Source organism: Schistocerca piceifrons, unplaced genomic scaffold (genome assembly GCF_021461385.2).
Source record: "Schistocerca piceifrons isolate TAMUIC-IGC-003096 unplaced genomic scaffold, iqSchPice1.1 HiC_scaffold_848, whole genome shotgun sequence".
NCBI classification, from domain to species: Eukaryota; Metazoa; Arthropoda; class Insecta; order Orthoptera; family Acrididae; genus Schistocerca; species Schistocerca piceifrons.
This window is the reverse complement of record NW_025729111.1, coordinates 106,294-178,382: the sequence shown is the minus strand read 5'-3', so window position 1 is coordinate 178,382 and position 72,089 is coordinate 106,294. Positions and strand designations below refer to the sequence as shown.

The 72,089-nt window shown below is 40.9% G+C and overlaps 1 protein-coding gene across 1 annotated transcript; it reads left to right on the top strand.

Annotated features, from left to right (window-relative positions):
* Positions 1 to 36,690: 36,690 nt before the first annotated feature.
* On the top strand, positions 36,691 to 63,706 carry LOC124770956 (myogenesis-regulating glycosidase-like). The gene is made up of 5 exons (XM_047249255.1): positions 36,691 to 36,814; positions 43,629 to 44,614; positions 50,803 to 51,231; positions 57,360 to 57,516; positions 63,507 to 63,706. The coding sequence occupies exons 1-5, from the start codon at positions 36,691 to 36,693 to the stop codon at positions 63,704 to 63,706; spliced, it is 1,896 nt and encodes a 631-aa protein (XP_047105211.1).
* Positions 63,707 to 72,089: the final 8,383 nt, after the last annotated feature.

Sequence of the window (72,089 nt, the reverse complement as noted above, 5' to 3'; positions counted from 1 at the left end):
GATTGCAGAGACGGAGCTGCGTCGGATTTGCTTGCCATTAATTCTTTATTTGTGTTGTTGTCGTCCGAGCTAGCAAACACGATGCGACTGTTGTCTCTGATTACGTTATTACTTCTACTACTTGAAATCTTTTCATTATTATCTAATTCCGATAACCGTTTAGTAATTTCCTGTATTCGCATTTCTGTATTGGATACGCGGTTAGCTAATATCGATTCTTCACTGTGTTCACGATGTGAACGCTCTGTACCTTTGTCAATGTTATTATCTTTGGAGGTCTCAAGGTTACTGCATATTTCAGTAATTAAAAATTTCATGTTTTCTATTTCAGTATGATCTTTTTCTACTAGATATGTCTCTAATTCTACATTATCTATTGAAGAAATCTCTACAGGTTTGGTAGAGACCTGTTTAATAGATTCTAATAATTCTCTATGAACAGTTTCTATTTGCATAGGAAATTCATCTCGTAACTTATCGTTATTTTTCTCTATTTCATTTACAACTAAGATATTGACATTATCTAGTCTCTCAGTTAAGTCAGTAATATCATTTCGCATACGAGCTTTTTCCTCACGTGATTCCTGGATATGTTCTTCTAACCTTTTACAATTACCAGCAATCTTATTACTAAGTCTTACTAGTTTTTCCTGCATTTCAACTTTAGAAGCCTCTATTTTATCAATTCTCGACTGGTTTCATTAAGATGTTCCTGTAACCTGTCTGTCGATTTTGTTAGCTCCCCTTTAAGTTCCTCTTTTAATCTAGCCGTAGATTCGTCGTTAGACTGTTTTAATCTAGTAATAGATTCTTCGTTAGACTGTTTTAATCTAGCCATAGATTCTTCGTTAGACTGTTTATTTCCTGTTTTAATCTAGCAGTAGATTCTTCGTTAGACTGTTTTAATTCCTGTTTTAATGTAGCAGTAGATTCTTCGTTAGACTGTTTTAATTCCTCTTTTAATCTAGCAGTAGATTCTTTGTTAGATTGTTTCAATTTAGCGATCGCCCGAAAAAGGGATCTCATGCTCCTATCGGACATGGATTGCTCTTCGTCTGACATTTCACTTCCCGACATTATTGTAAGATATTAACTAGTTACACACGCAGACTTGTAATCAACAACCCTGTAAAAGCACACTCCCTATGTACAACACTCCACTTCCAACTTGAAACAGACTCACCGGAAACTAATATTGTAGTTTTTAGTCCTCGGTGATCAGTGTGCTGCTATGGGCTGCAGAAGTAACAGCCGTCGATGCAGCCGCTGAGATGCTGCGGCCCCGCTTCCGCAACCGGCAGGACGCTGAGTCGAACACCGGGACGTCACTGGCTGCAACCACGCCCGGCCGCACCGTAGACAGGCGAAGCCTCCAGCAACACCTCTAATACCAGCCGGAGGAACGCCCCCTCCCCCCCCCCCCCCAGCTGACGTACTGGGCCTGTTAGTTTAGGGAGAAAAAGGATGTCGGGGTTTGCAGCGTTCAGCTGCTGCCCAACAGATGCGCCTTCTCGTGGAATAACTGGGTGACCGTACTGCTTGGCTGCGCTCCGTCAGACGCTTGCAACCGCGAAGTCGCCACTGGCTGGTGAAGTCGCCACCAAACCCGCGGTTACTTCCGAAGGAGTCTTGATGTTTTAATTGTTTCGTACCTGTGTGCCTTAGTTACACACAAGTCCTGTTTATAAGGTCGCCACGGTGTAGTGTAACGACGTAAGTTTTGTACAAATGATTTTCTTTGGATATATGACCATGTGCAAACTTCGTCACCTACGTCAGTTACAACACACTTCAAAATTATTTAAACTCTTTTTAAATTGTCTCTGAATGGTTCTTGAACGAAATTGTAATTAAAACATCATCATTTGAGTCGTATGCGCAGAATTACGTCACTCAGTCCTATTGGTTTGCGCAAACTTTTTCTCAATTTAGATGTCGTTTTGTTTCTTCTCAGAAGTTATATTAACGCAAGTTATCTGATTTAATAAATATTAGAACCACATTGCATAAACTTTCAAGACTCAAACTCGCGATGAACTTTGTCAAAATTAATGATCTTGTCAAATAGATTATTAATTCATTCACATAATTCTTCATAAATAAATTCTCGGAACACATATAGTAGTATACACTACTTTATTAGCTTCATACATATAGACGTGAACCTGAGCCTTGACAAGACAGGACTGACCATTTACACATGATTAAACTTTCTATGACGTCATTGTTGTACAAAACACTAAAAAATCACAATTTTTCAATTTTTAGAAGCACGACGCAACAACTCGATTTCAGGATCTTCTGTTGCTCTTTGGCTGTCGCCCCGCGACGTATAGTGGCCAGCAATTTTCTCTCTGGTCCCGGCAACGAAGATGCTGTCTCCGTTCGTTGCGCGGCCCTCTCCGTACATGAAACATAAAAAATAAATATAAACTTTAGACAATTCACAACCATTACAAATATTATAAAAAATACATAAACAAAAAACTAAATTAAACCTATATTCACCTGCAAACTGGGCTGACACTGGTGGAGGGGTGACGCTTCAATTTCGCATCCCACTACAGTCATTGAAGCCACAGTCAGTTCTACAACTATTTTCGCCTCTGTTTTTCAGAGATGAATGAATCAGTCTTCTGGTGCTAGGCAAGATATGGCTTAATATCATAACTGGAAACTGCCCGCCCTGAATCGTTAGACGAGTTACTGCAAAAATTACGAGTCAGGATGTTATCATCAGTTACTGGCAGGCCCGTAATATTAGTTATTGGCAGGTCGAACTCCATTCGTCAAACGGCAAGTATGCAGCCTTTCTCTGCTTTGGCAGTGTAAGTAGGCTGTTTATGTTTTCTTATTGGCAACGTTACGTAGCGCTCTGTATGAAAATCACTGGCTGTGCTGTGTGCAGTCTGCGGCTAGTTTGCATTGTTGTCTGCCACTGTAGTGTTGGGCAGCTGGATGTAAACAGCGCGTAGCGTAGCGCAGTTGGTGGTGAGCCGCCAGCAGTGGTGGATGTGGGGAGAGAAATGGCGAAGTTTTGAAATTCGTAAGACTGGATGTCATGAACTGCTATATATATTGTGACTATTAGGGTAAATACATTGTTTGTTCTCTATTAAAATCTTTCATTTCCTAACTATGCCTATCAGTAGTTAGTGCCTTCCGTAGTTTGAATCTTTTATTTAGCTGGCAGTAGTGGCGCTCGCAGAATTGCAGTAGTTCGAGTAACGAAGATTTTTGTGAGGTAAGTGATTTGTGAAAGGTATAGGTTAATGTTAGTCAGGGCCATTCTTTTGTAGGGATTATTGAAAGTCAGATTCCGTTGCGCTAAAAATATTGTGTGTCAGTTTAAGCACAGTGTTATATAATTGTTCTAAGGGGACGTTTCATATGTCGACCCTTAGCCGAGGATACCTCACTGGAATCTTCTGATTTTTTCTAGTAGTTTGTGTAATTAGTATAGATTTTGTTTATTGTTAGCGCGTAATTGTAGAGAGAATCTCCTTTGTAGTTGCAGTCTTTCATTCTTGTACAGTAAAACAGTTGTGGCATACATGTAGATTTGCACCAAGTATTTGCAGCTGCGCTTGCAATTAACTAGATATTATTTTCAGTGCTATGTTAATGTGTTTTCTTATTTTACTCTTCCGATTGTGCTTTTCTGTGTTATTGTGACAACAATGGCGTGTGAAAAACGTAATACTAGTCTCCAAAGTAAACTGAGAAATGACAGTGAAGACCAAAGCAGTGTGTTAGCGCCACCGGGTAATGAATTAACTAATGTTCAAAGTAGTAATTTGGTAATTGTGCATAGGGAAATGGAGCGGGCGGCAAATAATGGTGTAGACAGTGAAACAATTAGTGAACAGGAAAGCATTATCGATCGTTCGCTCAGCAACAGTTCGCCTCAGAAATCCGAAATGACAGGACACAATCTTGCTAATACTGTAGATTCAGGTTTTGGGTCCTCACCGTTTGCTCAAATAAGTCAAGACACATTTTCTGCTTGTCAAAATGTGAATGTTGCCGAGGTAACTTCACTGCCGAAAAGCACTGAGGAACATGTTTCAGACACCAGTGCATTGTTATTACAGTTAATGCAACAAATGGGACAAAGGCTACGAAAGTTAGACACAATGCTTGAATAAAATCAGGAAGAAATGGGACAAAATCTTCAAAAGTTAGACACAATGGAACAAAATCTTCAAAAGTGAGACACAATGGAACAACACCAGAGACAAACACAGCAACAGTTAGACGCAATGGAACAAAATCTTCAAAAGTTAGACACCACACTTGAACAAACACGTGAAGATTTAACTACTGAGTTACATAAAATCGAATCGAAATGTCAAAAAGTCTGTAATGACGTAAAAACACAAATTTGTAAGCATTTCCAACCTATTTTTTCGCGTCATGAAAATGCATTACAGAATCACGAAACAGCCATAAAGGAACTTCAAACTATAGTTCATGAAAATCACGACACCTTGCAAGCTAAAATTGACTCAGTTGTATCTACCAATTCGGTTACGCAACTTGCAAAAACTCAGGAAAACTTAAAGGAGACAGTAGATACTCCGAAAATTGGTTCAGAAAGACACATGGAGGAAATTAGTTCATTATCAGAGAAAGTAGTTGAATTTTTTGATCAGCTAAATAATTTATCTACGAAGGTAGATGATAATCTGAATGACACAAAACCGGTAGTCTTTAATCACACAGAAGAGTGCGAACAAATTAGGAAATTCAAATAAAATCAGAATCAAATTAATACGCAACACCAAAGAGAAATCCGGGAAGTACAAGATCAGTTGACACAGGTAATACAGGAATTACATATTTTAGAGGACACTCGCGCTCCAATACGGGAAGAGGGACATAGAAATATGGAATAGCCACAAAATAATAACACAGGGAATTTCGGAAATTATGAAAGAAATTGGCAAGGTACAGTGAATTTTGAGATGGAACCGCCGAATTTAAGAATTCTGGCAACGACATTCATCCACATGCATGGCTCCATCAATTCTCTCATTGTGTTCCTCCCAACTGGTCACTAGAACACAGATTAGAATTTATGAGTGGCTACTTAGAGAATGAACCAGCTGTAAGAATGCGATCGGTGATTCACGATTGCCACAGTGAAGGAGAATTTTACCATGGCTTCCTCTCAGCATATTGGTCTCAAGCTACACAAGACCGAGTAAAACATAGCATCATAATGGTGAAACATTTCGAACAATCTGAATTTTCCAGTCTTGTGAAATATTTTGGAGACACGTTGCACAAGAATCAATACCTGACAAACCCATACAGCCCCTCAGAACTCATCCGCATTTGCTTAATCAAATTACCTGAACATTTACGACACATTATTTTGGCAGGACGTTGCAAAGACGACATTGAAGCTTTTCAGGGACTCTTACAAGAATTAGAAATTGACACTGACAATCGCGGAACGCGAAAACAAGAACAAAACAATTACAGGTCACATCCGTCGCAATTCCGCAATGAAAGAAATAATAACTGGACACGACAAGGCTATTCTCACAACACAAATCGTGACCAAAACAAACACCAGCCGTATGACAACCGTTGGCAGAATAATAGTTACAGAGAAAGATCACATTTCCGTAGTAATGAATATGACAGAGATAACCACAGAAACAGACAATATGGCAACCAGAACTATTATTAGCACGGGAGACAGAATAACTTCAGATGCAACGGGACACCGTGCAGTGATAATTCAGAGAGAAATTCTCCACCACATGACCGATAAACAAGAAACCATATAAACTACTGACAAAACGACAGACCGGAATTCCATCAGAACTGGCGGGATTCAAACAGAGCAGGGCACTCTCGACAAGGTGAATTTGTAGAAGTTAGGTCTCCTAATCCCAATAACGACACACGCCAACAAAGAGACAGACAATGACTCACACTGCAGGCAGCCACGTGCGCCAGCTGGCTCATGGAAAAATTACATAGACGCTAAGCTTGAGAAAAATTTTTGCATTCTTTACCAATGTACCACATACTACATGATAATTCCACTGAAGCTGAAACTCTGCGTACTAGGAAGAGTAAAGGTTTACACCACATTTCACATGTAAAACCGTTTATTGAAAGATAATCTGCTTTTTAACTTAGTCTTTGCCATAAAACTTTTCACTTTACATTACTAATATGCTTTGTCGGACTTAGAATCTGTTAACATGCAACAATGTTCGAAGTTAAATATCCAGTCAAGAACCAAGAGAACTTATTTAAAAAGAAATTACGAATGCATTGTTTTAGTGAACAGACGACACAGTGCTGTTATTTGTACATTCTTGCTTGTTAGTTGCACAATTACATAACAACTACAAGACTTACATACTTACAACATATACTGGTACTGCTTATGAGATTTTAATGCAACATGTTGGTTTACTTGAAAATACATTCTGGATTTAAAGTACTTTCTGTGAGATATCAGATGACACAGTGGTTAGTTTATGTGACAGCTACACGATTTTATCATGACACTACTAATGAGTGACAATTTACAATGTTGCTTTTGTGATGTTTCTGTTTTATATCTGCACAGTTTTTCTGAATTACTCTGGAAAGTAAAACATGTTTTAGTAGTAACTTTTGTGGTATAGCTACAATGAAACAGCCTTTTCCGTGGCACAACAATACGTTACATTACAATACTTACTTGATCATGGTGAGGTACATAATAATTACGATATCTATACGCAAAGAATTTCACTTTCGTTTATGATGAGGTAAGTACATTGACTTCAGAAGAACTTTGCTTACAGAGGACGATAACTACGACACTTCCACAGAGGTTATCTTACAACAAGACGCACAGTTTAGCGCTAAAGTACACGTATTTGAGTGATTAATTTTGTACTTAAAACATTTATTTTTAAAGATATTTGAAGCACAATGATACAAAGGTTTTCCATGATACATTTCATTCCATTGCTGTAATCTGTAACACCTGAGGGTATAATTACATTAATCCTCAGGGGAGTACACGCCTACTTTGTGTAAGATGTGTGTGGCAAGCACAAGGAGCCCTAGCTAATATGGTATTTGCTTATACAACTTTGCACATCGGTACCATATTACTCTAACACAGAATTACACATCTATCTGATCATTTAACTGAGAGTGACAAATATTTATTTTACTACATCAGTGACAGATGTTTACGTAATTACACAGTTGGATAACTTCACACTTACGAAATTGTATTTTTTCCGTACTTTGTGAAGTGTTCATAATTTTTCGGAACCACTGTGACACTATGAGAGCTTTGAATGATGTATTCGGCATGGGATCATGATTTTAAAGTACGTTTGACGTAGATGACACTATTGAAATGAGCAGAGAATTTTTTTTAGGTTTTGAAATTATTGGAGGAAGCTACGACGATTTTGAGAATTGACTGAGATGTTACGATATTATTATGACAATGATATGTATTATGCTGTTGAGGTATGTTTATGATCAATAAGATGATGATACCATATATGAGGAATTTGATTATGCTACGTATTTCTTATGATGAAATATTGAAGAAGTGTCGACGAATATGTATATGTATTATAAGGTAAGGAATAATGAGTAGTGGTTAGGGACTCTGATTTGTGGAAAAGGATGTTGGAAACCAAGAATTGTACTTTAGAATTATGAAATGTGTGTACATGTGTGAATGTATCACAATGCCATTGAAAATTTTTTGGACACTGTTGTATTTATAGGATTTTGTTTCTACACATTTGTAACGCAAATTCTCAACCTGTGAAATTTTTTATATGAGACTGCCACTGTAGCGGAAACTGCTGTCGTAAATATTTCGGTAGGAAAGTTAAGTGACCTTCACGTAATGCATGGTGGGCACCCAGCTGTGCAATAGTCGCCTGGGAAATAGCCATTAGTGTGTGCCTTTCAGAGGCACATGTGGAGAAAAAAAAAGGAGGCCATTATCCTTGCTATTGACATTCCTTTGTAGAAAGCATCGCAAATTCGACATGATCAAACTTGAAAACATATGATTATACTGTGGAGTTCTTAATTTATGATATTTACTTAAATGCCTAATGAAATGATGAGAAACATTTCATGGCTTTTGTCTTGCTAGTTGAGAGAAATGCCATATGGCTTGCTTTATGTATTTATTTACTCATTGTGTTTTATATCTAGTTTCTAGCTGGACTGCAGCATTGGTTAAAATAAAATTTAATAGATGTACTAATATAGTTATTTTATGCCCACAGATCCAGTCAATAAGAAATTTATGATCTACTTCCAAGAAAACGAGGGCACATAAATAGACATTTCCCTTCACAGGAATTGCATAAATATTTTTTTTATCGATTTGGTAACTTATATGCTAGTGTAAGTTCTCATGATGCATCACTCTAGTGTTAAGATGTGACATAGGTATTAAACATGGCCATTTTTACTGTGATATTTTTTCTGCTTGAGCTTTGTCATGTTTAGATATAAGTTATTGCATTTTCTGCTGCTTTCTTTGCCCATTTCCATTTTTTTTTTGTCATTGCTGTTTGTGTTAATTGTTCTGTGCTGCTGCATTGCCTCGTCCCTTAGTTTAGCATCTGAGCTCAGTAGATGTAAGTTAGCTTAAGAGGGGGTAGACTATATAAGAGAATGAGTTGCGATGAACTGGATGAAATGCATTGAGAAGTCATACGAAAAAAGTACAGAGAGCAGGTATAAATAGGACTTTTTGGAAATAATGAAGAACGAAGGGAGATCTCCGAGAAGTAAAGAAAGTTTTGTTTGAAAAATACTGCAGTAAAAGAAACCCTGTCCTTTCCTTGTGTTATCCCACTATGTGTTTGTGTTCCCTTGTGTATTTGTGTTTTTCCTGTCTTTATGTGTTTAGCTGATGTTGTTATGTTGTAGAATTTTTCTAATACTATGTTATTTACTTTGTAAAGATGTTTAAACATTATTTGTTCTGTTTTGTTTTAATGCTCATGTGTGAAGTTGATGTTTCGAAAGTTATTCTGATCATTTATGTATGTACTCATGTCATAATTCCTGTAACACTGATGTATACGTTTTTTCGATTCTTCTGTAAAGCCTGTACCACAAATGTTATCTGTATTGTTATGTTCTTTAATGATGTATTTTGTACCTTTGTAATTGTATTCTTATGTTATAAAATTGTAATTGACACCAGTTCATCATATTATTAACTTGTAAGTTCCACTTCACTGCACACGTTTCTGTTGACCACAGTATATGGACAAAATGTGAGAAGTAGGGACTGTTAGTGTTTGCACGTGTGTTAATAATTCAGCAAGGGACTGGATAACAGCATTTCTGGTTCTAAGGACAATTCCGAAAACTTTGTGAGTGCACAAGTGGTGGTTATGGACTTGCTATATTATCCGCAAGACTCTTCAATGGTGATTGTGCACCTGCACAGTCACAACAGATGGCTGCTGGCCACCTCTACAAGGACTACAGTGGGTCTGCATCTTTGGTGGCCCACCAATACCATACTCTCTACCAAGACTATAGTGGGTCTGCTCTGTGATGACCTACCTACCAATATTCTTCAAAACGTCGAATGACTCTTCTGTGGGTTTCCTCTGTTGTGGCCCATTACCTGTTTGCATGTCGAGAGTCAGCACTGTCTTTCCGTTGGAAGGACAACACTACTTCTTCAAGACTGCATGGAAATCCACTACTTCGGTGTGCAATTTCTTTTACTGCTCAGACTGTAAGAAAAACACTGCAATTTTACTGTGATGAATGATCAGGACTGTCTTTATGGACTGTGAGAAAATTTTAGCTTTTTACCAACATTGTATCAATAAGTGTGTGCATTTGATATCTTTGTTATTGCCCAAAACGAATTTGTAAAATTTTTTGTGGGGAGCATGGGGGCTATGTAAGTAGGCTGTTTATGTTTTCTTATTGGCAACGTTACGTAGCGCTTTGTATGAAAATCACTGGCTGTGCTGTGTGCAGTCTGTGGCTAGTTTGCATTGTTGTCTGCCATTGTAGTGTTGGGCAGCTGGATTGAACAACGCGTAGCATTGCGCAGTTGGAGGTGAGCTGCCAGCAGTGGTGGATGTGGGGAGAGAAATGGCGGAGTTTTGAAACTTGTAACACTGGATGTCATGAACTGCTATATATATTGTGACTATTAAGGTAAATACATTGTTTGTTCTCTATTAAAATCTTTCATTTGCTAACTATGCCTATCAGTAGTTAGTGCCTTCCGTAGTTTGAATCTTTCATTTAGCTGGCAGTAGTGGCGCTCGCAGAATTGCAGTAGTTCGAGTAACGAAGATTTTTGTGAGGTAAGTGATTTGTGAAAGGTATAGGTTAATGTTAGTCAGGGCCATTCTTTTGTAGGGATTATTGAAAGACAGATTCCGTTGCGCTAAAAATATTGTGTGTCAGTTTAAGCACGGTCTTATATAATTGTTCTAAGGGGACGTTTCAGCAGGTGTTGCCAATTCCTGCAGCTTCCCTTCAGCTTGAACGTGTCGTCCTCAGCATTCATATGGGAATGAAGCAAAGTAATCCCAGACGAATCGAAAAAAGGCGCTACCCTGCATGTAGACTATATGTTGAACCCCGTCGAACGGTCGTGGGTGATACGTAATGAGACCTTGGATACCTTGTAGCAAGCTTTCGAACACATGGGCGTCACTGTACATCTTTCCAAGTCAGAATTCTGTGAGAAGGATTTGAACCTCCTGGGACATTTGATCTCTACCGAAAAATACAGCCTGATCCAGAAAATCTGTGATCCATATTTTCCTGTATCACTGAATAAGCGAAAATTGACCGTATTTTTTGGGTTAGTAAATTTGTCACTACACCCTGTCTTTGTAGTTCAGCAGGTAAATGAGCAACCTGGGACTGCAACGAGGAAGCTCCGCCTGAGTTTGAGAGATAAAGAAGCATTGATTGTGGCGCAGATAGTGGTACATCCAGACTTGAGAATTATATTTCTTATTGGACGACTGAATGGCTGGGATTGACGTGAATTTGTTGCAAGAGTGGAACGAAGAGGGAGTAGCGGTTCCTCTTTCCACAGCGTTTGCGAGCTGTGTACTGAGTAAATCCAAAAAGAATAAGCGATAATGAAGCTAGAGCCACTTTCTATAATATGGGGTTTCCTCAAGTTCAGGTACTTTGTATTGAGACTAGAAAAGAAAGGCCTGTAGCGGTCATAAAGCAAAACAGTTTTTGATGATGGCTAACATAATCCACGCACGTTAAGACTCATGGGTCCTACCTTCAGCAATTTACATTTAGAATCATCTATCTACCAGGTTCGCAAAATGTGGCAGCGGAAGCAATGTCTTGGTATCGCATTGGTTTAGTCCAATGGATCCGAAAGAAAACATTTTCCGTTTAATGTAGCTACAATATGTCTCTTTTGAAAGCTGTGTAAGCACCACATTTGTAATTATTGCCCAAGAACAGGACAAAAATCTTGTGTGGTAACCCGTGAAGACCAAGTGGAGGAACCACGGAGAAGTCGTGATACACCAATTTCATTTAGGAACCTTGGAGATCCGCACTGCGTTCTCTGTGCTCCAGAGGAACGCATAAACAAACTGATTTAGTACATGTTGCTTAGTAATGCTTGTTGCCACGCAAATAAATGTTTACTAAACTTAGGGAAACCCTATATTTAAGCAGCATGGAAAGGCATATAGGTAAAGTCCAGGCAGCCTGCAGGACCTGCCACTTCCGGTAATCTATCTGCTTTGCTTCCCATAATTCCATACCGAAATTAAAGTTCGCCACCGTAATATGTACCGTCTGTTCCCTGACTGAAAGGCTTCTCATATGCATCCATAGCCATTAAGGTAGCATCGAAGTTTTTACAGGCATTTCGTTGTGAAACGCTACCGCCCTCACAAGTAGTGAGCGCCTTCCACAGTCACTTCCTGCGTGAGAAAGGGCATGCAGAAAATGTTGACCGAGATCCGCAACTCCGCACCAGACGGTGGCAAGTGGCACTTACAACGAGGGAAATTTAATCTGCTTTATGTCTCACATTACCAACCGGCTTCCAACTATTCTGATAGAGTCATAATAGAGTTACGTAAATTATAAAAGAGTCGTGTAGAGGTTAGGTAAATTATGACGGACTTATTTCATTAAACAGCGCACGACCTGGGATGCTTTCCTAAATCACTTTCAGAATATTATGAATTAGCTACCTCATGAATCTGCGGGATTAATTCCCTTTTAGTTCTGAAAAATCAGTCACCTCGTGATAGAAGATGGGAAGTGGTCGACTTTCCACCCAGTAGAGCTGGACTAAACAAGGACAACCGCCAATATGCGATTAAAAATATCCACAGAGACGCAGAAAAAAAGAAGACTAGGACAAAATGAACTACGAATTGGACAACAGGTTTTATTACAAGTACACTGACTGTTAGAGAAACAGCACTTCATGAAGCACTTCCAGAATATTATGAACGAGTTACCTCATGAATCTACAGAATTAATTCCCTTTTCGTTTTGAAAAATAAGTCACCCCCTGATATAAGCCGGGAAGTGGTCAAACTGCTACCAAGGAAAACTGGAAAAAACGAGGACAACAACCAATTTGAAATTAAAAATATCCACAGAGTGACAGAAAAAATAATAAAAGGAGAAAACGATCTACGAATTGGACAACAATTTTTATTAAAAATACACTGTTAAAGAAACAGCATTATTCATCATCTGCAATTTCACTGTCTCAGCGTTCCGCAGGTTCTTGGTAGAATATTTTATGCATTATGAATGAAAGTATACACAAAACTAGCGTATAAATCACCAGCATTTATTATTTATTTCAGAAACTTGTTTTCGACCCTTACGCTACCAGCTCGTACAAAGATAAGTACGTCCTCCATTGAAATTTTGTTGGATAAAAGATTTTAAACTAGTGCATCTGCAGAGTTTCTCCATTTCCAGATATGAAAAATGTTAATCTTAGATTTAGGAATGCGAAGTACGATCATTAACTAAGATAAAATATGTGATACCTTAACTAGTCGACTACATACAGATCATAACACTTCTTCACAGAAGAAAATAATCTGAAGAATATCCTCAGCTGACATTTTCCAAAGGTGTGTCAGAACAAAATTAACTTGTCCTCAACAGGCCGTAAATTACAAAAAGATGAGACATAGTATTGGGACTGAGCAGGTAAGTGAAGCAGCTGATATTATACAAAGCAAAAATTTTTAACACAAGAGAAATTATACTAACGGAAAATGGTATATGTAAGAGGGGTAATTTATAAAATGGCTTGGATGTGACTATGAGTAATGTCTGCAGTTACAAGTGGCGAGCAAGGGAACAATGTCGGTCATTCAGTACTAAGTTTGCGCTGAGCGACATACGTTTATTAGTTTCCATTATTTCAAGGTAGTTCATCATCCTTCCCTTATAAATGTGACGAAATACTTCATATTTCACCTTGTAACGATGGACTTCTTTAAGCAGATGGTCTGCAAAAGTAGAACCTCCTTTTCTACGTCTCCAATTTCTGTGGGGTTCCTTCAAGCAGAATTTGCCACTGTTACAAGTGTTATTAGAAGTTGCACAAAAACATGGATTAAAGAAGAAATGATATGGTGGTACACAATTCGAGGTCACTTGAGAACACACCTAAAACTAACGCACATACAAATTTCGATGTATTAGACAGTGCTGTGTAGTAAGAAGTTAATGACGTCTGGCATGCCCTTCGAAAAATAAAAGCTCAAATTTAGTAAACTAGTCGGTGGATGATGACTTTCAAAAGCAATTCAAAAATTAAAGTTTTCAGATAGTTTAACGAATGTTTCGGACTTGAAAATAATCACTCACTGTACTGCGAAAAGGATTCAGGTATGCTCCACGACAAATGTTTCCGAAAAACAACAGGAAATTAAAAAATAGACTTAGAATGTGCATCATTACGTGATCATATCTCGACAGAATACTTCATAGCCCACGAACTTGAGACATCTCATCTCGTTTGTAGTTCCCCATCAGCTAAAGAACAACAAATATTAAACAATTTCAGTAAGAAGATGAATGACAATAATGTTATAGCAATCCGATCAGAGAAAGGGAATGCTGTTGTCTTCACGAACATAAAGGGATTATGTTAAGAAAGCGCAAGATTTCCTAAACTCCACCTACTTCCAACAGCTACAGAAAGACCTCAGGCAATCCTATGACAATAAAACTAAAAGAGTTATTAAACTGCGTAATCGTGTAATATTAGACTCTGATGCCTACTTTCTCACCAACATGAATTCTGTAGTACCAAGACATTATGTCTGCTCGAAACTCCATAGAGATAATATCTTCTCTGTTGTGTCTTCATTCTCAGGTACATGTTTCAGATTTGCGTGAGACTTAAATCACCTGATCAAAATCAAAACCAAATTTAGAACTAGGCATGATATTTTTAATCCAGCTGACTTAGAGAACAAATTAAAAGACACGAAATCCTCCCTAGTGCAAAGGTTGTTTCTTTTGATGTTAGCAACTTGTTCACTAACATACCTGTTCGAGAGTGGCTAAACGGTCCCACAGACTTACTAGACAAATCAGGCGTTAACTCAGTCGTCACACATGACATAAGGTTAGCTACACAACCTTGCCTAACACAAAGCTATTTCCATTTCAATGGCAACATATGCAAACACTTCGATGATCCAGCCATGGGAAGGCCCCTCAGTCCAGTCCTTGAAGGAATCTTCATTGACAATTTTGAAAAACAATTTTTGCAAAGTAATCCACTCTCTTCCGAGGTTTCATACTGGCTCAGGCGTGTTGAGGGTGTGTTGTGCTTATGGACAGGTATTACTAGACATCTTCAGAAATTCTTCAAGAAACTAAATTCTAAACACAGCAGTATAAAATTCACAACGGAGTTTGGGGCTAACTGCATAAATTATATAGATTTAGCCATAGACATCATTGACTATATTCATACTTTCAAGATCTGTAGGAGGTCTAGCACCATAGATATTGTAATACTTGCTAATTCTCAACATCCAGTGACCCATAAACGTGCTGCATTTCATTCAATGATACATCGCCTAATGTCCGCCCCTTGAGTGAAGACAACTTTCAGATGGAATTAAATACAGTCCAACAAACAGCGTCAGACAATGGTTACCCTCCTTCCTTGGCCTATTATATAATGCACAGAAATCAGAAACAACAGGTGTACTCTCTTCTTTACACTGGTCTCGACCCACCATCTCAAGAACGCAATAAATGGTGCTCAATTCCACACTTAGGAAAAGTGTGACTAGATGTAACTAGAATACTTAATTTCAGGAATGTAAAAACATCATTTTATGTGCACAACACTGTTGGACACTTTTTGCCCAGTGGTAAAGAGAGCACATCAGCTGTGGGGTGAGCCAAGTGGGCTGTCGGGCTAGTGTCGCAGTGACATCCAAGGGCAAGGAAGCGAAGGAACACAATCACGTTAGGGGCGAACAAAAACTAAAACCAGTATCTACAGGCCAACACTGCTTCACATTGAGAAAGGTGGACTGGTCCTAACCGTGATCCCTAGCCAAGACAAAGTAGTGCTGCCGTCAAACAGTTAAGGTAAAGCAGGAAACAGCGGTAAAAATTACATAAAAGCATAATTCCGTAATTCCACTGCCAGAAAGCGAGTAAGGGCGAGTAAAGTGACGCCTAAGTGGCTCAGAGAGCGGGAAGGAAACAAGAACGCCATATTAGGACGTGGATTTCCGCCGGCAAACGTGAAGGATGGGCGTCAGCGTCAAAGCCCAAATCTCGTAAATTAACTTCGCGTTGTGCTCAAACAAGGTCAGCGTGTGCGCAGTCACTTGCATGTGGGTTGTGCAATTTTACAATAGTGAATTAAAAGTGTGGTTTGGATGTGAACATGACAAGAGGCATAGACGAACGTAGTTCACTTAGCAAAGCTTATTCTGCCTGACAACAAATGTCACAACCTGGACAGCCGTTACGGTTTCGGCTCAGATTCATGCCACACTGGAGTTTTAGGGCAGCTTCTGCCCTGGACAGGATCAGTGTTGGTAGACCCACGGACTACCCGTCAGTGCTGTTTGGTCTTACTTCAGTACCGGCTGATGGAATTTATTGTCCCTGGCTACATATCGCTGACCTTCTCGCGAGGCACTAAGCGTAAGGCGTACACTGGAACAATTTCACACAAAAAATGGTTCCGTACCACAACCACAGAATCGAGTGGAAGCGACGTAAACGCCCTCGATCCTATTGACCGAATGCTCTAAGCTATTGGGGTGGAGTATTTGTGTCGGCGTGGAGAGGCTCCCCTCTACGATATCATCTGTAATGAAAGAATTTGTTCTGGTCTTCTCGAGTTGTCAGCGGTCTTTACTTCCACTACATTTGCTTAACGAACTTTAGTTCCGATCATACTCCTGCTAGGCGATGTTGCGTCCACTTTGTGTCTCTTACATAAGATTACATGACTAACGAAGACAGTTCGGCTTGTGCTCTGCTAACCATTTTCTGCTGAGCTTCTTCTCAGTCACATACAAGAATGTCGAGGTTTCTGTCTTCCAGGGCGAGTATTCGTGCTGAAATTTTTACGCTTCCTGGCTGGCGCCTGTTGATATATCCACGTGACTGAGTTAAACACTAGCTGTTAGACAATTTTACTCTCTCGTTGTTACGTAACATTCACCTCCATCTTAAAAATATTTGTCCCGAATTTCTCTCTTACTACATATTTGGTGAACTATAGTACGTATATAATCTTAATTTGAACCTTTTGCTCGTTTAGGCGCAAAGAAAATTTTATCCTTGCTCAACATCATTTTTGTAGCTTGACTATTTTTACATTTTACTCTAAAATGTGTGACTTACGAATCTGTTACAAAGGGATCTCATGGATAGTTGTCCCCTTTGCTCGATTTATTCTCATTCTGAGATGTAACTGGTCTGTACAAAGAATAGCTAGTATCACCACAATACTAGAGGTTAATATACAGATTGTAAAGATATTTTGTTTACGCTTCTCTTGATACTTCCGTAGATGCTGTAACATTTTATCGACCAAAATTTTCCTATTTTGCGTTGACTAATTCGTCTGTTGCCCTTAGTAAAGCTATATCTGAAGTAATGTTCAGGAAAGTTAAGTTTTGCATGGGTAAAACACTAAAGGATTTCTCTGGCCAATAAAACACCGGCCGTTTTCCCGTACTTATCGTAGTACCAGGAATCGTAGCAGGAAGGTGAAATTTCATTTCGGCTGAATCACTCTCGGTTCCACTTACTAATAATCCACTTTGCTTCAACTCTAATATTGTCATCCCTGTCAATGCCTTACCGGGTGTTCATAAAGTCCGCGAACACTTTCAATTATTTATTCCACAAGAAAAAAACATTGGACAAATATCATAAATATGTCGTTTTGAAGTGAAACCCGGAAATTTTTTTTCATGTATACCGCCACAGCTTAGTTTGGTAATTTGCCAATAGTCAACGCTAGTCGCAAACATGGCGAGTTTTGTGTTGGAGTTCGACGAAAACAAGTGTGCTACAGCTGTTCAGCGGCTGTTTAGAAACTAGTAGGGTAAGAAGTCACCAAGCTCTCCATCCTTCAGCAGGGTGGGTCTCCACCCCCTTTTGACCGTGAAGTTCGTGGGTACCTGAACACGGAGCTGCCGCATAGATGGGCCGGCCGTGCTACAAAAGGGATCAGCTGTTTCATGAAATGGCCTCCCCGATCACGAGATCTCATTCCGTGTGACTTTCTCTGTGGGGACACATTGATGATCAGGTGTGTGTACCGCCTCTACCACGTGATGTAGCAGAGCTCCGGGAGAGAATACGGGAAGCGACTGCCACAGCCGTTGATGTCACGCTGGGACGGGTATGGTAAGAATTCGATTACCGTATTGTCGTCTGCCGGGTCACTCATGGTTCGCATATCGAATGTTTACAAAAAAAAAAAAAAAAAATACTTTCAGAGTTTCTCTTCAAAATGCAAAATGTATGACATCTGTACAATGTTTAGTTCTTGTGCAATAAATAATTGAACGTGTTTCCGGACTTCATGTACACCCTGTATCATTGTAGCAATTTACAGTTACACTCTCTGACGAGAATATACAATATAAACAATGACTGCCAGTTCGCTGAAAACGCGGCTGCAGCATCGGTACTACTTTTTACACTCTAGTGCTCCTATATTCTGTGGAAACAACTGAATTTCACATTATCATTTGTCACTTCGAAGCACCAACTGTATACAAATGGCGACTAACTCCGTTCCACAATCTCATATTGGCATAAAAACATGTATATCTCTTTGTTCTTACACACACGCATTATTTAATTAGTTTGTACATGTACCCACTTACCGATAATTTTCCTTTTGACAGCTACCAGATGGATCGTAAAATGATGGTAACGATAATTTCAACTTCTAACTGGAAAATGTACGTTAGTATACGCCCTGGCTCGATCTGAATAATCTTTAACTATAGAAATACGGAAGAAGAGTGCTGTATTACTTTTCATTAGTGCTACAGCGTGCCGTATCGCTTTTGATAATTCTCCTTCCGCCTACAGCGATTCAAACAGAAACTGCTGTGGCCTTAACCTTGTTGTACATCACTGTCCATGTGTCAATATTTCCATCGCTCGTTTCGTTTACTGTGCAACCCAGCTGTTTTTCGCGCACATTTCTCGTTATGTTTAACTTACCACCTTCCATTTTTGTAACTTCTGTCACAAGCCAACAAACTGTTGTTTCTGTGTATATTACCGTTACTTGTACAATCCCTATTTAAATTGTCGATGTTCTTTTTATATTCTGCTTCCAATATCGTTTTTAATTATTTCTGAACAGAAAAACGTCGGCCCCTGATACTCGTTCTGTACCTCTATTAGAATTTCCCCTTATTTCTCTTCTGTAGATACTCGTACGTTTATGAACAAATTCTGTAAACGTCGAATTTCATTTATTACCTTCCAAATGTCAATCGTGCGTTTTAAAAAGCAACTGTGGATCGTGACACTTATATTTTGGGTTCGTGAGAACGAGATTCCATTTTCCAACTGCTGGCATACGCACAACAACGTTATAGCCATGATAATATACTGCAACGTTATCTATGACAATACCCACCGGAGAGGAATTGCCCTGGATCCCCTCACTCCTTAGGAAAATGGCGTATCTCAGAGAACAACTAGTACAGCTATCTAAAAAAAGTAATATTAATCTAGGTAACCTTAGACAAAATGAAACACAATACGTCGCTATTTTACCACCCATCCCTACAAAGAGGTTAATAAGATACGCTGTGTGCTACTCTTATTCCACATGGTAAATTCTATTTCTGCAGTGACGGCGCAGGTATCTGCAGTAACGCATGAACTGTATTCTAAAAGTTTTAACTCAACTAACAGGGACAATCAATGTAAATGCAACTTGGCACTGAATCGTGATGTCATCTCCACTGCCTAGCATTTTCCTTGAAACTTTCTCAAGAATTTATTGATTTTGTCCTTGGGGGTATACGGATTTGTTATGAAGACCCTACTGCTATACTTGCTACTGAGGTAAATTATCTGTACCCAGCCTCTGGATGCTCTAATGTCTTTGTATTTGCATGTTTCATTCGTTACCAAACTTCTTTTAATGTTTTCAGGAATTGCTTCATTTGTTTGTGCCGTGCTGCTTTCTATGACTGCACGTAAGGGAAGTTGGAACACCCTATCCCGACAGTGTCAAGTTTAGTGACTGGGCTACCCCGTATTTCAGGAACCACTGTAGCCACTGGCATGAACTTTTACAGGACATTAAACTGTATGTTCTAAGTCTACTGAACTACAATAATTGCATTTCAGCCACTGCTATAGCAAATACAATTTTTTAATTACACAGTTAAAATTTTCTGTACTTTCCTATATGTTATCCTAAATTATTTTAATTATACATAACATTACGTTCTTCTTTTAGCTCGGTACACTCAGGATATGTATGTGATTACTCCTTGAAAATTTGAATACTCTACTTGAAGTGGTTTCTGAGATTTAGGGAAAAATGCCACAGAAAATGTAAATTTTCAGGAACGGCTTCCAAAGTTTCAAAGGACTGTAACTCACTTAATATATGCTTATTTTTTTTTATTTTTAGCCACTCAGAAGCACCCTGCACCATACTGTATATCATTCTCTTGATCTTTTTCCAAGCTTTTTCTTCTTTTCTTCTTTCTGGACTTCTTAGCGGCCAACTGCGCTGCATACTCCGTTTTACCAATGCGAACCTTGTCCCTCCGTTCAAGCTCTCTGATGCAGTTTGTTCAAGTATTAATTCCCATATGTTGTAGCACTTTCACCCTATCAATGGTGCCATCATTAAAAGCAACAATACCACCACTGACCTCTCAGTTTAGTGTCTTCATGTGAAACGTCCCCTTAGAAAGATTATACATGACTGTGTTTAATCTGACACACAATACTTTTAGTGCAACGCAATCTGACTTCCAAAAATCCCTAGAAAGAATGGCCCTGACTAACAGGTATTGGTACACAATAGAGAAAACCCACAGCAGAGTCAGTCGAAATTTTGAAGAGTATTGGTAGGTAGGTCATTACAGAGCAGACCCACTGTAGTCCTGGTAGATATTACGGTATTGGTGGGCCACCAGCGGTGCAGATCCACTGCAGTCCTTGTAGAAATAATGGTACTGGTGAGTCAGCAAAGGTGTAGACCCACTGTAGTCCTTGTAGAAATAATGGTGTTGGTAGGTCATCAAAGATGCAGACCCACTGTAGTCCTTGTAGAGATGGCCAGCAGCCATCTGTTGCGACTGTGCAGGTGCACAATCACCATTAAAAAAGTCTTGCGGATAATATAGCAAGTCCATAACCACCACTTGTGCACTCACAAAGTTTTTGGAATTGTCCTTAGAACCAGCAATGCTGTTATCCAGTCCCTTGCTGAATTATTTACACATGTGCAAACACTAACAGTCCCTACTTCTCACATATTGTCCATATACTATGACCAACAGAAACGTGTGCAGTGAAATGTAACTTAATTTGAAGAACTGGAGTCTATACAATAGAAGAATACAATTACAAAGGTACAAAATACATCATTAAAGAACATAACAGTACAGATAACATTTGTAGTAACACAGACTTTACAAAAAAAATAGAAAGAAACATATACATCAGTGTTACAGGAATTATGAAATAAGTAAATAAATAAAATAAAGAGAGTAGTTTTCGAAACATTAATTTCACACATGATAAATGAAACAGAACAGAATTAATCATGTCTAAACATCTTTACAAAGAAAATAACATATTATAAATGCAAATTATATTTGAGGATAACCGTATTCCTCATCAGAGTGAATGTAGCTGAGTATTAGAGAAATTCTACAACATAAATCTTATTAGCTAAACACTTTAAGACAGGAAGAACACAAATACGCAAGGGTACACAAAAACATAGCGAAATAATACAAAAGGAAAGACAGGGTTCGTTTTCAGTGTGACATTTGGTACTGCAGTCCAACCCTAAACCTCGTTCTGTAGATCTTTCCTCTTATTTCAACATTTGTTTCCACCTCAAAAATCCTATCCAAGCATGCTTTCTATATTCTGTTCACATCCTCTTTCAAAATTCTTTTTTGGCCAAACCATTTTCTTATAGCTTCTCAATGCATTTATTCCAATTCATCACAACTCGTTCTCACATATAGCCTACCCCATCTTAAGCTAACTTAAATCTACTGAGCTCAGATGCTAAACTAAGGGACGAGGCAATGTAGCAGCACAAAACAATTAACACAAATAGCAATGACAAAAAAATGCAGAGTGCAAATCAAGCAGCAGTGAATCTAAATTAACAGATAAAATGCAAAATTACAACTAATATGAGCCAATGTGCAGCAACAAGAAAAATAAATCAGTAGTAAAACTGGCTTAACAGAGTAATGTAAAGTGAAATTTAGTAGCACTATGCCTGGCAAACAGCAGCAGCAAATTCAATAACTTATGTCTAAACATGACATAGCTCAAGCAAAAAAAAAAAAGTAGTACACTAAAGACAACAATGCAGATAAGGGAAATGTATATTCACATCTTAATGTCTATATAATTAAAGTGGTGCACCACAAGAAGTTATTCTACCAAAAAAATTACCAAGTAGTTGAAAATAAAATTCCGTATGCAATTCCTGTGATGGGAAATGTCTTTTTATGCTCTTTCGTTTTTTTGAATAGATAATAAAATTATTTACTGGATCTGTAGGCATAAAATATTTATATTAGTACATCTATTAAATTTTATTTTAACCAATGCTGCAGTGCAGCTAGAAACTAGACATTAAACAAAATGAGCAATCTCTAAACTGCAAAGACAACAGATGTAAAATGTTTCTCATAATTTCATTAGCCATTTTAGTAAATATCATAAATTAAGAGCACCACAGTGTAATCATATGTTTTCAAGTTTGGGCATGTCGTATTTGGGATGTTTTCTACAAAGGAATGTCAATAGCGAGGACAATGGCCTCTTTTTTTTTCACCTGTGCCTCTGAAAGGCACACACAATGGCTTTTTTCCAGGCGACTGTTGCACAGCTGCCTACGACACATTACGTGCAGGTGGTACTTAACTTTCTTACGGAAATATTTACGACAGCAGTTTCCGCTACAGTGACAGTCTCATATAGCGTTACAAATCTGTAGAAACAAAATCCTATTGACATAACAGTGTCCAAAAAATTTTCGTCGGTATTGTAATACATTCACGCATTTACATACATTTCATAACTCTTAAAGTACGATTCTTGATTTCCAACAACCTTTTTCACAAACCAGAGTCCCTAACCACTACTCGTTATTCCTTACCTTATCCATCGACACTTCTTCAATATTTCATCATAACAGATACATAGCATAATCAAATAACTCACATAGCATCATCTTATTGCTCATAAACATACCAGAACAGCATAATACACATAGTCATCGTAATAATAACATCATAACACCTCAGTCAACTCTCAAAATCCTCGTAGCTTCGTCCAATAATTTCAAAACCTAAAAAAAAATTCTCTGCTCATGTCAAAAGTGTCATCTGCCTCAAACGTACTTTAAAAATCGTGATCTGATTCCAAATATATCATTCAAAGCTCTCATAATATCACAAGGGATCCAAAAAAATATGAACATTTCAAAAAGTACAGACAAAATACAATTTCATAAGTGTGAAATTATCCAACTGTGTAATTGTGTAAACATGTGTCACTGGTGTAGTAAAAAAATGTTAATTTCTCTGTTAAATAATCAGGTAGCTGTGTAGTTCTGTGTTGGAGAAATATGGTACCGATGTGTAAAGTTGTATAAGCAAATACCATATTAGCTAGGGCTCCTTGTGCTTGCGAAACACATGGTACACAAAGTAGGCGTGTACTCCCCTGAGGATTAATGTAATTATACCCTCAGGTGTTACAGATTACAGCAATGGAATGAAATGTATCATGGAAAACTTTCTTTGTAATTCAAAAATCTTTAAAAATAAATGTTTTAAGTATAAAATTAATCACTCAAATACGTGTACTGCAGCGCTAAACTATGCGTCTTGTTGCAACATAATCTCTGTGGAAGTGTCGTAGTTATCGTCCTCCGAAAGCTAAGCTCTGCAGAAGTCAATGTACTTACCTCATGATAAACAAAAGTGAAATGCTTTGCGTATAGATATCGTAGTTATTATGCTTATTGGCGTGATGAAGAAAGTACTGTACAGTAACGTATTGTTGTGCCACGAAAAAGGCTGTCTCATTGTAGCTATACCGCAAAAGTTACTACTAAAACATGTTTTACTTTCCAGAATAATACATAAAACTATGCAGACATAAAACAGAAACACCACAAAAGCAACATTGTAAATTGTCACTCATTAGTAGCGTCGTGATAAAATCGTATAGCTGTCACATAAACTAACCACTGTGTCATCTGGTAACTCACAGAAAGTACTTTAAATCCAGAATGTATTATCAAGTAAACCAAAATGTTGCATTAAAATCTCATTGGCAGTACTAGTATATGTTCTAAGTATGTAAGCCTTATAGTCGTTACGTAATCGTGCAACTAACAAGCAAGAATGTACACACACAATAACACTGTGATGCCTGTTCACTATAACAATGCATTCGTAATTTCTGTTTAAATAAGTTCTTTTGGTTCTTGACTGGATATTTAACTTCAAACATTGTTACATGTTAACAGATTCTAAGTCTGACAAAGCATATTAGTAATGTAAAGTGAAAAGTTTTATGGCAAAGAGTAAGTTAAAAAACAGATTATGTTTCAATAAACGGTTTTACATGTGAAATGTGGTGCAATCCTTTACTCTTCACAGTACTCAGAGTTTCAACTTGAACGTAATTATCGTGCGGTATACGTCGGTAAAGAATACCGGAATTTTTCTCAAGGTTAGCTATGTTATTTTTCTCCCAGCCAGCCGGTGAACGTGGCTGCCTGCGGTTCTAGTCATTGTCTGTCCCTTTGTTGGCGCGCGTCGTTATTGGGGTTAGGAGGCCTAACTTCTACAAATTCACCTTGTCGAGAGTGCCCTACTCTGTTTGAATCTCGCCAGTTCTGCAATTCAGGTCTGTTGTTACGATTATATCGTCTGTCGTCATGTCAGTAGATTCCATAGTTCCTTTCTTGTCGGTCATGTGGTGGAGAATATCTCCCCGAATCGTAACTGCGTGGTGGACCGTTGCGCCTGAAGTTATTTTGTCTCCCTTGATAATAATTATTTTGGTTCCCATATTGTCTGTTTCTATGGTTGTCACTGTCACATTCTTTACTACGAAAATGCGATCTTTTTCTGTAACTATTACTCTGCCAGTGGTCGTCATATGGGTGGTGTCTGTTTTGGTCACGATTTACGTTATAAGAATAGCCTTGTCGTGTCCAGTTATTATTTCTGTCATCGCGGAATTGTGACGGATGTGACCTGTAATTGTTGTGTTCCTGTTTTCGCGTTCCGCGATTGTCAGTGTAAATTTCTAATTCTTGTAAGAGTCCCTGAAAAGCTTCAATGTCGTCTTTGCAACGTCCTGCCAAAATAATATGTCATAAATGTTCAGGTAATTTGATTAAGCAAATGCGGATGAGTTCTGAGGGGCTGTATGGGTTTGACAGGTACTGATTCTTGTACAACATGTCTTCAAAATATTTCACAAGATTGGAGAATTCAGATTGTTCGAAATGTTTCATCATTATGATGCTATGTTTTACTCGGTCTTGTGTAGCTTGAGACCAATATGCTGAGAGGAAGGCATAATAAAATTCTCCTTCACTGTGGCAATCGTGAATGACCGATCGCATTCTTACAGCTGGTTCATTCTCTAAACAGCCACACATAAATTCTAACCTGTGCTCTAATGACCAGTTGGGAGGAAAACAATGAGAGAATTGATGAAGCCACGCTTGTGGATGAATGTCGTTGCCAGAATTCATAAATGTTTTTAATTTACGTGTAGTAATGAACAGCTTGTAGTCAAAATCATCATGTCGGCGAGTAGCATATCGGTCATTGTTACGTCGTGTCGGCGCTTCCATCTGAAAATTCGGTGTGCCTTGCCAATTTCTTTCATAATTTCCGAAGTGTCCTGTGTTATTATTTTGTGGTTGTTCCGTATATCTAAGTCCCTCTTCCCGTGTTGGAGCGCGAGTGTCCTCTGAAATATGTAATTCTTGTATTACTTGTGCCAACTGATCTTGTACTTCCCGGATTTCTCTTTTGTACTGTGTATTGATTTGATTTTGATTTTGTTTGAAATTTCTAATTTGTTCATACTCTTCAGTGTCTATGAAGGCTACAGGTCTCGTGTCATTCAGATCATCATCTACCTTTGTAGATAAGTTAGTGAACTGATCTGAAAGTTCGGCTACTTTATCCGATAGTGAAATTATTTCCTCTGTGTGTTTTTCTGAACCAAGTTTCAGAGTGTCCATTTGTGTTGAAATCGTATCTACTGTGTCCTTTAAGTTTTCCTGAGTTTTTGCAAGTTGCGTAACCGAATCAGTAGATGCAACTGAGTCAATTTTACCTTGCAAGGTGTCGTGATTTTCATGAATAATAGTTTCCAGTTCTTTTATGGCTGCTTTGTGATTCTGTAACGCTTTTTCACGACGCGAAAAGATACGTTGGAAATGCTCACAAATTTGTGTCTTTACGTCATTACAGACTTTTTGACATTTCGATTCGATGTTATGTACCTCAGTAGTTAAATCTTCACGTGTTTGTTCAAGCGTGGTGTCTAACTTTTGAAGATTTTGTTCCATTGTGTCCAACTTTTTAAGATTTTGTTCCACTGTGTCTAACTTTTTAAGATTTTGTTCCATTGTGTCTAACTTTTTAAGATTTTGTTCCACTGTGTCTAACTTTTGAAGATGTTGTTCCATTGTGTCTAACTATTGCTGTGTTTGTCTCTGATTTTGTTTCATTTGTTGCATTAATTGCAATAATAATGTATTTGTGTCTGGAATCTGTTCCTCTATGCTTTTCGGCACTGAATTTGCACCGACAACATTCACATTTTCACAAGCGGAAAATGTGTCTTGACTCATTTGAGAAAACGGTGAGAACCCAAAACCTGAGTCTACAGTATTTGCAATATTGTGTTCTGTCATTCCCGATTCCTGAGGCGAGCTGTTGCCGACCGATCGATCGATAATGCTTCCCTGTTCACTACCTGTTTCACTGTCTACACCATTATTTGACGCCCGCTCCATTTCCCTATGCACAGTTACCAAATTCCTACTTTGAATGTCTGTTAATTCATTACACAGTGGTACTGGTAAGCTACGCTTGTCATCACTATTATTTCTCAGTTTACTTTGGAGCCTAGTGTTACGTTTTTCACACGCCATTATTGTCACAATATTTCACACGATAACACAGAAAAGCACAATTTGAAGAGCAAAAATAAGAAAACACATTAACATAGCACTGAAAATAATATCTAGTTAATTGCAAGCGCAGCTGCGAAATACTTGGTGCAAATTTACATGCGTGCAACACCTGTTTTACTGTACAACAATGAAAGACTGCAACTACAAAGGAGATTCTCCCTACAATTACGCGCTAGCAAAAAACAAAATCTACACTAATCACACAAACTACAAGAAAAAATCTGAAGATTCCAGTGAGGTATCCTCAGCTAAGGGTCGACATATGAAACATCCACTTAGAAAAATTATACATGACTGTGTTTAAACTGACACACAATATTTTTAGCACAACGCAATCTGATTTTCAAAAATCCCTAGAAAAGAATGGCCCTGACTAACATTAACCTATACCTTTCACAAATCACTTACCTCACAAAAATCTTCGTGACTCGAACTACTGCAATACAGCGAGCGCCACTACTGCCAGCTAAATAAAAGATTCAGACTACGGAAGGCACTAACTACTGATAGGCATAGTTAGCAAATGAAAGATTTTAATAGAGAACAAACAATGTATTTACCTTAATAGTCACAATATATATAGCAGTTTATGGCATCCAGTCTTACAAATTTCAAAACTCCGCCATCTCTCTCCACATCCACCACTGCTGGCGGCTCACCTCCAACTGCCGAACGCTATGCGCTGTTAACATCCAGCTGCCCAACACTACAATGGCAGACAACAATGCAAAACTAGCCACAGACTGCACACAGCACAGCCAGTGATTTTCATACAGAGCGCTACGTGGCGTTACCAATAAGAAAACCTAAACAGTCCACTTACACATGCCAACAAAAACATCTTTTGGTAAGCGAGTCCATATAAGATTATTGAACGACTCATTGGGATTTTGAGTCTGACCATGTAGTCATTTCTTCAGTAATTAAGGATTTGTCAGGTCTCTGTAAACAAGTTTTATGATATCCGTGACTGCTGCTGGGATGGAATGCTTACGGCTGTATGAACTATTTGAGTACTGGGCAATGCGGTAATTGCACCATGAATCAGGTCCGGGAGGGAAAAGGTGGGATACTGGATACTGCTGTAGTTCATCAGTCATTTTGCATGTCAGCCTGCCTCTTATGGTTTTACCATCAGAATGCTTCTTGTCTCTCAAACTTTGTTTCAACTCCCTCAACCTGGTGCCCATCCTCTTCTGGACATGACTTGTGTAACACAACAATCCATAGCCATCTATATACGAGAGTACCGATTTTATTATATCTTGAAATAATCCACATAAAAATTTTAACATTTTCAACCAGTGTAGATTATATTTAAAAATAAACTGAAATACTTGCCATGTAAGTTTATGTGTATATATATCACTTTATTCGGAAAATTGCAAATTTTATAATGAGATAAAAATCCGAAAATGTGAAAAACCAATTTTTTTTTCCATTCTAACTCCCCTTAATCAAAAGGTGCTGGCATCTTTCGCCCATAAACTACTTTTTATGGTGGAATACATGTCCCTGTGTGCATTTCTGAACTGTACGCATTCACCCAAAGCCTAAATACATGTACCAGTCTAAATGTTCACTGTTCAGATAGTGACTTAACATCTTCATTATGGTATGGTGGATTCGTTCAGTGCGATCATTAGCTCATCTGTGAAATGGACTAGTACACAGATTCTTGACTCTCAGTAGATGACAGTGCTGTTTCATCACATCACACACAAAGTTACTTCCTTGATCTGTGACTATAGTTTATGGTACAGGACAATTAAGTAACCAATTGTTCACCATGACTTGAGTTACAGTGTTCACTTCTGATCTGTTATTGCTGTGAAATGGTCGATCATCGTTAGTACCTACTTATTAATTGGTAAATTTTTATCAAACAGTCCCAGTCTGTCAATTCCCGTTATTTGAAAAGGTTCTGTCCATTCTCGGTACTTCTGAAGTTGTGTCTTTTGGTAATTCAAATCTGTTTGTTGAGCGCATGGAATGAATTTTCTTGCATGTTTCTTCGCATCGTCATGTCGTGTCCTCAACCAAAATAGTTCTTCAACTTATCTGTCAATAGATCTCCTACATCCATTTCCTGATAGTACATGGCCATGAGCCTGTCGTAACATTATCATTTATAGTTCAGCACAAACAACGATGCGTGGTACGCATTTAGTTGAATTATACAGTTCAACTTCTTATATAAGAAAGTGTGGGTGTTTCCTGTGCGCATACCATTCTACATCCTCTGCTTGTGCGTTTTTCAAATCTACTAAATTCAGTCCCTGAAATGGCGACACGATACTTACAACACGAAATTCCAGATATCAAAGCGAACATCTTTCCTGCAGTAGAGTAATTGCGCCCAACTATATTCAGCTTGTGAGACACATAAGCTACCCGATCTTCATATACATCTATATTTTGACTTAAAATGACATGGTACTGTATATACTGTGGTAAAACCAGGAAAAAAAAGATCTGAGATTAATATGTCATTCATATTTTGAAATGCAGTTTCTCATTATGTCTACTGATACGTGACCCCCATTTTTCAATAATCAAATCACTAAGTTGAGGATTGCCGAACTTCATTAGACGCAGCAAGTGTGCGACCATCACTAAACTAATCTGCCATACAAGATGTTTCCATACCAAAACCAGATAATCCGGTGTGAGCGACATGGACATCGTGAATCCTACCGATTAAGTGTTCTGAGCTACTGGAGGTGGACTACTTGTGTAGTCGAGGTGAGGGTCAACTCTACGATGCCATTCTTAATGACCGGAGCGTTTCTGCTCTTCTCGAGTTGTTAGCGGTCTTCAGTTCCGCTACATTTGCTTAACGAATATGCTACAGCGTCTTTGCAGCTTAGTTATATTCATGCTAGGTGATGTTGCGCCCAACCTAGTGTCTCTTACACAACGTTACGAGAGTAACGAAGGCAGTCCAGGCTGTGCTCTTCTAACCGTTTTCAGATGAGGTCGCTGGTAATCGCACTCAGCAGTGTATTCTTATGGCTCTTTCCTGGAGTTTGAAAATTGTGTTCATATTTTGTGCATTTGTTACCCAAGAAAAAATTTCATATGTACTTATTGCTCACACATCGCCTCAAATGTACTTAGACGTCCATAGCTTTCCATGTAAATAAATTTACCAATCGAAATTCAACATTTTATTTAGAGTTTCAGTGACCCGTCGAACTCTATGACGAATGATCGTGGGCAGTTCAGAGCCACAACAGCTTAGATATTGGATTACTTGATTCAATTGCATACTGTTGAAAACTTAGGAAAATAGCTAATGAAAATCCTTCAGCAGCAGATACTGTTTGAAGAACTTTGTAAGGATAGAGTAGCGTTATGGAAGTTGTGCTCCGTTATATCACAATTTGTTTAGAAGGAATAAAGTCAGAAATTCGCTGAGGAGACTAAATTTATTTTTTGACGTGTGTCGTGGATTTTGAATTCTATGTCTGTAGCAAGAAAAAGGCAGACAAACGGCGTTGTGCTAGATCTAATGAGACTCAGAAAATCCGTCGGGTTTGTCACTAATTATGAGCTCTAATTGCTTTGCCGCGAAGAAAATTCTTTTCTGACGTTTATCGTGGACCATGAAATCTTTTCTTGTCGCAAGAGATAAAGCAATTGATCTACATCACATATCATCTTGATAGCTATAATTACGTTGATGTGAACCACTCATCATAATTCTAACAGATAATAATCTAATCGTTGACGAGCGAAACGTATTTTACAGTAGTAATTAAAGAACTTTAGTCATTAGTTACAGTTATATATATATATACAAGACAAATAAGGCACCAAGACAGGCAGAGGAACACCTGCAGCTGCTCCGTGTTTCACAACGACTGCGAGAGTGCTTGGAGGTGAGCTGTTGCCTTTTGTTGGTGACACATACGCAAATTAGTGTAGTTCCTAACTGTGTACATTAGTTTGTTGTGGGATACTGGGTTTCTGTTGTGTCCAGTAACTGTGAAGGCGATGAGACTGCTCTGGTACTTTTTTATAGTTTCTTAAGAACAGCCATAAAGGAAGGGAGTGGGATTATAATAATAAACACAGGCTATCACTTCCTCAACTAGCCACAACGAAGCATTAATCCCAGAAATGGTAGGCGGTGTTATAGCTAGACGAAACTCCTGTTTCTCCCTCGTACTTTAAATTACTATAGAACCAGAATTGAGAACGACGTTATGGAAATGAGGAATGCACACTGAACGTCTCCCTTGTGTGACGTCAGCAGCCGGTGGACGTTGAACAATTTTACGCAAATGCAATCGAGGTGGTCTAGTGAGAATTAAAGATGCCGAGGTACAGAGAGGCAGAGAAAGTCAACGGATTAACGAAGTCTTAAAAGTTGTGGCAGACAGAAAGGTCGTTGTTCGTTCGGCGAGAAAACTTTGGAGACTGCCAGCGGTGTTCCTTCACTATTTTATCACCGAACGGAAACAAAACACCCAGACATCTCTTGCCGAGATAAGTATTCACGAAGCAAGATCAAACGTTCTTACATTGCATTACAGAAAACAGTGAAATGGCCTGTGACAGATATTTGTCTGGAATGAAAGTTATAATGCAAGGAGTGCATGGTGCGGCTTCCCCACGATTCAAAATACTCTTCTGGCCATTACAATTGCTACACCACGAAGATGACGTGCTACAGATACGAAATTTAACCGACAGGAAGAAGATGCTGTGATATGGAAATGATTAGCTTTTCGGAGCGTTCACACAAGGTTGGCGCCGGTGGTGACACATACAACGTGCTGACATGAGGAAAGTTTCCGACCGATTTCTCATACACAAACAGCAGTTGACCAGCGTTGACTGGTGAAACGTTGTTGTGATGCCTCGTGTAAGGAGGAGAAATGCGTACCATCACGTTTCCGACTTTGAGAAAGGTCGGATTGTAGCCTATCGCGATTGCTGTTTATCATATCGCGACATTGCTCCTCGCGTTGGTCGAGATCCAATGACTGTTAGCAGAATATGGAATCAGTGGGTTCAGGAGGGTAATACGGAACGCCATGCTGGATCCCAACAGCCTCGTATCACTAGCAGTCGAGATGACAGGCCGTCTGTAACGGATCGTGCAGCCACGTCTCGATCACTGAGTCAACAGATGGGGACGTGTGCAAGACCACAACCATCTGCACGAACAGTTCGACGACGTTTGCAGCAGCATGGACTATCAGCTCGGAGACCATGGCTACGGTTACCCTTGACGTTGCATCACATCATGATGGCCGCATACGTGTTTGGCGACATCGTGGTCAACGCACATTGGAAGCGTGTATTCGTCATCGCCATACAGGCGCATCACCCGGCGTGACGGTATGGAGTGCCATTGGTTACACGTCTCGGTCACCTCTTGTTCGCATTGACGGCACTTCGAACAGTGGACGTTACATTTCACATGTGTTACGACCCATGGCTGTACATTCGGTCCCTGTGAAGCCCTACATTTCAGCAGGATAATGCACGACCACATGTTGTAGGTTCTGTACGGGCCTTTCTGGATACAGAAAATGTTCGACTGCTGCCCTGGCCAGCACATTCTCCAGATCTCTCACCAATTGAAAACGTCTGGTCAATGGTGGCCGAGCAATTGGCTCGTCGGAATGCGCCAGTCACTACTCTTGATGAACTGTGGTATAGTGTTGAAGCTGCATGGGCATCTGTACCTGTACATGCCATCCAAGCTCTGTGTGACTCAATGCCCAGGCGTATCGAGGCCGTTATTACGGCCAGAGATGGTTGTTCTGGGTACTGATTTCTCAGGATCTATACATCCAAATTGCGTGAAAATGTAATCACATGTCAGTTCTAGTATAATGTATCTGTCGAATGAATACCCGTTTATCATCTGCATTTCTTCTTGGTGTAGCAATTTTAATGGCCAGTAGCGTATTTAGTGTATCTGCGGAAATTATAAGTGAGAATGTTATGATACGATCTGCTAGTAGACACCGTTGTAGACAGATATCCAGGTGGAAAATGTGTCAGAGCAGTTTATGGACGTAGAAAACTGCGCAAAATACCATCTGGACTGTTCTAGAATTGTTCACTATTTCTCAAATGACGCGTATCTGTGCAGTGGAATCCTCGTCTCCGAAAAGCTCACTATACAACGGTGACGACACAAGTCTTGTAGCCGTCGATGAATTCCCAGATTTAAAAAATATCCTACGCGCCAGAACCGTTTTTCCCGTCAGTGAAACCATTCTGCTTCCATTGCCCAAGCAGTGAGATGGAAGAATACATCTGTGTATCACTTGAATAGTAGAAGTTCAAAGACGTACGACGTCGCTCGATGAGAAGCAGGCAGGCTCTACTGAAACGAAGATGACGTACTCTGAAATAGCTTTGTGTGTACACAAAAGGTGTACATTACTCATGATATCTCCATCTTCATGAGGAGATGCTGCATTAAAAATGTGTAGAGAAAGTGAACATGGCCTACATTACTCATTTTATATCTAAACACTAATTTCCTGTAGAAGACTCATCTAGGAAAATATTTCTTCCACGTAGTTATTAATGGCCAAATACATTAAGACGGTATAAGATGTTACTTTGGTTACTTTCATTATTGCATAATCGTTTCTTACGAATTTTTCAGAGAGTAGTCAACGAAATTTAGTTACTGTATGGTAGAATGTTGCTCCACTCTTGCGTAAGAGGTTATTAACCTGATGCAAATTTTTCGGGTAGTAACCAAGCCAATCACAGAATACGAATCTCAAAAGATTAGTCGCAGTCTAATATAGAATCGTACACGTCACGATCCTGCCTATAGTCGATAGCCACAAAAAGCTATAGGCTCCAGTGTACGTAGTCTGCAAGCAGTAAGTTCGATCCCTCATCCCACGCTGAGACCAGCGTTCAGTGGTGGTACGGACAATAGGTGCATCACGCAGTGCGCGACTGAAAAGGCGCGGCGGACAGAAACGTACTCCGAAATTGAAACACGTGAGACAGTACGATTCTCGGTGGCCAAAATTCTAATCCGCATGCAGGTTCACCATGAAATTTTGGCGGTAGCTAAACAAAATGCATTGTCGTGTTCAGCCGCGGTGAAATGATGCTAAAATTTCGATCGAGGCTGCACAAACTTGGATACACGGTTCGGCAGGTCCACATCTTTCACCAGGCACAACTTTCATCTTCATGGTACGCTCAAAGAACCTCTCGAGGGAACGAGATCTTTCATGGATAAGAACCGTTACATGACGGTCCTCGAATGTCCAGGGAGCGAATTTCTATCGTCTAGGAACTGATCGACCGGTAGAATGTTTACAGGCATTTAATGAAGGATTTAATGAACAAGACGTTTTTTCGATTACTTGCTGTTTTGGATAATTCTGATAGAACCATGAGTGCATTATGACCTCAGTAAATTTCATTTGCTACAGAATACGCTTTGTAATGTTATAATTTACATAGAGCTATGCGTGAATATAATATACAGAAACGAATGCAGATGTAAGGAGAGCACCGTTAAGAACGTTAATTTTACGGACAGCTGGCTCTTGTACAATGCGATATAACCGTATCTCGCCGCTTCCGTATCGGAGATAACATTCGGTGAAGGATTGTGTACAGACGATACGCCACCAGTGGAAGTCCCATTCATGATAACGTCCGTTGTTGGTAGACTGCCCAGATACCGATTTTCTCGGAATATAAAGATATAGGTGACATTCGTAACGCTATTCAAGATAGACTGCCTGCTGACAGTTATAAAGGTACGAGAAGGAATTTAGGGCGTCTACATGAATGAATATGCGTGAATATGAAGAGCTCAGATGGAAACCCAGTTCTAAGCAAAGAAAGAAAGGCAGAAAGGTGGAAGGAGTATATAGAGGGTCTATACAGGGGCGATGTTCTTGACGACAATATCATAGAAATGGAAGAGAATGTAGATGAAAATGAAATGGGAGATATGATACTGCGTGAAGAGTTGGACAGAGCACTAAAAGACCTAAGTCGTAACAAAGACCCGGGAGTAGACAACATTCCATTAGAGCTACTGCCAGTCTTGAGAAAGCCAGGCCTAACAACACTCTACCGTCTAGTGGGCAAGGTGTATGAGACAGGCAAAATACCCTCAGACTTCAAGAAGAATATAATAATTCCAATCCCTAAGAAAGGAGATGTAGACAGACGTGAAAATTACCGAACTATCAGTTTAATGAGCCATGCCTGCAAAATACTAACGCGAATCCTTTACAGACGTATGGAAAACCTGGTAGAAGCCGACCTCGGGGAACATCAGTTTGGATTCCGTAGAAGTATTGGAACACGTGAGGCAATTCTGACCCTAAGACTTATCTTAGAGAACAGGTTAAGGGAAGGCAAACCTACGTTTCTAGCATTTGTAGACTTAGAGAAAGCTTTTGGCAGTGTCGAATGGAATACTCTCTTTCAAATTCTGAAGGAGGCACCGGTAAAATACAGGGAGCGAAAGGCTATTTACAACTTGTACAGAAACCAGATGGCAGTTGGAAGAGTCGAGGGGTATGGAAGGGAAGCAGTGGTTGAGAAGGGAGTGAGACAGGGTTGTAGCCTTTCCCCGATGTTATTCAATCCGTATATTGAGCAAGCAGTGAAGGAAACAAAAGAAAAATTGGGATTAGGAATTAAAATGCATGGAGAAGAAATAAAAACTTTGAGGTTCGCTGATGACATTGTAATTCTGTCAGAGACAGCAAAGGACCTGGAAGAGCAGCTGAACGGAATGGACAGTGTCTTGAAAGGAGGATATAACATGAACATCAACTAAAGCAAAACGAGGATAATGGAATAAGTCGAATTAAATCGGGTGATGCTGCGGGAATTAGATTAGGAAATGAAACGCTTAAAGTAATAAAGGAGTTTTGCTATTTGGGGAGCAAAATAATTGACGATGGTCGAAGTAGAGAGGATATAAAATGTAGACTGGCAATGGCAAGGAAAGCGTTTCTGAAGAAGAGAAATTTGTTAACATCGAGTATAGATTTAAGTGTCAGGAAGCCGTTTCTGAAAGTATTTGAATGGAGTGTAGCCATGAATGGAAGTGAAACGTGGACGATAAATAGTTCAGACAAGAGGAGAATAGAATCTTTCGAATTGTGGTGCTACAGAAAAATGCTGAAGATTAGATGGGTAGATCACACAACTAATGAGGAGGTATTGAATAAAATTGGGGAGAAGAGGAATTTGTGGCACAACTTGACTAGAAGATGGGATCGCTTGGTAGGGCATATTCTGAGGCATCAAGGGATCACCAATTTAGTATTGGAGGGCAGCGTGGAGGGTAAAAATTGTAAAGGGAGACCAAGAGATGAATACACTAAACAGATTCAAAAGGATGTAGGTTGCAGTAGGTGCTGGGAGATGAAGAACCTTGCACAGGATAGAGTAGCATGGAGAGCTGCATCAAACCAGTCTCTGGACTGATGACCACAACAACAACAACCTAACATTAGAGAAGAATTTATTTTGCGAGTAAACGAAACGCCTTATTCATGTCTCTCAGCACATTTATCGTGGAAGTAGTGCCGTGTATCCTCACGTGCTCCATCACTGAATGACAAGTGTGTGGGGCATATTTAGTGCAAGCTGTTATGTGCCCGTTACTACACGTAGCCTTCAGCTGTAAGCTAATTATTCCGCGCTTGTCTGCTGCAGCAATGTGGGCGACCCCGACGCTGCTACTGCTGGGTGTTTTGCTGGTGGCGCCAGACGCAGCTGCGACCGGCCTCAACACCCGCTACGACGAGACCACCGGACGCATCCTGATACTGACCCACAAGGGTGAGTGTTCGCCTTCAGAAAAGCTCCTGTGATGGCTCCTCTCTGCTGTCAACCTCGCTATCTCCTTAGCAGCGCTTTCCCAGGACAAAATAAAATCCGTCATCGGTGCTGGCCTCTGAAACTATAATCAGCAAGAGTCCACACAAATAGTGTTTATTACATTTCGTATAGTTAATAGTAACCCCTTAGAAAAATAACTGAAAACTGATAAAATAAGACGATGAATGTATTCTCAAATGCGAATGTTATAAGACTAGCTGCAGAATATACTGGTGCCACCTACAATTTAAGCCGATCCGGTATTGGAACCGGATATCCGCTTTGCGCGAGCGGTCGCCTTAATCGCCTGAGTCATGTGAGCAAACTTCCATATGTCACTATGTGTCTATGTCGTGCACTCGTACAAATGCTGTGATTCTCGTGCAGGGAGAGACTTACGATTATTGTCTTCGTATTAAATACTATATTACATACTACATCACTGACTGGAAAAATATCACGACATCAGGAGCTTTTTAACCTAAATGAAAGTTGCTAGGTGTGTTCCTGCACTTGAAAGATGACGTTTGTTCAGATTTCGCGCCACTCGCATAAGAATGCCACGAGTACCACCAGTGTAAGGATACAAATCAGGTTTTCTTCAAATACTCCCTGTAACGACCGTGAGTGTTAGTTATTTTTGAGACGTGGTGAGTTGATGTTACTCAAGAATGCCTTTAAGGCGACAAATACGTCCTTATCAAAACCTCACTGAGTCTGAACACGCAATAGGACTACGAGAAGCTGGAGGTTCCTTTTGCGATACTGCTTGAAGACTTGGGAGGAATGTAGCCACTGTACATAAGTACTGGCAGCAGTGGTCACGAAAAGGTACTGTCGTGAGGAGACTGGCCTCAGGACTACTACGTGTTACTTCCAAGAGGGAAGACCGTCGTGTTCGGCGTATGGCTCTGACGCATCGTTCTGAAATGATCTGAACAGCGGTTGGCACCACAGTGACACAACAAACAGTTACATATCGGTAATTTCAAGAACAGCTCAGGTCCAGACGCCCTGTAGCGTCCATTCCACTAACCCCAATTCACACCATTAGCGAGAGCTCATTGGAGGGCAGGCTGTAAATGTGTTTTCTGATGAAAGCTGGTTCTGACTGTGTACCAGTGTTTGGCGCGTGTTGGTCAGAAAGAGGACAGTTTAGGGCATGCAGCCAATCAGTCTGCTTTCTAGGCACACTGGACCCACATATGGAGTCAGTGTTGGGGTGTGATTTCTTATTAGAGCTGGAGCACTCTCGTGATTATCCCACGCAACCTGACTGTCTAATATCCAGTTTTTCCATTCTTCTGTAAGGAATTCGTGTTGATATTTTGCAATCATGAGTTACTGGTGCACGTGTGCTGCCTAATATGTTCCAAAACGTCACTTATAAGAACAGCATACTTCCCGGTCTCATACCTCGGGTTATTTTGGTGGTTGAAAGGTGGGGGTCAAGTGTTTGGGATAGGCTTTGAGCTAATGGCCAATTTGTATACCACACGGATGGACCGTCTTACAGGATCAACGTTTCCATATTACACACTTCCTCCGGCTTAGGCAAATCGAGCAAATCATGAAACTTGTAAAACATGGTTTCTTGGTGCAAAACCGAACAGCGGAATTCAGAACAGCTATAAATAGGAAATGGCTGTAATTTGTAAGATATATTCCTAAGATTCCGATCTCGAACAACTTTGATAGTTTTCCCGATACATTTATCACTTTCCCAGATACACAGGGTAAAGTTACTTTACTTGTAATGTAACTTTCGGTTTGAGGCGAAAGCTAAAAAATAAATCACAGCTGCAAATTCCTAAAACTTTAACGATATTTTCTATAGGTATTTATCTTGCCACCTTCCCGATTTCAGTAACATTTTCTCATTATCGAAAAACACCAAAGAAACATTATTTTTGAGTACTATAACCGAGACGTAGATTCCAAGACAGTTATACAAAGTAAATAGTTTTTTATTTTTATATTATACTCTTAAGATTCCGATATAGAACAGTCCTGCAAGTGTTCGTGATAGCTTTATCCGTTTCAAGGATATATGCCCGCATCTCGTGGTCGTGCGGTAGCGTTCTCGCTTCCCACGCCCGGGTTCCCGGGTTCGATTCCCGGCGGGGTCAGGGATTTTCACTGCCTCGTAATGGCTGGGTGTTGTGTGCTGTCCTTAGGTTAGTTAGGTTTAAGTAGTTCTAGGGGACTGATGACCATAGATGTTAAGTCCCATAGTGCTCAGAGCCATTTGAACCATTTTTTCAAAGATATAGAGCTTTAAAGTTGCACTCCTTTGGTGGGGTCTTGGAAGCACGGATGGTAAGTGGGACGGTGGCTCTGTGCAGGACATGGAGCATCTGCTCGCCTGCCCAAACTGCCCTTATAGGTGCAACCCCGACGATTTATGGCTGGACAAGAAAGATGTCTTGGACGTGGCCCCATACTGGGTAGAAAGATTGTGACATGGTTTCCTGATATGAAAAGTAGAGCAAGTACACAACTTCTACACGTAAAATACCCAAGTAAAAGACAGTGTGAGGCGAAGACGTGATTTAGAAACTGACATAGGAAGGAAACATATGCTGTCAAGTGTCTCCCTTATCACCAGAAAGGTTCTCGGACTCCCATGTTGTTGCAGTAGTGAAGCATATGCAAAATACCTGTGCACATAATATCCAGCCTGATATTTCAGTTTCATGTAAGTAAAGTATCAAAATATTACTGAGTGGCATGCCACGTTGTAGCAAAGAAAAGAAATCAATCAGTAGAAAAAATGCATCTATAGGAGCACGAAAGTGGCGACTATGCTCTTGTTCATTAAAGGGCTTTGACTGAAAACTGAGGTACCAGCTACTTCATTCTACCTTCCTAAGCACCTTCAAAAATTTTCCCGGAAACTTGGACATATATCCGAGCTCTTCCACAATGAGAGAAACGTACTGGCTGAGGGAAAGAGGCGGAATAGTAATGAATACTGAAAGACTGCTGACAGTGGTTTTTGTATAGAAAGGGCGAAAGATACAATGACAGTGTGAGCGAATGATAGGGACACAGTGGCACTGAAACATAGCTGACAGTGAGAGAACACTGGTAAGAAAAGAGTGAAGGAGACAGTGCCAATGAGAGAGGAATAGAGAGAATCAGGAAGTGGAAGTGGGTGACAGCCAGTGATAAAGAGAGACAGACTCAGTGACAAGGCGGAAGGCAAACATAGTGACTGCAGGAAGATACAGCTAAGGTTTGAAGAAATGAATGAGGTAGTAAGAGAGAGCTATAGGGAGACTAAGAAGTGTGATGAGAGAGAGTATTAGTAGATGAAGAAATGAATGAGGTAGTAAGAGAGAGCTATAGGGAGACTAAGAAGTGTGATGAGAGAGAGTATTAGTAGAACAGAACGAAGTAAACTCTGGCTGTGAGACAGGGGAAGAGATGGGACAGTGACAAAAAGACACAAAGAGATAATGACAATGAGTCTGTCTGAATGATTGGGTGAGAACTAGCTAGTGAGAGTGGATGGGAGTGAGTGACGTATGACGAAGAACCAGTGGATTTGAGAGAGTTTCAGGTTGGGGAGCTAGTGGGTGTGAGAGTTGAGTTGCATAACAGAAAGAGTGCGAATATGTCGCCATGTCAAAACATTTGGCAGCACTTATGAAGGTTCTGAGATAGGTACAATGAGGCAGCTGGTACCCCGATTTTCAGTGAGTGTCATTTAATAAACAGGAACGTATTCGCCTTTTTTGTGCTTCTTATAGGACTATTTTTCCGCTGGTTGCCTAACTGTCCCGCTTTGGGCTTCGAGCCCCTCTGCCTAGGCTCCTGTCGTTACATTATGGAAGATTTCGAAGAAGGGCACTCGATTCGGTGGAACAAAACCCAAAAGAATGTTCGCCATATGAGCATGAACTTCTTGATGCAATAATTTACCCACAGCCGTATGATTGTAGAAATTTATTTTATTTTATGAACTTCTATGTGCTACCAGTTTCGGCATTACATTTCTGCCATCTTCAGGCCCCACTCGTCATAGTCGTAAAATCGCTATACATGGAACGAGCCATATAATTGGATCCGTGAATCAAATCGTCCTGCAACAGCTCTTGGTCGCCAGGCGACACTTCGTGTATAGCGATTTTACGACTGTGACGAGTGGGGCCTGAAGTTGGCAGCAATGTAATGCCGAAACTGGTAACACATAGAAGTTCATAAAACAAATAAATTTCTACAATACATACGGCTCTGGGTAAATTATTGCATCAAGAAGTTCATGCCAGCCGTCGTCCCACGATCCATAATGGATCAACGAAGAAGATATGAGGATGAAGTTGGTCCCACGGCGAGGAAGGACAGGCACGATTATTACAAAATATAATTTCAATCCGCAAAAATCTCCTGTTACAATGCAGGTAGAAAGAGGTGGCTGTCTAAAATTTCAGTGACCTAGTCAGTCGGAAAGTTGATGGTTATTTTGGCATTCGATTTACTTGAGCCCATGCACGCAGACCGGTATTAACGAGCTGCCATTACTCTTCTCAGTGTATGAACGTCCTCCGAACTTAGTACATCGGGAAGAATTTGCGTCAGACAGAGACCACCTTACAAAGGAGCTGGAATATCTAAAATATATTTTTATTGATAATGGATACTCTACATATCAAATTAGTACAGATATAAAAAGGAAGAAACATGACCACTCACATGATCAAGTGGAGGAAATAAGCTGTCCTAATCCAGGGTGTTCCTTCCATTTTTAGGCACTATTTCATAGAAATTAGGAAGATACTTAAAAAGACATTATGTTGAAATAATCTTCCGACCACCTACAAAGATCTGTGCTGTTTTAGGGTAGATAAATAAAGATCTGGGTTTGTGGATGCGTGGAGTCTGTAGAGTATCACGTCGGCGTCATAAAACCTAAATTGGTGACACCACACGAACAATATGAGGAAGAGGCATGTAAGGTCAGGGCTATTCGGCTGTCAAAGTCCGATCGGTTGCGAAATGGATACCACACTGAAACTAAAGAACATTTTATTTGCAACAGTCAGGTGCATCTTCTAACTACTTCTCTACATATTCGCTGCTCCGACTCAGACGTCCTGTCGTAGCCTTGTACCAACCTCCCAGTATCCTCGTCACACGAGGCAGACGCCTGTTCTTTCAACAAATTCTGTACGATGGTCTGCAGTTTGTTGTCCATGTTCGTAGCAAGCGGTTCATCTGAGCAGAGATGAAACTCAGAGCATGTCAAGTCCAGGCTGTATGGTGGGTGATCAAAGACACCCCATCGAAAACGCAGCAAGACTACCTTCATTCCTCCTGCATCGTGCGGTGGAGAGTCGTCATGAAGAAGGAAATGTATGAGAGTTGCGTTGTGTGGGCTGCACGGAATCAGGCAAAATCTCTTTGTACACATCTAGGCTTCTTTAGGTGCTCACTGTGGCTCAGATTTGAAAAGAGCGTCGTGACGCGATTGACGGGAATACTAGACACTGTCCAACACATCTGTGCAAGGTCATCAGGAATCCACTGTAGTTTCCATTCGGCGGCCCAGTGTTCATAATAAACGTATAACCTTCGTATGAGTAAATAATACTAAATTTAAAAAGAAGTAGAAAGGAAATTGTGTTGATTAGAAACTAAATTAGCATTGTGTGTTGTGTGCTTATATATTTCTGCAGCTCACAGTGGTATCATCTCCGCATCTTTGTTACCTGAAAGAACGATGTCACATTGTTAAAAATGTATGGATGATCCGCGCGGAGTGGCCGCGCAGTTAGAGGCACCATGCCAAGGATTGCACGGTCCCTCCTACCGGAGGTTCGAGTCCTCCCTCGAGTATGGGTCTGTGTGTTGTTCTCAGTATAAGTTAGTTTAAGTAGTGTGTAAGTCTAGGGACCGATGACCTCAGCAGTTGGTTCCTTAGGAACCCAAACACACTCATTTTATATGGATGATTTTCCATTTAAATATTCTAGGAAAATTTAGTCTCTAAATTGCATGAGATTTCAATCAATTAACTTGCCACGGCTCTGACTGTATAAATACTTTGACAGTCGCGCCAATTTACGCTGAGTTACGTTGCATAGTATTTTATTTCTCTTTTTTAATAATGAAATGCAGATCTGAAACCGTGGGTTTTTGATTCTTCCGGTAACATCGTTTAAATGTGGGTAACGTACAAATTTTGTCAGTTGTGAGTAGTTTATGATGGTCCGCATACGGAAAGGGAATAATTTCTCGTCTCTTATTTTTCTGGAGAACATTATCAATAAAATAAGAATTATAACCTTATGAAGCAGATACGATTAAGAAATGGTCGGGAATTATGTTTAAAAGACTTATCCGCATAATGCGTGTAGTTCTACACACTGCAGTAAAATGTTGCACGCTTGTTAGTTCGTGGGGAACTGAGATCGCATAGGGATTACAATACTGGTGGCTTATGTTTACCGAAAAACGCTAAACAAGTGCCCTTTCGATTTTTCCTAGGTAACATAATTTCACTACAATGCTGTACATGAGGACAGCCGCGCGGAATTAGCCGAGCTGTCTTAGGCGCTGCAGTCATGGACTGTGCGGCTGGTCCCGGCGGAGTCCTCCCTCGGGCATGGGTGTGTGTGTTTGTCCTTAGAATAATTTAGGTTAAGTAGTGTGTAAGCTTAGGGACTGATGACCTTAGCAGTTAAGTCCCATAAGATTTCACACACATTTGAACATTTTTACAAGAGGACATAGTTATCTGCAAGCTGAACCGGTTTCCTTTATGTTACAGGCGGCCGTGAAGTCGAATTGGGTTATATCGCAGCTGAGGGCGGCGAGCGGTTGCGTGCTCCAGTGCACGAGCGCCTTGTCAATGGGGAACACTACGACTTCGGCCACTCCAAAGTGGTGATCCAGCCCAAAGATACAGCGGCCCGATGTTTCACAGTTCGGCAGTGGGTGAACGCCTCTACTTCGGTACTGAGGAGTTGTCAGCACCACCTGTCCAGCCACATCTACGGTGGGATCGAGACAGCCAGACAGGTGTGGCCTATTGAGAACACCGTATACGACCAGTACCCCTACGTTACTGACCAGGACCTTCATGCCGGTATTGCTGCGCGATACTGGCTTTTCTCAGACGGGAGATTCGTCTACGTTCAAACTGATGTCCCCCTTTTCATCGACCAGAATACCGAAGAGTCACTGAACAGACTGTGCTTCGTTGCTCAGAATGCGGATCCCTTTCCAGAACATCGACAAGACATCCTTATGGACTACGACTTGTGCTTGCTGGACGGTCCGAGGCAGGCCCATGAGTACGCCGTACAGGCCTACCTGGGGAAGCCGACAGCCACCCCAGATGAACGCATGGCCACGCAACCAATCTGGTCAACAATAAATCGTTACCACGCTGATGTTAGCGATCAGAATCTGAGGGCCCTTGCTAACGAGATTATCGCCAATGGATTCAACTACAGCCAGATCGAAATAGACGAGTACTGGGAGGTATGTTACGGCAGTCTGACATTTGATCCGAACAAGTTTCCAGACATGAAAGCCCTTACTGACGATCTCCATGCACTGGGATTCCGTGTAACACTCTGGGTGCATCCGTTTATACTCGAAGGGTGTGAGCCGTATTACTCTGAGGCGCTGGCTGCCGGATACTTTGTGTCAAATACCGAGGGAAGCACTCACACGTGGTGGAAGAATAACGCTGGCATTGTCGACTTCACCAACCCTGAAGCAGCCGCCTGGTGGACGGATCGACTGTGGGTGAGTATAGTCGTAAAAAAAAATCTGCTTTTTGTTTCTATTCGATCCACTTTAAAAGCTCTTATCCTTCTGACACCATTTGAAAGCTTTCCTGTCTTCGGTTCTCTTGGAAGCCAATTTGCGTGGCCACGATGAAGAATTTCGTTCTCATATGCTGCTAATTGTGTCACTGTTCAATCGAAAATGGGTATTATCTTAAATCCGAGATAGGAGATATTTCTGCAAGAAATGCTTCACAGAGAAAATCCATCGAACCGTACTCCTAAGTGTACTTTCAGAATACATATGGTATAGTTTGAAATGTAGATAAGCTCTGTAGGATTAATATTACAATTGTGCGCATTTCGCACAATATTTTGAGGATGCATAACAGCGTATACAAAAAATATTCAAGATATGGTATTATTATGGGTTGTTTTTCTATAATTTTTATTGTGTCTCCTGGGTGTGCTATTGTACACGAATTAATGGCATATAATATCAGTCAACTTATATTGAATAATATCATCTTGTATCTGCGTTAAGTGTATAGAATTTCATGATTTGTGCAAATTTCTTGTGTGAAGTGAAAGGTGTTAAGGTGTTAATCAGTTATACTTATGTATCCTTCCGATTTATCAATGTTAGTACTAACTCAATTATTTATATCGCAGCAGATAATCTTGTAACAGTCCCTCGATTATATAGTTCAAATCATGCTATCTAGAATTCCGGCAAGGCTAATTACGATATACAGTCGTGGGATTTCAATTCTTCCTGAAACATCTTTGGAGTTTTGCCAACGTAGTGTGAGTGGTAAAAACATCACATTGCAATGCAGGCGGAGTGATAATCACATCCAGTGAAGCCCGGTTACCATTTTCTGGTGTAGTACTCCTCCCGTTTAAGTGGAGTTGGCTAAATGGTTCAAATGGCTCTGAGCACTATGGGACTCAACTGCTGAGGTCATTAGTCCCCTAGAACTTAGAACTAGTTAAACCTCACTAACCTAAGGACATCACAAACGTCCATGCCCGAGGCAGGATTCGAACCTGCGACCGTAGCGGTCTTGCGGTTCCAGACTGCAGCGCCTTTAACCGCACGGCCACTTCGGCCGGCTTTAAGTGGAGTGCCAGGCTGTAATTTAGATCTTACTCTTAATCACTCAGGCTTTGGAATTAGTCTCTACTTACAGGCGGTTGCAAACTGAATATTTGTGAGGCTGGGGGACTGGACAGAGGTTAAAACACATAATGAAAAAATTATACTTTAAAAGTTCATGTATTAACAATTAGGACACTGAGAAACTACAAACACTGGCGGCGGGCATGCATTGCTTGAAATCAACGGGGAAAGTAGAAAATTTCTGCGGGACCGGAATTCGAACCTGGGCCTCCTGCTTCCTAGACAGATGCTCTGACCGCTTTTTTTTATTTTATTTTTTTATTATGAGAACTTTATTGGATCAAATAGCCTCTGAGCCATTCGGTCATGGCAACTGCGCTGGTACTATAGAAGTAGCGCGTGGATGAAGTTCAGAATTTCGATCCGACAGGACGCATTCTAGGGAAGTCCATGCAGTTACAACGACCATTGCGTCCGGATGGCAGAGTGGTCAGAGCATGTGCTTAGTAGGCAGGAGACCTAGGTTCGAATTCCCGTCCGACAATAATATTCAACTTTCTCCATTGATTTCGAGCAATGTCCGCACGCAGCCGGTGTCTGTAACTCTTTTGTGTCTTAATCATTGGATGAAAATGATTTATGTTCTCTCGCACATACCCATGAAAATCAGGACTTAACACATCTCCGAGAAAAACCTTGGCAACTTACTGATATAGCACAGAAGTCATTTCAGAAATTGACTTGCAATACCCTGATAAAAGTAAACAGGAATTTGAAAAGCTACTAAACATGAGCTAATGAGACTGGCGGGCAACGTGCAGTGTCATTAGGGGCTAAATTCTACACTACTGGCCATTAAAATTGCTACACCAAGAAGAAATGCTGATGATAAACGGGTATTCATTGGACAAATATATTATACTAGAACTGACATGTGATTACATTTTCACGCATTTTGGGTGCATAGATCCTAAGAGATCAGTACCTAGAACAACTACCTCTGGCCATAATAACGGCCTTGATACGTCTGCGCATTGAGTCAAACAGAGCTTGGATGGCGTGTACAGGTACAGCTGCCCATGCAGCTTCAACAAGATACCACAGTTCATCAAGAGTAGTGACTGGCGTATTGTGACGAGCCAGTGGCTCGGCCACCATTGATCAGAAGTTTTCAGTTGGTGAGAGATCTGGAGAATGTGCTGGGCAGGGCAGCAGTCGAACATTTTCTGTATCCAGAGAGGCCCGTACAGGACCTGCAACATGCGGTCGTGCATTATCCTGCTGAAATGTAGGTTTTCGCACGAATCGACTGAAGGGTAGAGCCACGGGTAGTAACACATCTGAAATGTAACGTCCACTGTTCAAAGTGCCGTCAATGCGAACAAGAGGTGACCGAGATGTGTAACCAATGGCACCCCATAACATCACGCCGGGTGATACGCCAGTATGGCGATGACGAAAACACGCTTCCAATGTGCGTTCACAGCGATGTCGCCAAACACGGATGCGACCATCACGATGCTGTTAACAGAACCTGGATTCATCCGAAAAAATTACGTTTTGCGATTCGTGCACCCAGGTTCGTCGTTGAGTACACCATCGCAGGCGCTCCTGTCTGTGATGCAGCGTCAAGGGTAACCGCAGCCATGTTCTCCGAGCAGATAGCCCATGCTGCTGCAAACGTCGTCGAACTGTTCGTGCAGATGGTTGTTGACTTGCAAACATCTCCATCTGTTGACTCAGGGATTGAGACGTGGCTGCACGATCAGTTACAGCCATGAGAATATGATGCCTGTCATCTCGACTGCTAGTGATACAAGGCCATTGGCATCTAGCACAACGTTCCGAATTACCTTCCTGAGCCACCGATTCCATATTCTGCTAACAGTCGTTGGATTTCGACCAATGCGAGCAGCAATGTTGCGATACGATAAACCGCAATCGCGATAGATTGCAATCCGACCTTCCTCAAAGTCGGAAACGTGTTGGTACGCACTTCTCCTCCTTACACGAGGCATCACAACAACGTTTCAGCAGGCAACGCCGGTCAACTGCTGTTTGTGTATGAGAAATCGGTTGGAAACTTTCCTCATGTTAGCACGTTGTAGGTGTCGCCACCGGCGCCAAGCTTGTGTGAATGCTCTGAAAAGCTAATCATTTGCATATCATGTCATCTTCTCCCTCTCGGTTAAATTTAGCGTCTTTAGCACGTCATCTTCGTGGTGTAGCAATATTAATGGCCAGTAGTGTACTTCCTCACCCGCGACACTGTAGGGGAATGACTGCGACCCAAATAAGGGAGTTCAGAGGCAGCACTGACACCACGGGAGAACGACGAAGGGGATTAGGGCGTGGCTGCGACATGTTCTCACCACATGGAGACTCCGATGACGGTTTGCAGCCCCAGCACTATTAGCTCTCGCAGCTTAAGCTTGTTGGACTCCATCATGATCGTTATCACTCACCCCTGTCCAAATAACTGATCAACAGAACTGCAACGAGACTCAAGGAGGCAAGTAGCAGAAGTCGAATGTCTCGTGCCCACCATGGATATACTGCTGCTGTACGAAGGATGAAGTCGGCCTGATGCAACGGCGGGCATTTTGCGTGTCGTTGAAGAAGAAAGAGCCATTCAGATTTTTAACATATTCTGATTAAAATAGTAACTTCTCTCTCAATGACAGTATCAGAGACTAGATTGCAGGATACCGCTCTTAGTACGCAAGGAATCTGGGTATCATTAATTCCATTCTCCCCGATTTTTCTTTGTATAAATTTATGTCGGTATTAAAATAATTTTAACATCAAAATTGAAAGAAAGCCAACATGTTATCTACAAAGAAGGGATCCATATTCCGTAGGAGTATGAACATTATTTTAACCAGCATGGCCCTATGCCTTTTTAGTTTGTTGCGCGCGGGTGCTCGTGTAATCGACCTGGCGAGCCTGCGGCAGCATCATAACGTGAGGCAATATACATTTTAAGACGAATTATATTCACAGGGATGAACGTGTAATTCTGTCATTTGTGGACTCTACATACGGCATAGTTCACCCAGGTGGCGTGTGTCTCTCAATTGATGCATTCATCTGCTCAGCAAATATAAAGTTTCATCTTTGGGACATTCTGAGTCAAAGCTGCCCTTTTGACCCCCACACCATCTGTCAAGTAACTATTGTTATCGAGGATTAGGTTAACTTCTTTCCAATGTAAAACATGACCTGTTATTTCGATTTCAGCATTTTATTGTCTCTGACAACTCTATTGTATACTAGAGAATTGTGATTATTTTTCATATTATAGAAGCAGCCGCTTCTTTGGCTTCTGATGGTTTATGTCATCCCTATTAATACTGTGAGACATGAGTGTTAAGATCTCGCTACGCAAGAGCTTTTGGTTCCTAAATACTGGCAAATTGCCAACTACACCATGGCTGCAAGTCGGCTCAATAAACAGGAACACTGCCCGCTGGTAGAATTCAGGAGGGTTATTGTTTTATGTTTATGTGCCCTTTTCACTTTCCGAAGGAACTTGTGACGACCGAAAAACTTCCATGGCCTCAAGGACATTCTATTTGATGAGAGCTATTGCTCACAGTGCTATACAGGAGGACAATGGAAATATTTCTTTCCGTTATGTTTGTGAATTTCATAGTTTTTCCTAAGTATATTGCAGCCTAGAAATCACTTGACGTAATTCCCTTATCCACAACAGTTCGGAAGAATCAATGGAGCAGACCTCTCTATTGGATGACATTATAGTCCGGACTGGATGGCTGCGTATCTTCATGACTTCGTTCGCAAGGTCTCCACAAATTTCGTTGTCGTAATGATGATTCACGGTACACTGTCGACCTGTAATTAACGAAACCAACTGACGGTGAAAGGTTCACGAATCACTACGAGAAACTGGTGTCAAGTGAACGAGCGGCTTGTCTTCCTGTCCGAACTGGATTCGATTTGTTACCAATGACCTGCATGATGCACAGGTATTAGATACAGATGAATCGGGTACAAATAATTTCTCGACTGCTGGTTCAAAAAGAAAACAGAGTTTCTGCGAGAAAACATTCGTCTTTTCTCCAATCGGAACAAGCGCCCAGTCACTGGGGTCATCATTGTCTATATTAATTAAATCCTCACCTTGTTTCGTACCCCTGCGTTTGCTTTGGTCTATTTGTATGTGCCTTCGTGCCTGAACGTCAATTTTTGTGCGACACGCTGACGTAAAGTGAGCATCAGTTCCAGCTAGACAAGTTCTCCAGCTATACACGGAATCTCACATCAAGGCGGTGTAAGATTGGAAATATGGAAATGAGACAAACCAGTTACAGTACAGCGAAGGACAGCTGATGTATATATTATAAAATTTAGTTCTCATTTTAAACATAAACTGAATTCAGTAGTAGCAAAAGTAAACATCTATTTGTCTAGTTATACGTATATGAGCTTGAACTGGGCTTGTATTAATTTTAAGAAGACGGCTAACCTCTTCTTGAAAATTCCTTCAACAATTGTAGGTTGATGGAAGCTGACATAGAAAATAACACAGATGATGCAGTCCGAAACGTTAAATTCTAAGTACCCAGTCCACACATCATAATTTCAGTTTCAACAGTTTTACAGCGATAAACTGAACACAGCAATGCATAATCAATCAGCTGCTACGATTCTTTATTGCAAATCGCTCCTGGTCATCTGTTTTTGAATGCTTGAATGCTTGTTTTGCAACAACTATGTCACTGAGGTTTACGGCACTTTCTTTAATAGTGCTGCATACCTCTGCAGGAATTTAAATACATAGTATATTATTCAGCATTTGTTGCACAACGGTATATTACGTATTACATAATTTTAGTTGGAATTACATAGTAACTCAAAACGAATTGATCAATAATTTAATGTAGGCTCTAATGTAAGGATGTCGAACATTTCCTTTAATGACACATGCCTGTCACACTTGACCACTCTTATCTGATCTTATGTATTACTTCATTCATTGTGATGGTGAACTTGTTCTACAGCTGTTTCGTTTCACCATTTCTTTCATTTACACTAACTGTTTAATTCCGAATTGTTTTCAGGCGCTCCGCAATGAGACAGGAATCGATTCGTTCGAATTCGACGCTGGTCAGACGAATTACTTGCCTCAGCTGCCCAACATACAACCCGTGGAACGGAACCCGGTGCGCTACAGCGACGAGTTCGCGAGAGCCGCCTCCCAGTTCGGTCCCCTGGTCGAGATACAGACTGGAGTGGAGAGCCAGCGCCTGCCCAACTTCTTCCTGATGGACGTCGTGGACAGCAAGTGGGGCACGGCCGGCGGTGTGGGGACGCTGCTTCCGAAGCTGCTGGAGCTCAGCATCGTGGGCCACCCCTTCGTGATGCCGGAGATGGTGGGCGGTGCGACGTACGCTCTTCCGACCAAAGAGATGTACATTCGCTGGCTGCAGGCCACGATCTTCATGCCGGCCGTCAAGTTCTCCTACACGCCGTGGGATTTCGACAATGAGGTGCGTTCATTCCTGACGCCACACTTACTGATCTGTTTCTGTAACCTATTTCACCCAGGTGTTCAGCATAGCAGGATGAAGCACACATGCAGTTAGAGCACTCCATGTGAAGCATGACTTGTCTTACTACTAAGTATCAGCCATGCGCTGCCTGACAAACTGAAGCACTCAAAACCGGGGGGAGGAAACGTATGATATGTTATTGCAAGTGATTGTCAATCGAGTCACCTTCACACAGATTTTGGCAATATGAGCCCACTTATCAGTATGAAATTGCTCTACCTCTGGCCTGGATGCATGCCCTGATTCAGACAGGAAGACTATCACAGTGCTGTAGTATCCCCTTCTCAGACAATCCGACCTACAACTGTTGTAAATGGTCCTTTTTAACCTGGGTACTGGCACTGCGACGGTATTGACGCCTGAACTGGTCTCATTCATCATGTATCGTAGAGAGATTTAGCCAACTTGTTGATCACAAGAGTAGCTCAACCACACGCACGTACACTACTGGCCATTAAAATTGCTACACCAAGAAGAAATGCAGACGTTAAACAGGTATTCATTGGACAAATATATTATACTAGAACTGACATGTGATTACATTTTCACGCAATTTGGGAGCATAGCCTGAGAAATCAGTACCCAGAACAACCACCTCTGGCTGTAATAACGGCCTTGATAGGCCTGGGCATTGAGTCAAACAGAGCTTGGATGGCGTGTACAGATACAGCTGCCCATGTAGTTTCAGCACGATACCACAGTTCATCAAGAGTAGTGACGCGTATTGTCACGAGCCATTTGCTCGGCCACCATTGACCATACGTTTTCAATTGGTGAGAGATCAGGAGAATGTGCTGGCCAGGGCAGAACATTTTCTGTGTCCAGAAAGGCCCGTACAGGACCTGCAACATGCGGTCGTGCATTATCCTGCTGAAATGGACGGTTTCACAGGGATCGAACGAAGGGTAGAGCCACAGTTCGTAACACATCTGAAATCTAACGTCCACTGTTCAATTTGCCGTCAATGCGAACAAGATGTGACCGAGCCGCGTAACCAGTGGCACCCCATACCATCACCTCGTGTGATACGCCCGTATGGCGACGACGAATACACGCTTCCAATGTGCGTTCACCGCGATGTCGGCAAACACGGATGCGACCATCATGATGCTGTAAACAGAACCTGGATTCATACGAATAAATGACGTTTTGCCATTCGTGCTCCTAGGTTCGTCGTTGAGTACACCATCGCAGGCGCTCCTGTCTGTGATGCAGCGTCAAGGGTAACCGCAGCCACGATCTCCCTGTTGATAGTCCATGCTGCTGCAAACGTCGTCGAACTGTTCGTGCAGATTGTTGTTGTCTTGCAAACGTCCCCATCTGTTAGGGATCGAGACGTGGCTGCACGATCCGTTACAGCCATACGGGTAAGATGCCTGTCATATAGACCGCTAGTGATATGGGCCGTTGGGATCCAGTACGGCGTTCCGTATTACCCTCCCCACCGATTCCATATGCTGCTAACAGTCATTGGATCTCGACGAACGCCAGCAGCAATCTCGCGATAGGATAAACAGCAATCGCGATAGGCTACAATCCGACCTTTCTCAAAGTCGGAAACGTGATGGTACGCATTTCTCCTCCTTAGACGAGGCATCACAACAACGTTTCACCAGGCAACGCCGGTCAACTGCTGTTTGTGTATGAGAAATCGGTTGGAAACTTTCCTCATGTCAGCACGTTGTAGGTGTCGCCACCGGCGCCAAGCTTGTGTGAATGCTCTGAAAAGCTAATCATTTGCATATCACAGCATCTGCCTCCTGTCAGTTACATTTCGCGTCTGTAGCACTTCATCTTCGTGGTGTAGCAATTTTAATGGCCAGTAGTGTAAATGGTCCTTTGTAACCTGTGTACTGATGCTGGGACGGAATTGACGCCTGATCTGGTCTCATTCATCATATATCGTAACTCGTTGATCACAGGAGTACCTCAACGTAATTCATATAGACACGTTCCATGTGTGGACGAGTGTTGTATAGAAAAAAATGGCCCCATGATACTGTCATATCGGAAATTTCACTGGAGTGCGAAAGGTGTCCATGACGTAGCGCTGTGCAGTTAGAGTTCCCTCACTTACTACAAACCGTGAGCCGAAGTTACATCCGATGGCCTCTACAGCATCACGCCAGGAGTAACACCGTTGTGTCTTTCCAAACACTCCAAGAATGGGACCACGCTGGCCCATACCGGCGGGCAATGGTCATCTACGGTACTGCAGAACCGTGATCCATGGCTGAACACAACGCGGCGCATCAGCATTCCAGTCTTCCCAGTCGCTACACCACTCCAAACGCAGCTGTCTGCAGTGCTGTTAGAGACAGTCCACACACATGGTGGTTGTTTCGTAGTTCAGTGTGCTGCTAGACTCCAAGTAACAGGGCGCAATGGCACAGCATATCGCAGGAAGTTAATAATTGGCCCTCCGATGGCAGGCGCAAATGTCCAGGGTTTACGTTGTGCTTAGTGAACAATAAGACGATCGTCCCTCCAGGTGGAACAGACGTGGTTGTCTGGTAGCTTCACGACGACCATGGCTGCCCTCACGTTCGCATTCTGTCCTTCTTCTAGCTACAGTCACTTTCGAATGCCCCACAAATCCCGTATCTCCTCGGCTTATATCTCCGATGTTTTTTTTTTCTTTTTAATTCTTTTATATACGCTTTTAGCGTGTGGTTAATTTGGCCTATATGAACAGCTACTCGTCTGCATTCAGCTTCTTCTTTCTTCTAGTAGACAAAGGGAACTGCTTGTCTGGATCCAAAGTCCAATAAGGAACCTTAACAAGCAGTTTTGTACTCGCAGCTATCAATGACTTATACACAGGAGCACTGCGCCTCCAACGGCGACAGTACCCACGTCGCAAAGGCATGTGTATTAACGAGCCTCTGCAATGCCTTTGCGACGTGGGTACCGTCGCCGTTGGCGGCGCAGTGCTCCTGTGTATAAGTCATTGAGAACAATAGACATTGACTTGGTTGGACAATTTAATAAGCAGCAACTAATGGGTGGTCTGAATGTTTTTCGTGGACTACGAATGCAGTTCACCTGTGATGTTTCTGCTGTGTTTGGAGGAGCCAGCCGGCCAAATGGAGACCCATAATGTCGCTCCTTCCAGAATTTATCATTCGTTGGTAACACTGTCTCATACTAGTGCGCTGCATCTCCGTATGCTTCGTAGTGATTACTAAACGTCTGACGCTATTTACGCCTCTCTGCCAAACCAAGTAACCAACGAAACACGAACAACACTAACGGACTCTGTCGGCTAAGCGCAGATACTGAAATTCTGACCATTTACATAACCGGTGGTGAGCACCTGTAGAACTGCGCTGACATCCGACCACGACTTCTAGGCGCCTCACTTTTGTTACTAGGTTGTGTAGATTAGCTAAACTAGAAGAAATACTAGGCTGAATGTTCCAGAATACCACACAGCATGGACTACTGACACTATTGCCGACACAAAAGAAAATCCAGTGCATTTACAATGAATTTGAGTGTTGAATATTGTACATTGAGAGTCAGGTGGAGGCTCTTGCCTGATCGAAAATCGGAGAAACATGGGTAGAGGTGACCTCCATACATTCGGAGTAGAACTTTGGACACAGGTATTAACTCTGTTGCGGAGGTTCTTTGATGTGATCCCCTCAGGGGCATGACGATGTTCTACAGTGACATAACTGATTCTAGAGACTCTTCTAACTATACCTCTACTACAGTCGCAGCTACTGGAAGGCACGGGTTTAAATGTTTCAAATTGCTCTGAGCACTATGGGACTTAACTTCTGAGGTCATCAGTCCCCTAGAACGTAGAACTACTTAAACCTAACTAACCTAAGGACGGCACACACATTCATGCCAGAGGCAGGTTTCGAACCTGCGACCGTAGCGGTCGCGCGGTTCCAGACTGTAACACCTAGAACAGCTCGGCCACTCCGGCCGGCGGCACGGGTTTACAATGTCGGTATAGGCCACACTGTAATGAGACAGAGACTGTAAGCAGTTAGTTCCGTTAACTGAGGAAACACGCGATGATAGAATACCAAATTATGAAACTGATATGACTATTCGTGGCTAAACATTGTTCTGAAACATGTTCAGGTAGCTGAAATTACGAGTAATGTAAGCAAACGCACATTATCAAATACATTTTATCTAAAACATAGTAAAATTAAAATGTTTCAAAGAAAAGTCAACAATTAAGAAACCAAAACCAAGTTGGCATAATTTGCTTAATTGACCATCAAATGATAACGGGAATTCTGATGATAACGGGTTATCAACTGTGAGTTTGTTATTGCAATGCATCATATATGGAGTAGTCTTGTGTTTTGAATATTGGTTACTTGAAGAAGACATTACAAAATCATATCATAACAAACGTTGGCCACGCGGGATTAGCCGAGCGGTCTCAGGCGCTGTAGTCATGGACTGTGCGGTTGATCCCGGCGGAGGTTCGAGTCCTCCCTCGGGCATGGTTGTGTGTGTTTCTCCTTAGGATAATTTAGATTAAGGATTGTGTAAGCTTAGGGACTGATGACCTTAGCAGTTAAGTCCAATAAGATTTCACACACGTTTTTTTAAAAAGTTGTATCAGTAAGTGTAATGTAAATATGTCAATCGAAGTTTAACGCATGCATACAAGAAATACCTTGTCATCATTAACAGTCACTTCCATTGAAAGCTGGACCACCAGTATAGAATGAATTGATTCACGGGTATCATAAGAAAGTACATTTTTGTCTGGCATGAAAAGGCTGCTTCAAAAAAAAGTTTGCAACAAGAAAGGAGATGCAGTTGTCCCATGTTACAGAAAATAGTGTTCTAATTTGATAAACCTTACTACAAAATGAGGAAGCCAGGATTATATCTCCAAAAGTAATTATTCCATGAATACGAGTTAAAAGAATAAGGGAAATGATGAAAAGGGACACTGAGCACACAATGAGGGACAGGTTCCAGAAGGAGTGTCGTTGTGGGTTTCCTTTTCACTGGCTAGCACTATCCATATTTGTGGGGCGTTCGAGGCCAACATAACGGTTAATGAGCATGATTATTTGAAACATGGTAACAGAAATATAATAATGATTTTGACAACATAAGAGAACAACAGATAAAGCTTAGTAATAAAGGTATGACTAACTTGTAATATATCTAGCGTTAATTTTTGTTCGTGACAAGATATTACGAAAATTGAAAATATTTCACGAAGAGAAACATAAAACTTTGCCTATTTTACTGTCATGAGAAAACATCTACCGCAACCCGAGTTGACCGATCTCTAATAGCGTGGGTGAAGTGTGAAACTGAACATCTCCTTACATTGTATGTGATATACTTCCCACGAAGAGTAGTGGTGTAAAACATGAAAATCAAGGACGTTTCATATTGGTTGCCAGAGTGATGGTTCTGAGTACGAAATCCTCAGCCAACGTATCTAACGAACACTATTTCTGGTAATCTGTCAATACACATTTGACAGTACATGCTGATGAACATTTAGCAAATGCGCAATCAAGGATTAGCAGTAATTTTCGTGAAGAAGCTCACAAAAAGCTGAACAGGTCATGGGAGATAACTCAACCTTAATTTACTGTCAGCTAGACATTATTTTCTAATACATATAAGACAATAAAATAGAAATGGGACTGTTGACATACAGTGTTCTGGATATGACTCTCAGACCGTAAGTCTCATCCGACTACGGTTAGCTCCAGTACGGCCGGTTATTCAAAGTAATCTGCTCCGTGACCACAAAGTCAACCATGCCTTGGACTCATTGCTTCAGCTCTTTCTGGGTAGTGGCCTATTTAGGGATTGTAACTGGGAAGAAAACCTTGCCTTTGGTCTTCGTCGCTGTTTCATGTGCGCTATCGCTGTGAATCGAAATTAGCTGTGACACAGTAATCAAGGAAACGTTGCCCAATTTCAGTTGTGGAAACCACAGTTTAGAGTGATAGTTCCATCGCATTCACATTGTTTTCCACGTAGAGAAGTAAGAGAGTCGATTCTGCCAATGAACAGCCTTTAGCAGGGCTGGTGACTTACGAGAGCTGTGATTGCAGACGCTGGAGATCTGCCGCGACCTGTTGTCGCTGCGTGCGCAGTACGCGCCGCGCATCGTGGAGTTGATGCAGAAGGCGGTGGAGGACGGCACGCCGGTCAACCTGCCCATCTGGTGGATCTCCCCCAACGACGACACGGCGCAGACCGTCGACTCAGGTATCGATTAATGCTTCCCTTTACGCCTTTTTACATGAACGTAGCCTCTCTTTCAATCTCGGTCCCCACGACAGTGTTCTTTCCTCTGATTTTTCCCATCTACATGCTGCCTTTGAACTCATCTGCAGTTTGTCAGTGTTTGTACGTCACGGCGTTTGTTAGACCATCGATCAAATGTCACACCAGACCTCTTTCTTAAAATTTTGTATTTGTGGGATCCACAGCCTCCAGATGTTTAATAAATGTAACCAAGGTCTGTAGTAGGCTGTAATGGGATTTTTATTTCATCGTGTAATTACCTGATTTTGACTACTTGTCATTGTCAAGCACTCCAAAATTTGTGCTGTCTTTGACAATTACATATTGTAGAAATTAGCTAATCGCACAATTATATATAAATCACATTACAGCCTACTACGGACCCCGTTTACGTTTATTAAAGGCTTCTTTCTTCTAGCACAAGATGGCTTCATGCAGTGTTGAATTATTGTGTGCAATACATTTGTGACATTCGTTTTTTCAAGAATATCACTACTGCCTAGGAAGGAATAAATGTAGTCACTTTAATAACCGGTATTTACTCTATCGTCGTCTTAATCATGGTTCTCCTCTTCTTTATTTACAACTCTAACGCTCTTATTTCAACAGCACTGCAGATATTTTCGTTCTCAACAAAGTACAATCGTCTCTATTTCACTACATAATACGGTAATCTTCTCAGAATAATTTTCTGTATAATAAACATGACTACAGAATGATTTTCCACAAAGTATACCGTTTAACTTCAGCTGTCAGTTAATGGTCTACCTTCGTCACAACAGCTATCTCTTTTACATATTTTTCTGCAGCTAACTCTCGCCAATACCCGCTCTCCTGCCACATTTTTCCATCCTTTTCTCAAAAAACTCACTATTCAGCTTTTGTTATTTCTTAGCAACTATCATCACCATCGTTTTGTCTCCTTCCATTTTATTATCATATCAGTTTGCGTGATACTAAACACAGCTTCATACAAGTTGAATTAATCATTATTATTGATATTCTTAATACTCTTAATGATAATAATGATAATAATAATAATAATAATAATAATAATAATAATGAAAATTACCATCATTATTTTCTGTTATTATTGGTGTCATTGGACATAACTATTCTCCTAATAGTTTATAAGATGTATATAACTGAATGATAGAGCAGCATTGAAATTCAGATCATTTTTATGTTCCTAGACTGATTTAATAGACATTCATAAAGCCCTAATGTAGTCAGGCTAAACAAAACATAAATAAAAATTAAAAATCTAAATGAAAAACGTCACAAATATGTTATAATTTCTTCGTCTTAAATATATATTTATGTTTCAAGCATCCCCTTATATGCCTATTACAGGAGTTCTACAATTTTTTATTACCTACATTTTAGGAAGTTCCTGTTGTGTTGCTGGATGTGGTATTAGTTTGCTGAAAATACATGTTTTCATAGTTTTGTATGGTGTCACACAATTGGTATTATAGTTTAACCATGTCTTCATCAGTGCCTCTTGTTCTTCTTCTATTTTTATATGATTTAATACTGACATTTGTAACACAGAGCTTAGAAGCATTTTCTCTAATTAAATAGCTAAATAAGTTAGAGTAACATTTTTAAAAGAAGCAAAGACTCTGTTGCAGAACACATTGTAGTATTTTACTATCACAACTGTTATATTTTGTACTACTTTCCTGTCAGCATATCGCATATACATTCTGAATCCCCTAATCCTGCTTCCATTTATCATCCCTTTGTTTTCCAAATTATTAATTCTATTATGCACTGTGATACATATAATCATTCTACTTCATAAAGTGCAACCTCCTTTAACATACTCTCAAAATCATTTCTCTGATGCATATTCTTATATTGTGGTCGTTTGTTTCTCTAAGGGTGCATGCTGACAACTTTATGTTATATACTGGGTGTCCCATTTATCTTGACCACCCCAAATAACTGTTATTCCAAACGCAAACTATAAAATGTTTCAAGCAAATGTTCTTTAGCCGTGAGGTGGTCATCAATCAGCATGATTGCCTTCGTTGTAGCTTTGTTTTTTACAAAGATATGAACAGCGGTATGACTTTCCTAAATGTCACCTTGTATTTTTTATTCGGTAATTCATTTCCTCTCCTAATGACCTATTCAAAAATGTATCACAGTGTACCATTCCCTGAAACCAAACGTTATTAATTACGTAACACAGCATTGACGTTGACACTCCCAGCGATTACTGCAGGTACTCAGAGTAATCGAACACATCCACGTGTTGACGTTGACAGAGGATAAATGTAAACATAAGTAAAATGCCCACTCATCATTGCGTCAACCATCGTTAGAAGCAGAGTTGTGTGAGTAGAATGTAATCCAACTAAGAGAAGGTAGAAATGCTACTCATCTATGGGGAATGTAAGTTAGCAGAACAGTAATTGCAATACTATTTTCTTATGTACGGTAACATTTAGTACAGTAGTTTGGTCCTTTTAAATACTATTATGTAGACTAGGCATACATAAAGGCTATCTATCCTTCCTACAAACAGCATCGACATAACGTTTCCTTTATTGTTGCTGTTTTTGTTGAAGGTAGGCGAAATGCTACGCAGGCAGCGGTACTGTTCAGAGAGATATTCTGACAAGAACCCACCTTATCGACGAATGTTTTCTCGTCTTGTTGCGACGCTTCAGGAAACGGGAAATTTCAACCCACGACAACGCAATTGTTGTAGCAAGCGTACAGACGAAGCTGCCGAAGTTACTGTTCTCTCTTTCGTTGCTATGAATCCACATGTGAGCACACGACAGCTTGAATACGGGATTGGCATTCCAAAAACCGGTGTACATCGTATTCTTAGACGTCACTGGTTCCATTCTTATTATGTACACCTACATCAAGAACTGCATGGGAATGATTTCCAGAATCGTGTACAGTTTTGTCAGTGGGCACAGCAGCAAATCCTCGCCAATCCGAACTTCTTCTAAAATGTTCTATTTACCGATGAATGTTCCTTCTCAAACAAAGGACAGGTAAATGCAAGGAACAGCATTATTGGTACAGGGACAACTCACGATGGCTTAGACAGGTGGAACATCAGCGTCAATGGAGAGTTAACGTCTGGTGTGGGATGCTTGGTACAACAATTATTGGCCCTTATTTCATCAATGGAAGTCTAAACGGCCCAGCGTATGCCAAGTTCTTCAGACGAATTCTTCCTCCTCTTCTGGGCGAAGTGCTGCTAGGAACCAGAGTGCTTATGTGTTATCAACACGATGGATGTCCAGCACATAGCGCCTTTGCGTACACGTCGTGTTCTGAAGCGAAGGTATACTGCCAGATGGATTGGTAGAGGAGGAAAGTTACAAGGCCTGCTAGGTCGTCTGATTTAAATCCTCTTTGGGGATGCATTGAGGACGTCTATCGAGGTATTCCAAGAACTGCAGATCTCATGCAGGAACGTATCGTGCTTGCTTATAATTCTCTTCAGCAGGCAACACTGGAAGCAGTAAATAATTCTTTCATTCGACGAATGCGCTAGTGTATCGGTGCCCGGGGTCACCACTTTGAGCGCATTTGAATGTTCTACTCCTGGTCAGTGGTACAGGAGACTCAAAGTCAATTTTGTGTTATGTTTTTACTTGGTTTTCATTTGTTTTCTGACAACCCCAGAAAGTGGAAGAGTTTGTGATCCCAGGCTCAAAGTTAATGTTGTGTTATGTAATTAATAACGTTGTGTTTCGGTGAATGGTACACTGTGATACGTTTTTGAATATGTCTTTAGGAGAGGAAATTAATTACCGAATAAAAAAACAGGGTGCCACTTTAAAAAGTCATACCGCTGTTCATATCTTTGTAAAAAACAAAGCTACAACGGGGACAATCATGCTGGCTGATGTCCCACTGATGGCTAAAGGACATTTGCTTGAAACATTCTGTAATTTGCATCTGGACAAACGTGAGTGTGATTAATTAACTTAAAATATAAAATTGTTGTTTACGTAAATCAAATTATATGTATCAACGTATTCGACCTTGTGCAGAGACTGTGAGACATCGGTAACTTCAAAATGCGTATCATAGAAAATGTTGGCAAGTAAGTTGAGCAATAATCTTGAAGCAGCTGTGCAGGATTAGGTCAAGGAATCTATATCCTGCTAAAGTTACTGCATGACTGCGAATAAGAAGTGGTAATAAAACTGGAGATAATTTCTAAAATAGAATCTAAAATAGTAACTTCAAACAAACGAAAAGTGCAATAAAGCAAAAACAAGTAAAAAGAGCGTTATTGAAGGCTGCAGATAATTTGACTGGTTTGATGAAGTTTCCATAAGTGTCTATAATGTTATACAAAAATCAACTTGTAGTGCACGAAAATATAGATTATGATGAAGAAAGGGCTTCACTTTTGAAGCAATAGCTTCAGAAGATAGAGTGATTGTAATCTATGTTTAAGTTCTGAAGAGAGTGGATAACTGAATACAATTGTGTCGCAACCGTAATATTAAATGTCAGTCGATGATTGTGATGATACGAAAGGCCATTAAATATAGGACTTTCAATACGGCCTTTTGAGCTCTGCATGACAACCAGATGCTGCCAATTAATTGATATTTTACTTATTCCTGTAACTGATACTGCAAAGTTTATAACAGGAGTTTAACTATTTACACTGCTGTCCCTTCCTAATTTGTTAATTGCATGTTATCTGCTGGTACCATTCACGGTGTCACCAATGTGATAAATACGTGTGTAACTACTGATTTATAGGCATTAAATACAAACCAGAAGGTGTTACATATTCTGTTAAGCATATCTGGTCTGTTATGATGTATTGCCATTATGTGTGCTAGAGTCATCAACTTTTGTCACCTTTAAATCATACAATCCCCATCATCACCATCATCATTATCATCATCCCCAGCCAGTCGACATTTACTACTGAATAAAGCAGTCTCCTAGACTCTTGCTCACATTACAGCCTTCAGATATAGCACACTTTCAAGTCGCCTCATTCCTTCTCTGTTTAATCAGGTTGTCAGTTTGTTCTTACCTCACTTCTTCCAGTCTAGCAAAGAATCGTTACTAAGTCTACCATACGCTCTCCTTGCTGCATGTCACGTAACGCTCAATTCCATTTTCAGTGTAGTCATCACTATAATTACAGCACTCTGCTCCGTGATCCTTTCGTTCCTTTCCCCGTGCCTTGCAGTAGTTTAGTATATGTATCGTCCTGTATCTCACTTCAGAACTCTCGGCTTTGAATGTTTTTGTATTAAAAGTAAATATTTTACTGATATGGGTCCAGTGCGTTAAGACCCACTTTCTGCAAATTCTTCTGTTCTCAGACATAAGGGCAGGTTAATTTTGAAAATTCTGTTTAGTTTATCAAAAGCTCTTCACACCATTTTCGGCTTTCAGTATACGTCTTTGTTCTCTGTCCAGTCACTTTCTTTGCGTGCTCCAAATATCAAAGAATGTCAACTGCATCTGTGGATGCATTCCTATTTTGTAATGTTTTCTTTTGGATATGCTAATTACATGTATTAATTTAGTGAATGTTAACCACCTGTCACGTCCTGGTAGCATATAGAAGAATAATTGAAAATGGAAGGATATTTTAATCCAGGAAAGGATAGGCATTGTAGCAGAACACCCCCACACAAAAGATTTATGGTGGTTGTAGAGTATAGACTCTATTGGAACTGAAATACTGTGTTAATCTCACTGTAATCTATTTTCAAATCTGCTATCAAACCTGCTGCAATAAGCTCTTTGCTCTGTTGTTTAAAATTTTTTGTTAGAGTCACAAAGTACAACGTTATCTGCTAAATGAAGCTGATTCACGTTTGTTCCACTGATAAGTATTAAATGTCATGACACATGTGGTGGTTTGTGCACACATTGTGCTAGATGTAGCTGTCACTCCATACCACGTAACACACTGACTGTGCTCTTCACAGAGTTCCTGCTTGGCGAGGACGTTCTGGTGGCGCCGGTGCTGGAGGAGGGCGCAGTCAGCCGCGACATCTACCTGCCCAGCGGCTACTGGAGGGACGAAGCGGACCCGGAGCACCCCACCATACGGGGGCCCCAGTGGCTGTATGACTACTCAGCTCCTCTCAACACGCTGCCGTATTTCAGCAGGAACGCCACAGCATGAATTCCATGGGTAAAACAAGAAAATGCCCCACACAGCACTAATAAAATACAAATCTTGTTCTAGTCGTGAAAAGTACTGAACTACGGTAGTTTGCTTCACGATACATATTAAAGAACGTATTTAATATCATTTCTTCCACATATTCGCTTAAATTCCCTTCCTTCCACAATTTTATATTTTTTATTGCTCGACGCTAGCATCGGTTGCATATTTTACAACTTCGTGTTTGCCATCTATTGTTGGCACTTAAATTTAAATGCAGAAAACTCGTAGTGGAATACATTTAATGTCAGTGAAGGCACAGTTGCATCATAAGTACTGGCCCACTATTAACATGCACTGGCATGGACATGCTTACCTGTGAATGCATGCAGAAAATGACTTATTTCGAGAGCATTTTTGAAACGAAGAACTGCTAGTATGTAAAACGTATTTCAATTTCAGCATTTATCAGAACAAATGAACGTTAGTAACTCAGTCCTTACCACGACGTTTGCCTCATTCATTCCATAGAATCTTAATTATAATAGACATCGCAGTATACATGAAGATACACTTGTAATGACAAGGATCAGAGAACATGGTTAGTTTACATTACAGTATACACAGTCTTACAACCAAAGTGAGAACTTCAAAGCGCAGGAAGAAGAAACATGAATGTTCATGGACTGGTAGGGTATGTAGTGTTATATCAGTAATTACAAAATTGAGTCACATTAACAAAACACTATGATAACAAGGAAATAGCAGTACAACTGATATGCTGGACTAACTCAGAATAAGCTACGTGTTACAGATGGCAGCTAACGAAGCAGCCCGATTTCATTACATTAACGCTGAGAAGAGAGAATGCTACTGAACTGCTGTTATGATATGGCAACAGAGATAAATATTTTGTTTGTTATTCCATGTAATATTATAATGGTGGCAGATGAGAGGGCTCCATCCCATGTGTTCCTTCAAATTATTACTGGATAAACATATTAAACGGTATGTCAATCATTATGCCCAAAAGGCTACATTATAAATCATTTATTAATATCTTTGTGTCTACCCATTGTTACCACACGTCAGTGTAGCAGCACAAATACTGTAGCGATATGTTGTGCTCCACCATTATTACGGAATAAAAGAAGTTTACAAAGACCATTACTCATGAAAGCCTCCGTAAGGAAATAGAAATGTGGATCACAAGACCACAGTGCTAATTGTACATGTATAGAAATAAAGTCATGTGTAGAAATTAAGTCCACATATGGACTGGACATCGCACATAACGTGAAGTACACTGATCTGATCATTAAAAACAAATTTTTACACAATAATATGAGACATATCGACATATAACAGTAGCAGTTACCACACTCACGCTAGTTGATGCGTCATTTGTAATTATTGCAGACAGGTAGTGCTGTCCTCATGGTGCCTCGAGAGTGAAAGAGGTCGCAGTGGAGGAAAGCAAGGGTGCCTCCCTTGTCGTCTGACATTGTTGGCCGAGTGTCATTCCAGTGGTGAATACCAAAAGCCATCCAGGATTCTCAGCCACGGTCTGACCAGAGACTGAGTACCATTTCCCCACTTCACTGCAAAATGCCTCACAACACAACATATACTCCTTCGTCTATACAAGAAAAAGTATTCGTATAGAATGTCTATATGACAAATACATTAACAGTAACCTATATACAAAACCCTTTTCCTTTTTTCTCTCATGGTACGACATAACCAAGGCAAACCCATATCGTCCCATTGTGAAGTTATAGTTTTATAGAAACTTCTCAGTGATGTTTTTAGTCACTAGTTGTGCGTGGAAAACATCTTACATTTGTCCTGGTGAACGCTCACTTAGGACAAGTAAAGGCCAGAGAATCTTATTACATCATCACCACGGCACAACTTTCATGCAACTCATCAAAAACGCAAGGAAAAGCCAACTGAAGAATTTTTATTGCTTCATTAGGCATGGTCCCCACCGACGCACTATCAGGTCGTCTTTTTCCCACAAGTACCACATCTAGATATTATTATACATTTCACTACCAAGTGCGCAAACTACACTCCTGGAAATGGAAAAAAGAACACATTGACACCGGTGTGTCAGACCCACCATACTCACTCCGGACACTGCGAGAGGGCTGTACAAGCAATGATCACACGCACGGCACAGCGGACACACCAGGAACCGCGGTGTTGGCCGTCGAATGGCGCTAGCTGCGCAGCATTTGTGCACCGCCGCCGTCAGTGTCAGCCAGTTTGCCGTGGCATACGGAGCTCCATCGCAGTCTTTAACACTGGTAGCATGCCGCGACAGCGTGGACGTGAACCGTATGTGCAGTTGACGGACTTTGAGTGAGGGCGTATAGTGGGCATGCGGGAGGCCGGGTGGACGTACCGCCGAATTGCTCAACACGTGGGGCGTGAGGTCTCCACAGTACATCGATGTTGTCGCCAGTGGTCGGCGGAAGGTGCACGTGCCCGTCGACCTGGGACCGGACCGCAGCGACGCACGGATGCACGCCAAGACCGTAGGATCTTACGCAGTGCCGTAGGGGACCGCACCGCCACTACCCAGCAAATTAGGGACACTGTTGCTCCTGGGGTATCGGCGAGGACCATTCGCAACCGTCTCCATGAAGCTGGGCTACGGTCCCGCACACCGTTAGGCCGTCTTCCGCTCACGCCCCAACATCGTGCAGCCCGCCTCCAGTGGTGTCGCGACAGGCGTGAATGGAGGGACGAATGGAGACGTGTCGTCTTCAGCGATGAGAGTCGCTTCTGCCTTGGTGCCAATGATGGTCGTATGCGTGTTTGGCGCCGTGCAGGTGAGCGCCACAATCAGGACTGCATACGACCGAGGCACACAGGGCCAACACCCGGCATCATGGTGTGGGGAGCGATCTCCTACACTGGCCGTACACCACTGGTGATCGTCGAGGGGACACTGAATAGTGCACGGTACATCCAAACCGTCATCGAACCCATCGTTCTACCATTCCTAGACCGGCAAGGGAACTTGCTGTTCCAACAGGACAATGCACGTCCGCATGTATCCCGTGCCACCCAACGTGCTCTAGAAGGTGTAAGTCAACTACCCTGGCCAGCAAGATCTCCGGATCTGTCCTCCATTGAGCATGTTTGGGACTGGATGAAGCGTCGTCTCACGCGGTCTGCACGTCCAGCACGAACGCTGGTCCAACTGAGGCGCCAGGTGGAAATGGCATGGCAAGCCGTTCCACAGGACTACATCCAGCATCTCTACGATCGTCTCCATGGGAGAATAGCAGCCTGCATTGCTGCGAAAGGTGGATATACACTGTACTAGTGCCGACATTGTGCATGCTCTGTTGCCTGTGTCTATGTGCCTGTGGTTCTGTCAGTGCGATCATGTGATGAATCTGACCCCAGGAATGTGTCAATAAAGTTTCCCCTTCCTGGGACAATGAATTCACGGTGTTCTTATTTCAATTTCCAGGAGTGTATTTGTTTGCTGCTAATTACCCGATATCTTTTTGACTCTACTGCGTATGCAAATACCTACATAACTGATCTACACTGCTTCACAGACGACAAAGCACAACAGAAACAAAAGAAACTGTAATACTGAATACAAACAAAAATTCACTCTACTGAAAATCACTCCACACGACCCATAGACTACTTCTTAACCATTGACCTATTGTACCTGATACTCTCGTAAATTTGAAATTGTAAACACAGTAACTATAAATTTTTGATACACAACATAAAAGTGATAATAATATAGGAATTTATTATCCATGACCATACTGATGTAACCGTATGCAGAACTTCACTCACTTTAGGATCCAGACGTGTGACTTGAGATGTTGATATGACTTACTCATCTGAAGGGTACTCTTTTATTGATGTATAAACCATGTTTTGATCTCGACATCCTCCCCTACAATGTGGGTGGGTGTAAGTCCATCAACCTCTGACCACCATTCATCGTACACAAATCTCTCATCTTCGTACATCACTTTCAGGAAATAGTCGTATGACATGCTCAGTCATGATTACTTAATTTTTGTGGGTACGTAAAAGCATAAAAACAGTCGCAAGTTCTCAAACTGCTCCTTCCCTGAGACTTATATCTACTGTGACAGCCATTCAGCTCTGCTCTTCTGCTTTAGCAGGCGCTCACCTCTGCTTTCACACGGTCAGGCACTTCTTTGTGAGTGGCACCCGAAAACAACAATAACCTTTCTTCGAGTTCGTAAGACACATTTCATTCACGGAATCCGTCTTGTGACCTGAGCGTAAGTTTCTCTTCAGAGCTCAGTCTATCTATAACACAAAATAAAAAACATAAAATACTCCACAATGTATCTCAGTCATGAAGACAACGAAAATTCATATTATTTGCTATAATTTTGTAGAACAATAGTAACTTAAGATGTACTCAGTAACAAACGATGGATAGAAAATGACTCATCAGCTGGCTGTAGATATAAGAGATACTCCACATATTTAAACGCCAGATTTTCATTCAACAGTTTACTGTCGAAACTCCTTAAGATGAGACACATGATGTACATCAAAAGATGTTTTCGGTCAAAGTGTACCCATTTCAACTACATTTGTGTGAGTAATTCTACAGACCCTAAAATGACCATCACATAAGTTAAAAATGTATTACAAAAGAATTTTTGCTTTGTTGACAAGTGCCCTCACCTAAATCTTGTCACCTTCTTTTCAGTGTAAGACACGAATCAAACCTTTGTGACTTCCTTTGCGCCTTTGTCCTGATAGTTTTGTTTGCTCAGTCATCCGTGACTGACAGAAAGAAAAAGTAACTCACAGTTTGCCTTTTCGTTTCTACTGTCTTTTCCATCATTGCACCGCAAATTCCTGTTTTTGAATTGGTTCAAATGGTTCAAATGCCTCTGAGCACTATGGGACTCAACTTCTGAGGTCATCAGTCCCCTAGAACTTAGAACTACTTAAACCTAACTAACCTACGGACATCACACACATCCATGCCCAAGGCAGGATTCGAACCTGCGACCGTAGCGGTCACGCGGTTCCAGACTGTAGCACCTAGAACCGATCGGCCAACCCGGCCGGCTTTGAATTGGTAATTCAGGCAATACCTTCTTTTGCTGCTACCCTCTCCGTTTTTCTAATTAGAAATCTGGAGGGGTATTATTTCTTGTTTATTCGACCAGTACTCGAATTTCACAATCGTGGCCATGGTAAGACATTATTCATGTTTCTGCCGGATGTAACGATTTCTCCCTTCCCCATTCGCTTAGTTCGACATAACTCTGGAACGTCATATGGTGCATGAAGGTAATGATTTCCTTTTATCATTTGTTTAAAGGACATACATGGAATCGTAAAGTTTGAGTCATTATAATCCTACATCATTAAACTTCTCAGTTTTACCCGCTCCTGTGTGCTCTTGGACCCAAACTCTGGAAATATATCCGTTTGAAGTTTGGATATTTTTTACTATTGGGCATTAGCATGCGGTTGCCTCTTCCACCAAATGTCTACAAACGAAAATCGTCTTTACTAGTGGACTTTATGACAAGGGCAGCGCCACACCAAACTGATCTACCCACATAGATGAAGGCTCAGGAAAAAGCTTGTCTTTTTGGACCAAAACAAAATATCACCTGCTCGCATCTCCATTTAGATTAATTATCCATTCAGTTTATGGTACGCAGGTATGCCATGGCAGCTACAAATTCATTAATACAATTCAGGCACTTCTTACGACTCAGTACACCTCACTGCTAATTTCGTCATTTGCGTTACTTTTCGGTACAGTTCTGTTATGATTCATGAGCCGTTGAAGCTCTGAAAACGCCTCTTTGTTACTCCAGTTTACTTTGGCCTGATTCTGCTTGAAGTGCAACAAGAACTGAACTTTTGCACTGCTGTCACTTCTGTGGAACAGTGGAATCACACTCCTGATATTACTAACTGGAAGTTGCTGAACCCCAATGGCAAGCACCTCTAACTTCTCTGCAACGTTTCCTATTTCCTCACCTCGCCGTTGAACTACCTCAAGTGCATTCACTCGGCATTGTTCCTTAGGGACTGAGGTCGTAACCCTCGACCTATACCTACTCCTTCAGAGCGGCTCGCCCCACTATTGTTGGTACTCATTCTATAGAATTTCTATTCGCTCACTCTTAACTTCATCGTTCACGTCTTGTACCTGCGTGAGATGAACTGGTAAAGCGTTACTTCACAATGTTAGTTCCACTTCTGGAACTATGTCCTCTGCTATTGGAGTTCTATCTCCTCTGCACTACTGGTTCACCATTTCCGAATAAGACCTAATTTCAGCCGTTTCTCGTCGGTTTTTACCCACAGTAACCTCGCTTTCTGCAACGTGTACACGTAACTAGGCGTTCTGCTTATCTGTAATTTTCACCCATATCAGTACCCTGTGCTTCAATGATCTGTCTTAGATTAGAGATAACTATAGTTCCCCTTTTCAAATGTTGTAGTCTGAGTTTGAAAATGTTGGAGCATTAGGGTTTGAAAATTAGTAAGGTCGACCACAGGCACAGCAGAAGTCGATTCACTTGTTTCTGTACCTGATGGCGCGAAGTAATAAATCTCGGCCTATATCTGCCACTTCAGGGCAGCTGACGCGACGACTGTCGATTTGTGGCTCCAGATGTGGCATGAAATAAATGGTACATCCACTGGCTGACTGTCAGCTAGCTAGCTTCGAAACTTGAGTACAAGTGGTACATATTGATTCGACTTTTTCCTTGAAAACGAGTGTACCTATCCATATCGGAACAATAATTAGAAACAGAATCAATTTCTTAAATTCCTAAATAAAATGTCCCTCTATAGTTTGCTAAACAAGATCTGGCATACGCAAATTTGTGTATATATCCTGGTATTCGTTTCACTCAGGAGAACAGCAGTAATTAATTACAAGGACGATAATTTGACACAGAAATCGCACTCACAGTTCACGATAAGTAAACAAGGATTTTAAATAAATATGCACTGAACACAATCCCAGGGAGCATTACATCTGTAGGTTCTCCATTTAGGAATAACACTATAACTTCCTGCATCAAAAATCAAAATGTTTAAAGAATCCTAACCATAAATGTTAATTATGGTAAGCTTAATTTGAAGAGTATAATGCACTCACCGCACCGTGATCACGGACAGTTCCTTCTGAAAACCTTCTAGAACGCCTCATTAGGGCGCTACGAAAGGGCCTTTGTTCTGGACCTACATGAGATTACTGGACAAAATTTAGACCAGGGTTCAATAGCAAATTTTCATCGCCTCTAGGGCTTACTCTTCTGGACCAGTCGCAAATGTTGGAAACAGGTAGGACGTCTATAAAGGTAGGACGTCTATTTTCCCCAGCCACATCAGGCTACAAGCCACGTGAGAAAGAAGATTCAACAGGAAGTTCCCAAGACTCTACAAAGCCAAGGAAGAACAACTATTCCGATCGCTACTGGCATGAGCGTATATCGAATTTTCTACATACAGACATTCCAGTTCTAGTGTGTGGTGGGAATTATGGAAAGAAGGTGAAACAGGTTGCTAATGTTAAACGCAAGTATAATAATCGGGAAAAAATGAGACCCTATGAAACGCTTCTCCCAGTACACATATATTACACAACAATAAAAAATAGTAGAAGACAAGTCTCCTATACTAATTCACAGTAGGAAACGTATTATAAATGACTATTACATGAAAAATGGCTGACTGAAGATTGTTTCAACTGGAGTGAACGCTGGTAACTGCACCAAATGGTACAGATGACGAGGGAGACAGAGAATGGCTACATCACAAGGCGTTCCCTTTGGCGACTGATGATGATGATCACAGATTGTTTCAGGAGGACTAATAAATATTTCCCTAGGTGGCACGATGGACTAATACGAATAAAGCATTCCCTGTAAGATGTGTTAAAATTTTATCAGTTACTTACATACCAAAAAATCATATCTGTTCGTTGAAGCATGTCACAGCGAAAGGCTCAGAGGTTACAGATTTACAGTCATTTACAAACATAAGTTTTGTAAATGTTTAGTGTTATATAGAGACCAATACGTTATCTCATCATCTTACAGGGACTTCTTAACTACATGTTCTTGAAAGCGATCATTCAGAATTATAGCAAAAGGTTTCCTCTTCCAACATGACGAGCCCCTAGACATTCTAGTTGTGAAGTGAAACATCATCTAAAGATAACATTTCCCAGACGATAAATTGGAGAAATGGTCACTTTTATTAGCCACCAAGATTCACAGATATCACATATATTTTTGTCAGTATGGTTGGTTGTATAGGAAAATTTATAAAGCAAAGGTCAACATAAGAGACGAATTGTTCGTTCGGGTTGTGAATACGACGTCAGAAG

What these genes read in the sequence shown, in the direction of transcription:
- LOC124770956 (XM_047249255.1), top strand. Translation starts at nt 36,691, where the DNA reads ATGTGGGCGACCCCGACGCTGCTACTGCTGGGTGTTTTGCTGGTGGCG. An exon ending in CCTGATACTGACCCACAAGG is followed by an intron (nt 36,815 to 43,628) that starts GTGAGTGTTCGC and finishes TTTATGTTACAG; the next exon opens with GCGGCCGTGAAGTCGAATTG. An exon ending in CGTGGGATTTCGACAATGAG is followed by an intron (nt 51,232 to 57,359) that starts GTGCGTTCATTC and finishes CTGTGATTGCAG; the next exon opens with ACGCTGGAGATCTGCCGCGA.